The sequence below is a fragment of the Micromesistius poutassou genome (assembly GCF_964030765.1).
Source record: "Micromesistius poutassou genome assembly, chromosome: 4".
Lineage (NCBI taxonomy): Eukaryota > Metazoa > Chordata > Actinopteri > Gadiformes > Gadidae > Micromesistius > Micromesistius poutassou.
The window spans coordinates 15,155,896-15,227,984 of NC_140274.1; positions in this window are offsets into that span (position 1 = coordinate 15,155,896).

Below are 72,089 nucleotides of genomic sequence, written 5' to 3' on the forward strand. Positions count from 1 at the left end.
GTCCACACACAAAGATCGCATATGAATCCCATTTCATTCTTGCCTCTGAAACAATGTGAAAATTGTGCTGCACGTTTTTTGGAATCCTAATCCGACAGCGTGGAAGTGTGGAGTGGTTGAATGACAAGTAAAGGGGCATATTATAGGAGTCCTTCCCGCCTTCACAGTTAGAACATATAGGCGGAAGTTCCCTGGAGGGGATTGTATTTGAATGAATAAAAGACGTACAAAGAGAATCCCTCTTCTTGCTGGCAGGCGCCCGGCCTGTGCTGAACCACTAGGATCCCCGCTAGTAGTCAAGCTTCCATCATAGCTCCATTAATAAAGCTGGTGGGGGGTGTGTGTGTGTGTGTGTGTGTGTGTGTGTGTGTGTGTGTGTGTGTGTGTGTGTGTGTGTGTGTGTGTGTGTGTGTGTGTGTGTGTGTGTGTGTGGGGGGGGGGGGGGGGGGGGGGGTTATATTGTCATGCCTCACTGAGATCTCTGGCTCTGCACAAAACTGTCACAATCCAGCTCTTCCCGGAGGAACTAGCCAAGGTGCTAGACTTGCCCTACTTATAAACCGCACTTGTCAGAGATGACGTAGCGGAACAATTAGCATGCCCTGTCGCTCAGACCCACCTGCGTGCATCTGCGACAGGTACGCCCATGCAGCTCCTCCCCGGGGGGCGCCTCATTGCTCCTTCCCGTGAAAGGCATTAACCCTCTGCCTAATCTACAGCCTTTCTTCGCGCTGCCCTGCCCTGTCGGAACACAGCGGTGCGTGCGTTGCTCCGCTCGGACAGGTAGAGGGGGCAACCGAGAGTGTCGCCGCGGCTGTTATGGGTCCAGTGCTCCGTGGTTGCCCCTGCGGCAGCCGCACTCCCTTTCATACGATCCTCCAAGCGTAAGTAAGTGGAGATTGCATAATAATTAGGCGAATCACGTCGGGGCTGCAGAGATAAAAATGAACGCGGATACACAGGCGCTATCAGCCAGCAAGCTCTGAAGCAGCAGCCGTGTATTGGACGAGATACAATTAGTTTTCTTTATTGTACTGAAGATATCACGGCTCTACGACTTATCTATGTTTACCAACTGGCTATTTTGTCGAACATCTTGACCTTTCCGAATGAAAGACGAATTGCCTACCGGGCTACACTTAAAGATTGGTTTGGCTGTATTTGGTGGTGTTGTGAGGACCTTTCGTATCAGCGGTGGTTATAAAGGCTCAAAAATACAACATCACAGATACCGGAAAATATCGGTGGCAATCGCCAAATGGATGGTTTTGTGTCTTTTATATGCATCGCAGTTACACTGACCCAAACATTCTCTTTTCCCAATCTTGTTCTACAGTACATTTTCAGTGTTTCTAATTAAATGAGGAACAAGAAAAGATATGAAACTCCTTTCCTTGGCAGTGGCGTTACAATCGAAATGTTATGATTACCAGCAATGAAGGGCCTCTGGGAGAGAAGACAATGAAACAGAAGTTTAATTCTGAGAAATATGAGGACCATGGTGATTTAACCAATGTTAACCATTGTTTTTTCTATCAAATTGACAGAGCAGTGTGCTCTTTTTACAACATGAGTTGCCTGGGAAAAAAACAAAAAACAACAAAACAATTTTGCCTTCTACAGCACATGCAATTGCAATAAGATGTATTCTCAAATCCAAAATATCAACCTCCCACAAAATGTTGTCTTGCCCCCACATTCGTTGGCGTTTCTTCAGTCTGTCGATGGCTTGTGGGTCAACTGTTGACTTGTTGTTAATCCAACTCCACTAGAAGAAGAGGAGCGCTTAAAAAGGGTTATCACACTTGGTGGATGTTGATTGTCTTGTGTCTGGGTGAGCGAGTGAGCGCTAACAAAGAAAGGTCAGCCGTTTGATCTGTGGAAGCATGTGAAGGAAAGTGGTTGAGGATGCATGCCGGGGGGGGGGGGAAGGCGGGGGGCTAGGTTGTTGGGACTGACAGTAGCAGGAAATGGGAAAAACTGAAATGGATGTTGTGTACTCAGAGTCTCACAGAGGAGGAGCAGGTGATATCAGCCTTGTGCAGCTGATATAATCTGTTAGAGAGATGGGGGGGGGGGAGAGGAGTCGGCACGTCCAAACTGGTTCACAGACCTCCAAAGAATCATCGTTCAGATGTGTGGGTTGGTGACTGCTGGAAGAAATGGGGTGAATTGAAAGAATAACAACAAGGATTACTTCTTTTTTTTTTTTTTACAGTTTTTTTCTTTCCAAAAAAGCACGCCGTGTGTTTATTCACTGCATAATCATACGCAACAAATGAACACTCAAATTTGGATTCAGACATAGTCCTACGGCATGTGATCATCTGGCGATTATCTCATGGATGAGGTGCAACTCACCCTTTCAGTGGCCTTCGTCCAGAGCATGGTTGGATGCCGGGTGTTGGAAAAATGCCCATATTAAATATTAGTTTTCTTTCCCCACTCCGCATTTCCCTGATTCAAATTCAGTCCTGTTATCTTTGGAAAAGCGTGAATCTGAGTTAGGCTGATGTAGGCGCACGCTGGGCGAGGGAGATGTGTATCATATGGTCATGATTAGAGGCCGTGATGTGTTCAATTAAAACCGGAACAAATCAAGGAGGAGTCTCCTCGCTGTTCCATTGAATATTAATTAGGGTAATTAACTGGGGTGAATTGCAATTTGGAGCATAATTAGTAATGAGATGACATTTGAAGTTCACACAGGATTGAAATGCAGTCACCCTTAACCATATGCTAATAACGCCCGTCTATAGTCTATCATGTGGGCGGCACTGTGTAACAAGCTTGACCAAACAACCGATGAGTTGGCCATGATGAAAGACAGGGTGGAAAGTACATGCACTCACACACACACACACACACACACACACAGGCCATAAGCAGCGAGAATGTGTGTGGCTTTTAGAGGTAACAGCTGAATTCTGATCTGAAAAAATCATAATCAATTCCCTTTCTTTGAAAATGATGCACGGCTAATCGTCTTCATGGATATGCAATATACCATTATCCGACTTACAAGGCAAATTCGATATTTGACATTCAAGGTCTGATTTATTTTTATATGGTATTATATATTTGACAACATGGTGACACATCATACACAGTGGGGCTTTGTTGTTCTCACACACACACACAAACACACACACACACAAACGCGTCATACGCGTCATCCAACATCCACACAATCTGCATATTAATATTGGTAATATTGGATTTTGATTGGGCCAAGATGTCATTCTGCAGCTCCTTTGAGAGCGACGGCAGAATAAAAGCAGACAGGTGGCAGGTACAACGTGACAAAAGACTCAGGAACGTCAGGAGCGTCAGCCACAGTGGCGGACGCCTCACACCCTGCTGGGACTTCTGGGGGGGGGGGGGATTTGATGAGTCATACAGTGAATCCGCGCTTTCATTTCATTAACACGTTTGAGGGAAAAATCAAAGTAAGGAATGGGGAATAATGCCAAATCGGGCAGATTATTTGAACTGAAAATGTCTCGTTCACACACAACAACAAACAAACGCTGTCGCTCTAGCTAACAAACAGAGCAGACTCCAGTTGTGGGCGGCCGACTGCGTTACAGGGTCGGAAACAGGAGCCTCAAAGCTCAAAAGGAGCAGACTGTTGTATGTGTTTCAGCCGACATATTCTCAAAGCACACGGCTGTCTGTTTGGGAGTGAACAAAAACAGCACAGTCAGTGTATCACCTTCCCTGCCACAAGCATTATATTATTATCAATAGGCAGGGGCTTCTCCCTCGCTTGCAGACATTCCTCAAGGTGGGATGCAGTGTCATGTACAATGATGTGGTTGTCAACGAATACTCGGGTATTTCAACAAAAGGCCAATTAATTGTCCATTTAGACCTGCTTGGCTAATGGCCGCTCCAAAGTGCTGTCTCACATTTTGAGCGTCCCTTTACCAAACTGGTAATCCACCATACAGGAAGGATGCAATATGCTGAACATACTGCAGTGTATATATATATATATATATATATATATATATATATATATATGTGTATATACAGTATATATGTAGAAGTGCGCTGAATATACTGCACTTCAGATGTAGTTGTATGCAGAATATACTGCAGAAAGACGGTAGTATAAGGAATTCATTGCAGAAGCATGCCGAATACTGTACATATTATAACAATTAAATAATTGAGGATTGTAATTACTTGTAATATTGGTAGTTGGCTTAGCGAGGCCAAGAGCCCTTGGAGCTATTCGGTTATACATTGAGTTTGCTCCTCAAATATATTTTGCCATTAACCGAAAGCATAGAGTCTTGACCAGGTTGGATCTCGACTAGGGGTGGGAATCGAGAACTGGTTCCTTCTCATAACCGGTTCCAACTAACCAATTCCATCGGAATTGTACGCCTCCAACGTTATCGATTCTTCTTAACGATCCCTGCGCGATGTTTTCCGGTTTTCTCGTTGAGTGCCATGTGTTCAAAAGCCTGCGTACGAGTCAAGCGCTCTAATCAAGCGAATAATATATCCTGATTTGAAAATGGATAACGCACGGAGCAGCCAGCCTGAGCGGTAAACTGCGACCCCAAGTCATCCCCGCTGACAGCAACACGCTGCATTGGTGGAGAGACACGGGCTGCCACAAATACCCGCTTCTCTCAACATAGAGGCGCATATACCTGTGTGTGCCAGGCACGTCTGTGCGCTCCCAACATACAGACGTAAAAAAAAAGAGAGCCGCACTTGATCCAGATCAAGTTGATGGTGTTTCTAGCAAAAAACATTAAGAAATTGATTTCTTGCAGATAGGCTATAGGCTTTACTCCTGCTGCTGTCTCCTGTTTAAGTTGTCACGTCATTGTTTGCGCTGTGCAGTTCCGATTCCGTTTTTGTTTTTCATTGCATAGCCTCATTTTGTGATATGCACAGTGGCACTTGATATCAAGTTGATAACCTGTTTCAAACAAAGAGGATATGGCCTAAGTCCTGTTTATGTCTCCTCTTGTCACGTAGCCTAATACATTTGTGATGTAGTGTTGTGATGCTCTGTTAGTGTTTTGTTTTTTTTGTGGGGGGGGGGGGGCAGGGCCTCGTAGATATTCAAATATATTCAAATACATTGCTTGATATTCGATATCCGTTCGAAATTGATTTCTCAAAAGTGACAGCCCTATATAGTAGTAGTATAGTCGTTTTTATTAATAAGGCAGAGCGAGCTGCATACAAATATTTTCCGGTTTCATGCATTTTAGCTGATGATGACACCGATAGCACTCAGGCAGCTGGCCCCACGACATCGGCTCAAGTTACCCCTATATTTTCTTTTGTACTCTATACCCGCAGAAGACAGTGTAGAATTCCTTTTTTGCCACTCAATGAACTACTCAGGAATCGATAAGAGAAGGCAGAATCGACAATGGCATCGATATTGATAAAACGTATCAATTCCCACCCCTAATCTCGACGTTGCCCTGTCAGTAGATAATATGGATTCCTCCTCAAAAAGGATAACCGGCCTCTTGTCTCTTGTCTGTATCTGTCCGACAGCTTGCTCCTTCACCCTCATCTATCTATCAGAGAGCAGTGTCTTCAAACCATTGAAATCTACCAGAGAAGGCCATCTTGGTTGAGTCAACTGCCATACAACCTGTTTAGTCTCTGATCCCATTTTTCTGCCTGAACTTTTTCACAACTGAAAGTTCTTACGTTTTTTTGTATTTGCTTCCACACACATCGTTTAAACCAAATCCACACCTGATTCATATGTGTTTAAATATTTGTTGTATGTTGTATATATGTATGTGCACCATTCACAAAAACCTAGATAATTAGTCGGTCATCACTGTAAATTATCTTCAGGCAGTCTGTTGGTTTATACAGAACTCTTTTTTCAAACCTTTAAAAAGTAATACAACCAGTGTATATATCTCTAGCTTATAGGCGGCCATGATGCAACAGACTACAGTGTCTACATCAGCTTTAATTATAAACCATTGTAAGCCACCACCGGTAATTCAGTCAGACCCTTCTGTACCCGACATTGAGCTCAGGCTCTGGCAGAACTCTTTGTCTCTGATGCTGTCTGAGAGTCAGGCTGAGTTGAATAATGAAATACTAAATGCATCTAAAATTAGGTTCTTGCCCGAGATGGAGGCAGACAACATGGCTGAGATGGAGAGCGTTTAATGAGCCACTAAATGACGCCAGGAAGCCATATCCCAGCGAGTTTCATCCCTGATTAGACTTCTGAACTTATGAAATTTAAAACCATAACATAGCTCCGGGGCCCAGAATGTATCTGCGCTATACCGTTGATTACAAATTGATTATCAAACGTGTTGCGGTAAGAGAGATGCATTTAAGCTGAGCAGCCACTGCAAAAATAATAACCAGTGGGACTTCTCTTTATGAATATGTTTTGTTTTTTTGTAAATAATTTTCTCCAAGTGGTTAACACACAATTGCAATTTGTATAATTACCATTTTGAACCCAAGCAGACAGTTGACGTGGGCGGCGATCCTTTGTTTTTCCGTGCAGTGATTGACCAGGCTGTGCTTCCACTTGGAATTACATTGAATGTTACCTTTCCTGGTCGTGTAGTCTTTTGACCCAAAAGAATGGATACACAAACAGCAACTTAACCCAAAGGAATTAAAAAACAAACAACAACAACAACAACAACAACTCTACTCTCCATAATTCTTACCTTGAGCTGTTTGCTTTCCCATAAAAAAGACTGAAAAAATGGTGAGATAACTCACTAAGTAGTGTAGTAGAGCACTATACAAATGTATTTGTTAGCAAGGAACTGCAAAGGTGATGTAAATCAATGAAAAATTACACTATGAATGGTAGGAATACATACTATTGATTATAAAATGTAGATCATCCCACAAAAGGGTTATCGTTTTAATGCTATTGCCACCCCCTTTCTTGGACTCTGCCACAATGTAATAACTGTGACGTTGAGGAGAATGAAACAGAAGCAGAGAGGTTTATTCTGAATGGTTTGGAGCTTTGGGAGAATGAGCTTACAAGAACAAAAACAAAATCAATTTTCCGCTTTTTGTTGTCCTCGAAGGGCAAACATCCTGACAAAGACACGTCCAGAAATATCGTTTTTCTTCCTGAACTTTGGTTTTGTACGCTAACTTCCTGCAGTGGCTCCATTCCTATTCAGTACTTAATAAATAAACACATTTCTTAATCCTGCTTAAATGTGCTTGGTATTTTTTGGCTAGTCCAGTTCAACCCTATTATTTCTGTGGAACAAAACAGGCCTATGAATATGGTTAGCAGTTTGGTTATATAATAATAAACTTAATTTGTATGGTATCATTTGAAAAACACTATTTTGGTCAAAACACTTTGACAAAGTGCATCATACTAATGTAGCACTGAAAAGGTGCAAGGACTATTATTTTGCAAAGGTAACTGGAGAACCAGGAAGAGCAGCGGAGAGAGGGAGACGAGACGAGAGGAGACCCTCACGCAGGGCTGACATAGAAAAAAAATGGTATACTTGGAGCAAAGAAATAAACTTTAATATAAAATTTAATATACAACAAAACTCTGTGTCAGGTGGTGTTGAATTCCCCCACAGAATCTACTTTTACTCTAAGAATAATCAAAACATCAAATACGCAGAGAGACATTGACAAGATGACAAGTTTACTGTAAACATACAATAAAATGAAATAAAGGAGCAAAGAATCAACTTAAATATGAGCTATCCCGGTTGTGGTGGTGGTGGTGGAGACAAGTCTTGGGGTGGAGCTTGGTGTTTGCCCAGGGGTCACCTTGGAGGACTGGTGCGGGGAGGGGGAGGGGGGCCACAGCTGACAAGACAGATCCGTGCGGTAATTAGAGTGCAGAAGGAGAGCCACAGAGGTGTACTCTGACAGGTAGACGTAGCTCTTAAAGGCTAAAGCGGGGGACCAATCAACTTCTCCTCCTGTGTCGGTCCCCTTCTGTCTGAAGGCGGTGGGCTCCTTAATATCATAAAGGAAAACACTGTTTTGTCAGAGTAATGGTGCAGATCGATACGCTACCGTCAAGGTGCATGTTTTTATTTTAAGGATTAAGTGGAAAATCATAGACTCGAGTGTAGCTGGGAGGAGAGCTGCTACCGGCAACATAACAATGTTTTCATATTATAAAAAATGGATGGGCTGATGAATATATTTAGGTTCATAGATGCGCTGTTGACTACTCCATTTGCCTCTGACTACTGAAAGCCTAAAGCGACAGTTGAACTGAATAAGCCTCGGTATTAAAGTTTACCGCAAAAGCTTTAACATCTCTCTGCTTTCCAATCTAAATATATGATATATATATATATATATATATATATAATTCTCATGTTAAAAGTCCACTTGCCAGAAGGATGTGATGATAATAATAATAATGAATTGCATTTATATAACGCTGTTCAAGGTACCCAAAGCGCTTAATCTCAGGAGATTTGTATGCATGTGGTGGGGGGGGGGAGGGGGGTATGCATGTTTAGGGTATGATACCTCATCCTCTGATGAGGAAAATCCACTGTGAACACACACGTTTAACTCAGGGCCATCACAGTGAAAGCCAGCCCCGAATCCAGAGGTGGGATGATATAGGGGGTTTAGGCTCCGAAGCTCCAGGGATCCGTCTATTGCCTGGATAGAAATCCTTCCATTGCATGGATTGAGTGTTGTGCAGGTGATCATGTGACATCTCTTGATGGACTGGCTGGCAAAAACTGTGAAACATCTCAACCAATCTCAACTGGAAAAATGGGGATTTTATGATTGCATTTGGATGTGCTAACAACGAATAGCTCAAATACATGGCGGGTAATTTCACCATTAATGTCGGCCTTCTCTTGATATCGTCAGATCTCCACTGAGTTGACATGCTGAAGATTGTGAAGTTATGTTGTTTAGCCATCTGCTACAAGCGTTGTGTACGCACTAATCAATCTTCTCTGTTCCAGCTGGTTGACCGTGTGACCTCGATAGGGCTCTGTCTATGCCCTGTGTAGGATTGGTCTACCGCCTGGATAGGAAACAGGGAAAGCAATATATATATATATATATATATATATATATATATATTGACCCCAAACTTTACTGTTCAAATAAAGGGAAAGCCGATGACACAATGATGTTTTTTTTTGTTCCCCGGAATTGACCGCAAATGTAATTATAACTTTTCCCCCTTCAATTTGTGGGCCAACACAGCCGCATATTTATTGTGTTTCCGCAATCATCTCGGATTTATAAATTCCAATTTCCTTCAGTAATAAATGTTTGCATATATTTATCCGTGGGAAAAGTCTTTCCTCTGGCAACGGGCTGTGAATAATGTCTCCACAGCTAATAATGAAGAGATTGCGTGGAGAACTATCCTCCCCCTCAAACGGCTCTTTGATGGGACGCTGCAGTCTGAGGAACATTTAAACCACACATGAATGTCATTTGGCTCCGTGTTCACACCAAACATTAAAACGGATTCTTCCGTTCCAGGCTCTGTGCCATATACCCGTAAAGCACGACGTACACGGCCATATCTGGACACACGCGAGACAAAGGTTTTGAAACATTTGAGCAGAATAGACTTGAGTCGTGTAGGAAGTGAGTGGTCTATAGGTGCAGCCATGCTGTATCACAACTCGATTCCATTTATGCTTTGGTACGTGCCAGAACTATGAAGTGAAAGTCCCGCTCTTACATTAAAGCATCAGATACATGCAACGTAAAAAGACAATTGAACCAGTGACACACTTGTGTTGGAGCATCCATACAACTCAGGGCACTTGAATCCAAACAAGAAATAGCCATTTATGTACGAGTACAACCAAATTTTGTGTATTTATTATCTTTGTGACTCTCCCTGTATATATTTCTGGCAGACCTTGACCAGCGCCGTCGTATAGGGGGGAAAGGTTATGACAATTATAAGGGCCCACAGCCCGCTAGGGCCCACACACAGCCCCCAGTAGCCTCTATGACAAAATGATTATGCATACACTGAACTAATATATATTCATATGAATGAATCTGAATTAAAACAAAGCCACAAATCATACAATATTCAAATTTTAATAATTTCAATAATCCCCTTGGCCCCTTCTTAAAAAATGGTTTGGTCCACACCGCGGTTCGTTCTTCCCAGGGACGTGCACAGGAGTTTTGAGGGGCAGGTGCCGAAATGACGGGGGGGGGGATCGCGGACGAGCGCTATTGCGGGCGCGATTGTTGACGGGGGGGGGGCGTTCGATCGCGGACGAGCACTTTTGTGGACGCGATTGTTGAAGAACACTCAGAGGGCACTTTTTAATACGAGGCAAAAAGGGCAGGGGCTCAAGCACCCCTAGGGCCCTATGTGTGCACGTGCCTGGGTCTTCCCATGGTTCTTCCTCAGCGGAAGTGAGTGAGCGATGAGACTTACAGTGAACAAACAACCAATTTTAAACTTTAATTGAGATTAGATGAGGCTTGTTGTTGTTTTTGATATTTGTTTTACAACAACGTATTCCATGTGCTCTTTGTTTCACTTGCACATTTAAGTTAAATGCTACATATTTACCTGTGGACTATCTTGAGCCAGGACACTTTGTTTTTTGCATATCAGTGCTTGATTGTTAAATACAATAAAATACCCACACTTATTTGTTGAGTGGTTCATTGAAAATGTATTTGCAATCAGAGGTGTAATAACGTGTTGCAAATCAGGGAAATTTGACAATTAATATTACATAATTTACATAATAATACACTTGTTAAGTCGTTAAATGTAAAAAAGGAAACAAATTCCTAGCAACTGCCCTGACCTTGACAACATTGACCTTGGAACAGAGCCCTCCAGCTAGTCAGCTCCAAAGGGAGTAGGTGGGTAGGAGATGTTTATTTGTAACTCTTGGTGTGTAATGACCATTGATTAAGCTCTCACGTCTGTCATTTGTTTGTTGCAAAGAGTTGATCCCTGCTCCTTCTGCTTTCGGATGCTGTCCAACTCGTCCAGCCAGTCAGTTATGAGGCTCACTATGAGGCCATCGATGAGGAGGATGAGGATCAGAACACAAGATGTGCTTTATTAATCCCAGACCGGAAATGTCAGTGTCGCAGCAGAAATGGAGGGCAGCCAAACGATTCATGTCAATTAAAATAGACATTATGTTCTTAATAAAAGAAAATAAAAAAATCTGGATAGATACTGCAGTATGATACAGAGAAGTGAAGTCATCTAGATGGAAGGTAAAAAAAATGGAAGCATTATAGACAGTTGAGTTAGACATGAAGATGAGGTGGTTTCCCCTGCTATTTGCATATAATGTGATGTTGTCCCTTCCTTTCATTTCAAATATTATTATTTTTTAAAATAAATGACAAATGCCAATGTCAGAAACTGTTATTTCCCTTGTTCCACTGAGAGTCGTAGCTGGGGAGTTCCAAACCTGATGGTTCGGGCCTAATGATGGGGATTCTGACATGACTTGTCCTCATTGTCTCTTCTCTTCATTAAAACAGAAATAGCGACTTCTCACCCTTCAGATGTGACAGATGCTAGCGCATGTGACTCATGATCAGGCTTCACGGTTGCCTTAGCCGTACGAGCCTCTTCGGATTTCATTTCCATTCACGTCTTCAATTATCCCAGGCTCTCATCGTCCTCTCACGCCGCACTCTGTTTACCAGTCCCTTTGATTTTTCTTTTTCTTTCCCTAGATCAGGATTCTGAAATGTGGTGGTTAGGGTTTTTGAAGCATCGGGGTAGACCCGTCCCTCTGGCTGGCTGACGTCACCTTTGATCTTCAGTCGTGGTTACGCCAGAGGAGAGAGTGTTGCAGGGGCATCCTCCCCCAGTGCGCACTCCGGGGGCGTCTGGGAGTGAGATGAGACGTGCTGTTTGCTGTTCTCTCCCAAAACACCATCGCTGTCCCCAGAGCCAGGCAACTGGTAAATATGGCTCTTAAATTCGGGAGACATTGATTCATGAAGGCGACAATTAGCGAGTCTGGTGCTGTAGTTCAAGTTAGCAGGCAAGCCAATTAGCACAAACAACGGAATGCTAACGGACTCATTAGAATGTGGTGGGGTGACAAAGCAAATGTCACCTTTCTGCTGGGGGTGAGGTCCGCCCTCCGCGGTGGAGTATGGCCACGTCCCCCGTGCGATTGGCTAGAAACTACTTTTTTACACACTGTTAATTTCCCTTACACCATGTCCTGCAACGCTCTCTCGCCATAACACATAAACATTTCTACACTTTAACCACGTTTGTTTCCCCCGCTGAGATAGTTGGACAGGAATAATAACGGATACAAACACCCTTTTTATGCAGACCGAATGAACAACCACAACCGTACACTTGTGTACATCTCATATAAACCCATTTTCCATTTTTTTAATGGATTTTCTTATTATGCAGGTTTTATGTGAATAACTGCACATCACGCATTCACATTTAGCAATTGTGCGTGTGTGTGTGTGTGTGTGTGTGTGTGTGTGTGTGTGTGTGTGTGTGTGTGTGTGTGTTGAGCCCTCGGATCCCTCAGACTCGTGCACACAGCTAGCACCGCTCCCAGAGTTAACCTTAGAAGCCGATAACGGCGTCGGCGGCACCAGGAGGCAGTTAATCATTCCAACCTCTTCACAAGAGAGTGACAGCTTCTCATTTGGGGGCCGACTGCTTCTCTAGCGACCGGCGTCCCCAGACAGCTAGAACAAAGGCCGGCGTGCGGTTATTGAGCGGCATATAAGACGGAACTTATCGCCAGAAAAGAAAAAGTGAAAAGACGCAGCACAATGGAGAAATGTCCTATTTCCCTTTTATTTCAGAACAAGGTTGGAGATATTCTGCGGCTATGTATTAAAAAGGGATTACGGCGGCACGTATCTCTCGAGCACCTTGCTCATTAACGGAAGGCACAGACGAATGCTCGGATCCGTCTGAATCTGTTCTCCTGATGTAAGGCTTTAACGACCCACTTAGAACAGGCCATCTGTGAATGTTTCTCGTTGACACTGATGACGGACAAATGATGCCGGCTGAGGGTTTTTCTGTCCCACTCAAACACACGAGAGCACAGAACAAACGCACGCCACGGTGCCCAGCGTTCCACTTTGATCAATAGGTTGAGTAATCTCATGAACGGTCATGCGCGAGGAAAACAAACAAGCAGACGCTCGTCGTCGTGTTGGATTTCTGTAAAGCCGAGACTTTGAGGGGGATGTTTCACAAAAGAGAGAGAGGGGGTTGACGTTGACGGCAGAACAAACACAAATACAAATATTAGATTCAATGAAGGCCTGTGATGCATATGAAGCCGATCGGTCATATCCGACGAGGGCGTGGAGATAAACGACGGTGAGCGCGTCTACCGGCTTGTTGTTGTTTGGTTGGAGGTTTGGAGTGTTACTGTATGTGGACTTGAATGAAAAGGAAGAAGATTAGCCACACATGTAATATTACAACACATGACTAGACACAGACTCATACACAATGTACACACACACACGCACACCTTGATTGATCCCTTGTATTGCTGCAAGTCTAGGCCTCCAGAGAATTAAATTCATTTCAATTTGATTGTATTTGTATAGCCCGTAATCGCAGGTACAGTCTCAAAGGGCTTAACAGGGCCTATATTTATCACCATGGTACCCATGGTGCAGGTACCTCCACAGAGGACTGAGTCCTATGGTGCAGGTACCTCCACAAGTGTGGGGCTCCACAGAGGACAGGGTCTTACGGTGCAGGTGTGGGGCTCTACTGAGGACAGGGTCCCACGGTGCAGGTGAGGGGCTCCACAGAGGACTGGGTCCCATGGTGCAGGTGTGGAGCTCTACCGAGGACAGGGTCCCACGGTGCAGGTGTTGGGCCCCACCGAGGACGGGGTCCCACCGTGCAGGTTAGGGGCTCCACAGAGGACAGGGTCCCACGGTGCAGGGGTTGGGCTCCACAGATGACAAGGTCCCACTGGCTCCCCTGAGGACCGCGTATCATGCCACTGGTGTGGCTCCGCAGCGCTGTGCAGGGTCTGGATACCTTCCAGCAGATAGCAGATCACACAACGCTCTGGAATCAAACAGTGCCATGTTCCAATATCCTGCTGACATGAAACAATGGGAATTAATTAACTAGTAAACAATACACACGCATGCACACACACACACACACACACACACACACACACGCTACACAAACTGACTATACAAACTGTACACGCTCACACTATACACACAGTAACACACACACACGTGCTGTACATACATACCACACACACATATACACAAATTGCTTTGCCTTAAAGTCTTGGACACTGTCAAATGCATACATGCAAATATTTTTCAGATTAGATTAGTTATTGACGCAAGTGACTATGGGGATGTTACATCATTTTGTGGCGGTTCTATGGTTATATCTTGTTGTTCATCAACTGATCCAAGCAGACAACACAAACAACCACAAACGCACACAGCCAAAGATAAGCCTGCAGATGTTTATTATGTCCTGATGCTCTGTAATTAATAAATTCCAAAGGAGAGCCAAATTTCTCTGCTCAATATTGAACAGAAGAGTAAAGATGAACACAAAATGTAAACACAAAATCACAGCCAGCAATAAACTATGTTCATTATAGAATTTAAGATGCATAAGGAAAATGCATTAAAACTATGCAAATAGGCACAGAGATGCACACAAAACATAAACTATACATAATGACATGTACATGAAGGGGTTCAGATGCTGAGATATTGTACGTCCGTAGAAAGACAAGTGTAGAAAGACAGCTGTGGGAGGTAACGGCTTATTAAAACAGTGTAAGCACACAGCATAATAAGAGCATGGTAAACCGCAACATTAATCATGCGTGGGTGCCATGTCACAGTGCCAGCAAATGCAAAGCTAACAGTGCTAACCCAGTTAGCATCAATCAACCAACTGCAGACACAGACACACTCACCTGGCACCCCCCCCCCCCCCACACACACACACACACATACCTAGCACTATAGGATCCATCACCCGTGAACATAGATAACCACAGTAGGGCTTTTCCTTTAAGACACTACATGAACAGAAAGTGAGCTACAGTCAGATGTTCATGTACTATTTAGTTGTTTAGCTGATGCTTGAATGTCCAAAATGACAGTAACACATTTCACAATAACTTAATAAAGGTAAATAAACAGAATTGGTTTTAGGGGGGGGTTGATATACTTTCAGAAACATATATAAAATAAGGGACATAGAATATGTAGCTATATACAGAGGTATAGCTGTGAATGATAGACAGACTGAAATGTAGATGAAGACTAAATGTTATAGCAATCTTCTGCTATGAATTCTCATAACAGCATGAGCAAAATCAAAATAATTGTACAACTTATTAACCCAACATCCATTTTGGTACAAAACAAAATCATCAACATTTCATATTCAACTTTTACTATTTCATTTTCAGGGAAGGGACTTGAACCTGATAACCCCAACCCTCCCTCACCCCCAGCTACATCACAGGTTCAAACCCAGCACCTTTTGTCTGATACACAGCAACTGATGACAGGTTGAACCCATGATGAGCACGACATTTAACGTCAGATGAGATGACCGTGCAGCATATGACCGGGTCAGAATTGTAATCTGCCATGTTGCCTACATGGCAAACACATGCAGGTTGTGCAACACCTTCACCTGCAGTGCAAGAGCCCTGCTTTACCTGAGCACTGAACTCAGCTGGGCTAATCCTACGGAGGCCACAGGCCCAGAGGAGGCAGCTGAGGCAGGGAGGCAGCTGAGGTGGAGAAAATATTTATTTAATCTCTGCTCTCATCCATCTCTCCATACACCCGTGACTCCACTAAAGTGTTTTCCTATTGGCAAATGTGGCACAGCCCCTGCAATAAATCATAGGCAACACACACACACACACACACACACACACACATTCATTCATTCACATAAACATCCATAAACTAGACAAAAACACACACTCACACACAGGCACACACTCACACACCAGAAACACAACACACACACTCACTCAGAAACAGGCACACGCACTCCAACACACACCCACATACACACACACACACAATCATACAACAGAAACACAGGGCCACACCAAACCCACATTCATAGACCCACACGCACGCTCACACATAGCTGACATGAATTTCAACAATTGGATTGCTCCCTGCATGCATATGGTGTAATGGGCCTTCAGCCAGCAAATAGGAAGAGACCCGATCCACTGCCAACCAATAGGAAGTGCCCAGTGAGTGAGCCACTTTAAAGCTGCACTAGCTCACTTTCTGAGAGGCGGTGCAGCGTTTCTTTTGCCAGTACATGTATTTATATATATATATGTATGTATATATATATATATATAGTATATATAAAGGGAATAAACAATAATCCATCATTGTGATTTAGGGGTTAAGGAGGGGAGGGATTTTCAGCATGCAGAGGAGATGGAGTGGGTTGCGAACAGGAAGTGGATTGTGTCTCCTCAAAGTGTCTCAACGTTAGACTGGCTTCCTTTCCCCTTTTTCTGACTCACAATGATGTTTCGCTTTTTTTTTGCATAATATGCTTCTCCTCCAATATTTCTGGAGACACATAGAATATTTAAAAGCGGAGGCTCTGTTAATTAATGAACAGATATTTATTTTCCAAAACTGTAGGCGAACTGTGGTGCTATGCAAATTTGATTATGCAAATAGATCAATATTGCATATTTTTCCCTCCTCACCCTTCTTGGCCGCATGTGGTGCATAATGTGCACATTAATAAAGAGTGGAGCTGGGAGCGAGGTTGAATATCTGCTGCTGTATTTTCAGCCGTCTATTACCCCTGCTAGGTCCAGTACGTTGGAAAACAAGTGTTTAAAGCGAGTGGGGGGGAGGGAGAATAAAATAATGCAGATTAGTCCTCAGAAATTAGATGTGCATGTGAGGAGCCTCACACTCAGTACCTTTACATGCACAGCACACTGGACAACTGCAATTGTCCGCATATACATGGCAGTGAGTAAATCGATTAATTGGCCGAAGCATGTCATTCCCCGGTACGATAGGTGGCACTTTACCCATTTCAACTAGTGGTAATAGAGCCACCGGTTGACCTCTTTACGTCACCAGCAACAACAAACTCAGGCGGCATTCGAGAAAGATGTTTTCAGTAGACAGCTGTCAGTTCACTTCGGGTCCATATCATTTCGTCTCCGTCGTATGCGGACTCCTCCGGCTGCTCTGCCGGCAGAGCAGTTCGCATACGACCGAGAGGTCGAAACAATGGAGCGTCGGAGAAATTATATAATGGACCCGGAGTGAACTGACAGCTGTCTGCTGAAACATCGCTTTCTCCTCCATGTTCGTTTCAATCTGGACTTCAGAGTCAAAGCCAAAGTGAATTTCCCCCAATTCCCTTTCCCCCATGCTCGAGATAAACCCCATTAGGAGTCTTTACTTGTTGTGGAAGTACCAGAGAGTCTGAGAACCCGACCAGTCTGTAAGATTCATAATATCAGAGAATACCCTCGTCAGTTCGGCCACAGCGCAATGAATGAATAAAGATTGAAGTTATTTTACAACCTCATTGATGAGAAACATTTAGAAAAACATGTACTTTTAATTCAACCTTGGGTGAAATCAAAGCGTATTGTCCGTGTGCTTCCACCTTTAATGAATGCATGCCATGCACGCTCCCACGGCCGGGACACAATTCTTATAGGGGGTAACTACATTCACCGGCTTCCTCCATCTTCTGTGCCACCTTTTAAATAAATCGCTGTTTCTCGTTTTCCGACGGCGACAACAACACGACTATCTCCTTCTACTTCCGGCTCACGGCCCTGGGAAAAGATCTCGAGCATGCGCAGAACGCAATTCAAGGCATAATCCAATTTGACTCCGTACATGCACGCTTAACTCAGCTATGAATCACATTATCTAAGGGTCTTAATTCGACTATGAGTAACCCAATTCGATTCAAGTATAGCTTGACTAAGGTGTATACATGCATCTTAGTAATCCAATCATAGTTGGACTAAGCCAATAAGTCGACTTTCTTGAGTGTCATGTAAACGCACTGACTGTTGGATATCGAGAGAGAGAGAGAGAGAGAGAGAGAGAGAGAGAGAGATAGAGAAAGAGAGAGAGAGAGAGAGAGAGAGAGAGAGAGAGAGAGAGAGGTGCAGGTTACGGTCTAAAAAGCTTAAAATTGAGTCTATTTAAATGATGTCATCTGCATATTTAAATATGCATTTCCCTAGTCTATTTAAATGTTTTTCCTTCTTTTTTTCCAATTTTCCATTTTTTAATTCAGGTCTTCCAGAAATATGGGGGTTGTTTTTATGCCCAACAAGAGGAGTCCATTTCACTCAATACTAATTAAAAACCCAAGACAAAGTGCCTGAGAAGCGAGTCCCTCTCGCCTCCTTGCCCTTTGTAAAGACAATCAACAGTCCCAGCGTTTATTTCCTATTTCCTCTCTTCTCTCTCTCTCCTCCCTCTGTTGTTTATGAAGCTTTAGCGCTGCTGTTGGGCGAGCAGGGGCGGATGGGGGGGCAGGAGGGGTGTGTTGGTTGTGGTGGTGGTGGTGGTGGCCGTCTAAGGGCAGCCGAGTGTGACTATGTAATGAGTCTGCTAATCGTAGCACCCAGCCGAGCGCACAGTTAAACCGCTGTCAACCCACGTCGCCGCTGCGAGCCGGACGGAGGCCTTCTGATTGGCCGACCTCGTCAGCACGAGTGCCGTTCGAGGAGCCACGGTCAGTAAATGGAAATCATTTCATTCCAACGGTTAGCGTCCATTCGGGGGGCTGCTCACCTCCTGAAAGTACGCTAATTTATAAACTCTGTAGACCTCATTTGAGCTGGTCTGGTGAACCGCCAGATTAGAGGGATTTGAATGCTGGTGGCTAGAACTGGTCGCATTAACTCTGTTGACGTCGTCCTCGCTATGGTCTGCTTCAGAGAGGCACTGACGGCATGACAATTTGTCTTTTACTTTCATTCTCATTTGCAAGAGAGACCTGACAGCAACACGACATACACCAGGAAATACGTACTACATCGTAGCGCTTTCAAGTCGTTGCAATTCCTTTTCTTTTTTGTTCTTGTATCCACACACTTTGTGTTGCAGTTTTGCACAATAAAAAAGGAAAAAAAAAGGAATTGATAAGTGTGAGCCAAGGAAAGTAAGTGATGTGAAAATATAATGTTATATTGAGCCCATTAACGTTTGTATAAACGCGTGGACCGTGTAGGCACACACACCTCGGGCTGGAAGCAGGGGCAGCGGTGCTGGGGAGTGTGAACATTAGTCAGGGAAGAAGCACTAATAGCATTACTGTTGTTCCGAGAACATCCAAAAACATCTGGACTTGTTTGAGTGGAACAGCTGCATGCCTTCATTACCGGCCATACTCTGCATGCTAAATGCATTTTTGTCCGATGTTGTGGAGAGCTTCTGCAGACGACGACGTCACCCTCAGTCTCACACGCTGTGAGGAGCGGGCTGAACATAATAGGATTCATTCAAATTATTGTATGCTCCTTAATGATACGTCTCAGTTGAAATGTAATGTAAGGCTGGTGAGATAGATAGACAAACACACACACACACACACATACACACACACACACACACACACACACACACACACACACACACACACACACACACACACAATAGGTTACAGTGATAGAAACATCTCAGAAATGTCCCCCGTCCCAGTAAACACGTGATATTCGAGAATAAGTTCTCTTCAGTCTTGTGCGGCATATCACACGTTAGTACTTAACTACAGTATTCTAGAACAGTATTGCAGTACTGGATTCATGGGGTTGGCCGGCTGTACGGTTGGATATTGAAGTGGTAGATCCCGATTGGGCACGGGGTGAGCCAATCACGGCGGAGGAGAACAGACAGCGGCTGTTGTTCCTACAATTCCAATCAAAACACGTCGCAATCAAAGAACATCGCTTTCGGATTCGACATTTTCAGTGTGGTATGATAAGGGTATTACACAATTCAGATATTTATATGTAAATGGTGTCTTTGATAGTTTTGCCAATTTGTCATTTCGCTATGACCTTCCTGTTACTCATCTATTTCGCTATTTTCAAACTCGTAATTTTGTGGCTAAGCGTTTCCCTAATTTCCCCTCTTTACCTCCTGAACACCAGTGGGAAACCATGCTTTCATTTGTCCCTCATCGCAGAGGAATCATTTCAAAGCTGTATGGTATTATCTTAGCTTTTAGCGACCACTCTAACGCTAAACTTAAGTGTACATGGGAAAGGGAGCTGGGAATACAAATACATGAGGAGTCCTGGGAACAGGCCATAGAGAGGATACGATCTACCACCTCTTGTGCTCGGCTTGGACTTATTCAATTTAAGGTCTTACACAGGGTACATTTTTCCAAGTCTAGACTATCTGAAATATATCCGGAAGTGGAAGACAAATGTGATAAATGCCATGGCTCTCCTTGTCATCTTAGCCACATGTTTTTTTTTTTGTCCTGATCTGAATGGTTTCTGGGTGGGTTATTTTGCTATTATGTCCTCTGTTCTTGGGGTTAATCTCCAACCTTGTCCTCTGATTGCTATATTTGGGATTCCTGACCCTACACTTGCACTTAACCCTACACAAAAGGACATTATAGCTTTCACATCCTTACTAGCAAGACGTTCCTTATTGTTACATTGGAAGTCTGTTAAATATCCTTCTATCTCCCAGTGGCTCAAAGATGTCATGTTTTTTTTGAGACTTGAGAAAATTAAGTACACGTTAAGAGGATGTACAGTCAAATGTTTCTCCAAATGGCAATCCTTTATTTCCTATTTCACTAATTTAAAGGTACTACCTACTTGATTGGGTGTCTGTTATTGTTGTATCTTTTGTATTGCATAAATAACCAGTAATATGTGTGTTGGTCATGTTGAGCTGAGTGGGGGCGGGGGTGGGTGGTTGTTCTTTGTTTATTACACGGTACTCTGTAATTCAATTTAATTGTTTTCTTCTATATTCCTATCAGTGTTGTTTTTTTTGTGTGGGTATTTTGGTTGTTTATGTGTGTATATGTGGCCGTGTGCATATGCATATGTTTAAAAAAAAAAAGGAAAAAGGTCAATTGTATTTCCGTGACTGTAGTATTGTATTGTCAGATCGCTTGATTTAGGCCCCCGGTTTTATAAATATATTTATAAAACGGGTGGCTTAAATCAATTGATCTGATTGGTTCCCAACTGTTGTATATTGAGCGTATACACACAGCTATGACGCCCGTTCAGTTTACAGAGTTCAGTATCACTCCGCGCCTAACTTGAACTGTTGTTTATTTATATATAAAAGCAATAGCATAGTTCACTGAAGCCTAAAAATATGTTGATTGCTGGAGAGGGTGGAAATGTTGTAAAGCAATAGTAGTATTGCTTTGTAGTAGGCTAAATTGCCGGCGAACCAAGCTACCGTCTCCTTCTCTCTGAAGGACGCTACAGTGTGTTGCATAGCAACCGCTGTACACTTTGCAGGCAGCCAGGAGGGACTACTTTTTGGTATTTGTTAAAAAAATGCTTTTCCGACTTTCTTGCTTTTTCAAAATTGAGGGTGTCTATGACTTTCATTTCACCATACTTACGTAACCGTTTTATAAGTCAGTGAAATGTTCTCATTATACCACAGTTAAGGGGGTCACCGTCCCTCCGCTGCACGTCGGATGGACAACGCCCCTTAAATGTGGTATAATGAGAACATACCACAGCCTGTCGTGATCTATTGCTTAAATATATATATATATATATGATCTAATTTAGTTTTGCTAATAAGTATAACTATGTTGACATTCCCTTTAAACATGTTATACATTATCAGTCGTTCCCTGGAGAACTTCATGATGTTTTCTCTGCAGTGCTCATTATTCATCATTCACCTACCTGTCATTTTGGTTTGCTTTGGTGGGTAAACCTTCTAGAATCTTTGTGGAGACCATGATAACGCAACTGAGGTTGAGTTCTCATGAGTCCAAATATTCGGGAAGTTTTCATCACTGCAACAAACGTACAAACAATATGGCCGCTTGGTTGAAAAGGTATTTTGACCAGTCTATCAGTGGTGGAGGTCAGAGTTCATGTCAGAACACACGATGCAGTTCAACAGGAAACGGGGAGTTATGGAAATGTTTACTCATTCCTTTGATGAATGTTTGATGAGTGTTTTGTTTTGAATCTGATTTGTGCGGTATCTTGTATTAGAAAATGTATTATCTTACTTTTGAGATACTGTGCAAATTAACTCAACGTTGGTTATTTGAGTAGGATCAAACGGGCGCACTTTTTAATTTCATCCAATTTGTCTTTTTACTGATTTCTCCTGCAATACAATGACAGCTTGAAATATAATGAACACTGGAAATTGAAAAGCATACACCTGTGTTCATTAGGTCAAACACATTCATATTGTCTTCTCCCAGAATTTCCGTTGCAAAAGGGCTTAGCGGACCGAAGATGGAATAAGAAACACTTGACCTGAATGAAAAGGATGAATCATATGGAAGTCATAGCAACAGTTCATAATCATAGGTCCTCAGTAAGGAGGAGTGAGACAAAGAGACTCCTCCTTACATCTCGGATGCCATTTTGTTTCATCACTGGGGTATTTTTTGATGGACTGGATAAGAGAGGTAAGAGAGACAGATATTATACTCTCTCTCTCTCTCTCTCTCTTGCTCTTGCTCTCTCTCTCTCACTCTTTCTTTCCAATTGATCCCTTTTGTGAGAGCAGTCTCGCGCATTCCTGGCCACTGGAAGATTCCCGTTCATCTCCTGTGTGAGGCCTTTTGATTGGACGGGGGATAAGCCGGTTATCATCTGGCTGGCGGGCAGATATCTGCATTCATATGACGGCCACTTTGCAGCGGCTGCGGTGCCTTGTTTTGTAATCCACTTCTGCCGACATCAGAGCGCCTCATTCTGTTTCATGTCAGAGGTGTCCTGTAGCCCGACAACATCTGCAGCGACAGGGTGTTTGGTTAGATCCGAAACCAAAGCAGTCGCTAACCCGCGAGGGCTTCAGTGTACTTCAGTACATGTTTTCCACTCAGTGGAACTCAGAGAGACTGCGTTTGGTTAGATGTGAGGAGGGCATATCATATCTCTCAACATCACCATCAGCATTGTGTTCAATCACGTACTGCTGATTCTATTTTTATGAACGCAGAAAATTATTTTAAGAGTGAAAATAACATGAAGGTATTTGGTTGATATATGTCATAACAGTGTATGTAACAGTATGTACTTGACGAAATGTAATGAAAAAGCACTTAATTCCAGTCATTTGGACCCTCCCCCCCATGTCTAGCATGGTTTCATCCTATATAAGGTGTGTGCTTGAGGGTATGTTTAACAAAAAAAAGACGTCTAATAGCATTTGAAGCATGTCAACCAGGATCAAATACATTAACACAAAAATTAGGATATTAAACATTTTGTACCTTCTCATCAAATATGAATGGAGACATTTGCGATCAAAATCGTAGTTTAGGTTTTAATAGAGTCAATGACTGATTTAAAGCCACCTTTACACATCTTCTCTCCACAGATTTAATATATGCCTCTTAGGAAACGCGTTATTTTTAAAATCTGAGCTAGCGGTGAGAAAAGGGGAGAAAATCTCCCTTTCTTTGTTTTTTCAGGAAAAAGGAATGCAACCAGAATGAAAGAAAAAAACGGACAAAGGGGAAGAAGAAGAAAAGTCAGAACACCATCCGTCTAGTGATCAGCAAGATGACCCGCTGTGTGCGACTGCCCTGAACTGGATCACGCCGGTTCTCACTGTGAGGCAGGAGCCTGCAAATCTTACCAAACAGCTCTCACAAACCTCCCTCAGTCCGAAGACACACACAGAATTATTCATGGGGGTAAACCCATAGACACCTCAGTTATCTCTATCGTCAAAGTTTTATCAAAACCTTCCCGAGTTTTTTTCTTCTTGTTTTTTATCACAGATGATTCAGCAACAACTTGAGATTGGTTTGAGCCCCGGGAGACAAGCAATGGCGGAAGATAATTCTCCCCTTATCACAGAACTATTAAGCGCTTGTTAATCGCTTGTGAAAACACCCTGGAATTCTCTGCATCGTTAAGTTGGAAGCAATTAAAAACAACTAAATAGATTAAATAATGGCCGCACCCTAATCCAGGTTTGACAAATCCTAACAGAGGAGCGCAGTATTAAGGGCCGCGTTCGACAAAAATAAATAAAAATAAACTGTCTTCTTTTGTCTCGACCTGATTTTGACAAGTTTCAAGTCTATAGCTGGACGAAAGTGCTACACAGAATACATATGGTGCAGAGAAATCCATTGTGTTGATACTGTTGGATTCCACTGGGTAATGTCAAATCCAGAACATTGGCAAGCTGTAACATGTTTGTTTTGTTTCAACATTAATCCATTCCTTTTCAAAAAACGCTTTTACAGTTTTTCAGATGGAAAAAACTAGTCGTTTGATGTTAGGATAAATAGTTTATGAAAGTACACCATCTCCAAAGACTAAATGCTCGCTGTTTTGAAACTAGGAAGCACTAAAAACGGCCCTTGTCAAAAAGTGAAAAAAAACAACTTTCACCAGAAGCTTTCAAAGTACAGCAGGAAATTAAGGACTGGATGGGCTGTAGGCTTGCTTCTCTGTACTGCCATTGCTTTGTAGATCCAAACACTCTAACAACAAAAATGACATTATTTACTCTCTTCTTCCAAGCTGTACAAGTCCTGTTTGTTAAGGAACATATTTTTGGGGTTCTTTGTGTCTCTGGGCCTGTCACTTAAACATGCACCAGATAAATCAAAGAAGATATGTTTCAAGGGTAATCCAGCATATTATGCAGGTGTACACTGATTCAGCCCTCCTTCATGGATTGGGCGGGGGTGGTGGAGGTGGTGGCTGGTGCTAGTGGTGTAGGGTTGCATCTCGTCGACACAGACCACTCTGGTATGAATCTTTGGGTTTCACTGTAGCCTTGGTTTGAATAGGAAATGTAATTGCTGTAACTTTAACATGTAAACTGGTGCACTCAACTGAAACTATGGTAAGGTCATGCTAATGGAAAGTGTTCAGTGCTAGTGAGGGAGAGAAGGGTAGACAGGTGCGCTTCTAGAATAATCTGCACGATCTTTGGATATTTATTTTCCGATGTAAATATATGTTAAGTTGGACGTCAATGCAAATATATGTTAAGTTGGATGAATCATGGTTGTTACGGTACAGTCTTGTTACGGTACCAAATAAAGTGGTTTTGACGGCTGATAGTTAGATAGTCATTATCCATGCAAGGTTAGGGTCATCTGTACGTTTATATGTGATGGTAACGAAAACCATGGGAGTGGAGGTTTTTGGATGTCTTCCAATATTTATAAGATGCTTGAAGAAGAAGAAGTTTGATATTACTGGTAATACATGTTAAGATGGATGGCTGTTTTAATGTACTGACAGTGATATATTGTTTTTCTTTCTTCTGACAAATAGAATGTAAGTCGCATTGGCTAAAACCGTCTGCTAAATGTAAATGTAAATGCTAATAATGGATTTTAAAGTATGATGTTTGAACCAGTTTTATTTAGTGACAAGTTGAAACTTCTTAAAGGTCCGGACATTGGGTAGTTAGTCCCAGTTCTTATAAATCCTTAGGACGACCGCCACAGTCATTTAACGCTCCATCTCTCTATTGTTCTCACAAACCCACCTACCTACACACGCATGCAAATACAAGACAAATGCAAACACGAAATGGCCCACACAAAAACACACAAACACACATTCATGCTGTACAAACAAAACCTGCAAATACACACACACACACACACACACACAAACAGCTCTATTGTTGTGGTTTCAAACAAATAATATTCAGGATGAATCAGCCAACACAGGCAGGTATAACCAGATGAAGAGCCATCCAAGCCTGTGTTACAAGCTCCAGCACGGCTCAGGGCGTCCTGCTGCTGCTGTGGCTTCACATCTACAGTATAATCTGATGCAGACCTGGAATCACACATTTACATATACCATCAGTGTGCAATTTTCCTTTTAATATATTCCATATTTCATCTTTCAATTGTAATGTGTAATATCCCATGATCTTCGGCACTCTATGTATAAATATATATTTGATGTGCATTCATAAAATATATAAACGCATGTTTGTGTGTTCATATTTCTTTTTTTTTTTTTTAATTTTCTATCTCAGGCAGAGCAACTGTGACAATCAATTTATTTTTGATTAATAAAGTGCTGAATCTGAATTAGTTCTGGATAAAGTCTGGATAAGGATCTTGATGGGGTCTAGAACCTGTGTGCAGCACAGCGGTTCAGGACTCAACTGTCTGTGTGTTTAGAGGGTAACTGTTGACATGCTGTGTCATCATAAATCGACCGAACCCGGTCGATATTTCCCCCACAAGCATCGGGTACACGACAACCACTTTGCGACCGCTGGGGATTCTTTGGTGACCGATTGGTAAACTTGGCAACCGCTTCCACTTGAGAACGAAGGTGATGGTGGTTACCATGTTAATGTGTGTCCCACTCGGCCATCAGGAGGCAGATTAAACACCTGAAGGGACGTTCCAGCCATTTTCAACATTGTATTGGTCTCCAGGTTTCCTCAAAAGCCAAATGGCTTTTTGCAAAGAATTTGAGTTTCCAAAAAATGGCATACGCATTCTCAGTTCCCTCGCCTACCGGCAAAAACACACTGGCCAATCAACTTGGTGTTTGGCATTGAGATTCAGCTGCCTTGCTGTTGATAGCCTGGAGGTTCTTCAGCACCTTGAACAACAGGAACACCTGTGATAGGAGAATTAATGAAATATAACACGTATCAAACCTTACTCACCTAACACGGCTATTGCAAGCCTGCAAGTGGTAGTCGAAGGAGTGGTGGTAGTAATATATACATTTCGGTGCAGTACTAGCTGTGGCAGTTGTAGTAGCAGCAGTAGTAGTAGTATAGGACTGGTAGTGGTAGTAGTAATAAGTGCATTACTAGCTGTGATAGTTGTAGTTGTAGCAACAGTAGTAGTAGTAGTAGTAGAAGGAAGCATTAGCAGTAGCCAATCGAACTCAAGAGGTAGAGGTTAACCCAAAGGTAAAGGACTTTACCTTTACCTTTTACCCACAGAAACAGAAGTGACACCCTGAGAGACGTTCACCATGGAGGACAGTGGAGGACAGCCTGATGAACTGGATGGCTAATACCTTGAATAGAAATACCTTGCATAACGCCACAGCGTTCCTCCTTTCATATATTATGCATAGTATGTACTATACTTAGATAAATTATGCACCACTATATAATGTAAATGTATAATGCATCGCTGTAGTAAGGGAAAATGAGGTGCATATTTAACAACTTAATATACACAGCACAATCCAACACACACACACACACACACACACCCCTGTACTATACAATCACCCTAAACCACCCCAAACAGCGAAGGCCTGCTCCTCCTCTGCGCGGGCCAGGCTACCTCATAACATCCGAGGCCGGATTCTTCTGCTTCTCCCAAGGCTCTCCAGGCCTGGAAATGAGAGCGAGGCAGGAAAGAGGCGCAGGCCCAAACACAGGAACATTATCCCGGAACGCCAGAGGGTTCCATCACAGAGTACAGAGACAGACAAACAGACAGGCAGACAGACGGAGAGACAGACATGACACAGTGGTAGGTCTAGATCAGGATCAGAACAGCTGTCATGTTCCACGACGACAGCTCTGATAGGTCCACGTCGCAGCGAGGCGGGCGTGTCACCGAGTGGCGCTCAGATCTCTCCGACACGTTCGATGTTAGATGTGGCGTGCAGTCTTAAAAAACGCTTGGTTCCATTCGGACTTTCAGATTTATTTTTGCATAAGCAGTTACTGTTTGTATTGAACAATAGTCGCGGCCTGCATAGGGTGGTAAACCTAATTGAAGACTTGGTAAACGCAGCAAACAAGGAGCCGACAAACTGGGGCAGAAACTAATTTAAATACATGGCACCCAGGTGAATATATTACCGTACCAACATGGCCCCCTAATCATCGCCTACTCTCTAATTGGACAGTTACATCACCCCTCACCTCTCTATTGTGATAGTGTGAGTTTGTGTGAGTTGAGTGTTGTGACACAAACCGGCAGCTGTGCATCACCCTGGGTGCCAAACACACACACACACACACACACACACACACACACACACACACACACACACACACACACACACACACACACACACACACACACACACACACACACACACATACCTGCACAAACACAAACAATTTATTTCAAAAATGCGTTTTGGGTACCATTAAAAGCGATTAAATACATATAAATGCAATTGATTATTAATTATAATCATAATACGAATTCAATTCAATTTGATTGTCGTTATTTTTATTATTATTATTAAAAAAAACATTACTTAACATTACTCAACACAGGTGAAAAACATTACAATCATGACACGAATAAGGACAGGTATGTGGGTTAGGGCAGGATTATGCCATATCTCTCTGCATGGGAGGTTGGATGTGCACCACTGCACACTACGGAGGGCTCATGTTTCATAATACAATTAAGCAATAGATCACGACAGGCCGTGGTATACGCTCATTATACCACAGTTAAGGGGCGTTGTCCGTCCCGACGCGCAGCGGAGGGGCGGCGACCCCCTTCACTGTGGTATAATGACCGTATATCACTGACTGAAGTGATCTATTGCTTTTATAAAACGGTTACGTAAATATGGCGAAATGAAAGTCATAGACACCCTCAATTTTGAAAAAGCTAGAAAGTCGGAAAAGCATTTTTTATAACGAATACAAAAAAGTAGTCCCTCCCGGCTGCCGGCAAAGTGTACGGCGGTTGCTATGCAACACGCTGTAGCGTCCTTCAGAGAGACGGCTAGGCTAAAGACGGTAGCTTTGTTCGCCGGCAATTTAGCCTTCTATCGAGTTCACTCGAACTCGATAGTAGGCTAAATTGCCGACCGTGTGCCTATTGCTTTACAACATTTCCACCCTCTCCAGCAATCAACATGTTTTTTAGGCTTCAGTGAACTACGCTATCGCTTTTATATATACATAAACAACAGTTAGAGTTAGGCGCGGAGTGATACTGAACTCTGTAAACTGAACGGGCGTCATAGCTGTGTGTATACGCTCAATATACAACGGTTGGGAACCAATCAGATCGCTTGATTTAGGCCCCCCGTTTTATAATTAAGCAATAGATCACGACAGGCTGTGGTATACGCTCATTATACCACAGTTAAGGGGCGTTGTCCGTCCCGACGCGCAGCGGAGGGGCGGCGACCCCCTTCACTGTGGTATAATGACCGTATATCACTGACTGAAGTGATCTATTGCTTTTATAAAACGGTTACGTAAATATGGCGAAATTAAAGTCATAGACACCCTCAATTTTGAAAAAGCTAGAAAGTCGGAAAAGCATTTTTTTTAACGAATACAGAAAAGTAGTCCCTCCTGGCTGCCGGCAAAGTGTACGGCGGTTGCTATGCAACACACTAGCGTCCTTCAGAGAGAAGGCTAGAGACGGTAGCTTGGTTCGCCGGCAATTTAGCAATTTAGAAGGCTAAATTGCCGGCGACCGTGTGCCTATTGCTTTACAGGCTTTTTTAGGCTTCAGTGAACTATGCTATCGCTTTTATATATAAATAAACAACAGTTCAAGTTAGGCGCGGAGTGATACTGGACTCTGTAAACTGAACGGGCGTCATAGCTGTGTGTATACGCTCAATATACAACGGTTGGGAACCAATCAGATCGCTTGATTTAGGCCCCCCGTTTTATAATTCTGATTATAAAACGGGTGGCTTAAATCAAGCGATCTGATTGGTTCCCAACTGTTGTATATTGAGCGTATACACACAGCTATGACGCCCGTTCAGTTTACAGAGTTCAGTATCACTCCGCGCCTAACTCTAACTGTTGTTTATGTATATATAAAAGCGATAGCATAGTTCACTGAAGCCTAAAAAACATGTTGATTGCTGGAGAGGGTGGAAATGTTGTAAAGCAATAGGCACACGGTCGGCAATTTAGCCTACTAGCGAGTTCGAGTGAACTCGATAGAAGGCTAAATTGCCGGTGAACCGAGCTACCGTCTTTAGCCTAGCCTTCTCTCTGAAGGACGCTACAGTGTGTTGCATAGCAACCGCCGTACACTTTGCCGGCAGCCGGGAGGGACTACTTTTTTGTATTCGTTAAAAAAAATGCTTTTCCGACTTTCTAGCTTTTTCAAAATTGAGGGTGTCTATGACTTTCATTTCGCCATATTTACGTAACCGTTTTATAAAAGCAATAGATCACTTCAGTCAGTGATATACGGTCATTATACCACAGTGAAGGGGGTCGCCGCCCCTCCGCTGCGCGTCGGGACGGACAACGCCCCTTAACTGTGGTATAATGAGCGTATACCACGGCCTGTCGTGATCTATTGCTTAAATATATAGCGTTAACTTTTGTTTGGGTTCTATTTTGTCATATCTTTGTTATGCTTTTTGATATAACTCAATAGCTCAAATAAAATATTGTGCTATACAACCAGTGGCTTCTCTCTCTCTCTCTCTCTCTCTCTCTCTCTCTCTCTCTCTCTCTCTCTCTCTCTCTCTCTCCATCTCTCTCCATCTCCCCCGCCCTTAAGTTCAAGTTTCAAGACACGGTGCAGATATATCCAAAAGCGAGGAAGGCTTTGTGATCGAGCCAGCTCCGCTAGAGGTGTGTTTGACGTCGAGGGGGGGAACGCCGTGTCCTTGGGCTGAGGGACACAGCCAAACAGAAACAACCGAGGACTTATGAATCAAGACAGTCACAAGAAAGGTAATCTGAATCGAGCTCTTTGTATTCTCAACAGTGCCCGTGCTGCTCTGTGAAAAACAACCCCCCTTCCTGGATCTCCTGCGGTGTCCTGACTTTGTAATGTGCTCTTCTGTATTTACCACAGGGTCCACGCGGAGTCCTCCATTCGGATGCTCCCCTGGTCACATTATTCCCCTGTATCGGATAGATGATCAGATGATGTACTTGCTGTATCTGATTTGCTTTTGTTGATCAATTTCTCCCTGTGGGGGGTGGAGCGTGTCGGAGCAAGGTGCCGACGACAGCGCTACAGCAACGGTTGGAGGGTCTGTGGAGCCTACGAGGGTTTCAATAGGCTAGGAATGCTTCACTACAGACTCTCTGGGCCTCAACCCACTCACCCATTCCTCTTCCATGTGTCATCCACCAACACACCCACATCCATCATGATGCATCCATCCATTCATCCATTCATCCTCCCATCCCATTCATGCATGCACCTCTTCCCCCCATCATCCATCCATATATCATCCACCGATTATTTCTCTATCCATCATTTGCCCATCCCTCCAAACATCATTCATCCAGTAATTTATCCACCCACCCATCATTCATCCAACCATCATTCCCTGATTTAATCCAATTTATTCCAGGCTGCAGCCCAACTGACATCACAGGCTCACAAAGATAATTGGCCAATTATGCGTTGAATAGAGTGTTTTCTAACACATCATCATGCGCTGCACAATTGTTTAGTTTCCTCCATTTGAGGCAGAACCACCAGTGGCTTAGCTGGCTTGCTCACAGACAGACGGGTCTGTCTAAACACAGCTTTTCTGCTCATACCGGCCTGAACTGTGTTAGGGAAATAAGATGGGTGGAGAGAGAGAGCGAGAGAGGGAGGGGGAAAGACAGACCGAGAGAGAGAACGAGAGGGAGAGTGAGAAACCTAATTAAACAGTTTTGTCTGATCTCACTGGTCCTTGATGTATCTCCTAAGCTTTGAGAATTTCCTGGAACTCTCAGAGTCTCTGGTGTGACACCGTGGACAAGAGTCAAAAGAATTAGCCATCCTAATTAGCCATCCTTAACTTCACTCATCTGCTCTGGTAAAATACTCCGGCTCCTGGGCCCCATTCCCTGATCCGTCTCCATCTGACGGAGACGTGCCCCGTGGACCACAGGCAACACATAGTCACCGCTCAACCGTGTGCGACCAAATTATTCAGTTTTTTCTATCACCATTGCGTATTGAATCACAATCAATTACTGAATCACAAAGCTAGGCCTCCGCCCGCCAGCGACGAGTAGTCTGGGGAAAGTTCAAGAACGACATGGTTTGGGTTTTAAGGAGGCTAGCATTTAAATGAGATTGAGATGGATGGAATTCCAACGAGATATAGGTAGAATTTAATAGAAACTAGAAAGAAATTGATGGATTTGAAACAAGATCAATAGCAATTAAACAAGATGGGGGCGATTGGATTTAATGGAGATAGAAGTAGATATAATTTAAATAAACGAGAAAACAATAGATTGATCATTTAAGTTGGTTTGAGAGAGGTTTGGGAATTCAACATTCCCCCTCTAAGATGGAGAAGGAGTAGTTGTTGTTTTTCAAACTCATAGCTTGTCAAACCGTTGCCGCGAGATATGTTGTATCATCAAAAATATTTTTTCCTCCCGAATCCCTCAGTGAGCGTGCAAGATTTCTGGCAATGGAAGATAGTTTTTGGTGATTTTATCAATTCACATCAAATCCATCAAATCACCAAAATACATCTCCAAGACAAACAACTTATTTCCCAATCATCACTAACGCTGTTTTGCTAACTGTCTCTCTTCAAAATAAAATAGTAAGTATGCACCTCCAGGAGAGAAAGTTTTATCTTTGGAAGTTATACTGCTTTTTTATTGTACTTGTGCTTGATTCTGATTGGCTGGGAGGATGGCATTAACCCGGCAGGTTGCCCGCTGACTTGTCGGTTGTACTTGCTGCTGACTGAGCACAGTGTCATCAAATAGTAGATCAATACGCCGCTTGTACTTTTTTTCTATCACAGAAATTTCAAACATAAGGTTAGGGTTAGTAAAAATAAATAAAAATAAAAAATAAACCTTGTTTAAAAAAGTTTCTAAAATGTGTCGGAAATCTATAGGAGGGTCAGTCGATACATAGTTTCGCAAGTGAGATACAATGTAGCAACTACGTTATTAAACTAGTGATCAGATGCAGCCTTGCGTGGTTGCTATAGAAACTAATTAGCTACAGCTGAGCTAACGTTATTCACCGTAGTTCTAAAGGGGACTACTTTTTGAGGGAGATGAACTCAAACAGAGTATGTCATTTAATAAGCATGCAATACGAATAAGAAAAAGCATAATTATTAAAGTATTTGAATTGTTTTATTATGTTGGCAAGAAAGAAGTAGAATAAACGGGATAATCACCAAAAAACAGTTTGATATGCCCGGCTCGTGGACGGCGGTAACCTTGCAACCATTTATTGCACCTTGCAACCGTTTATTGCACTGCCTTGAGGTGATTATCCCTTACATAATTTGCAGAGGAATGTGTGGCTAAAATAATACTTTTAGATTGAACATTTATGGATTTTGAATGATATAACCTCCATGTTACTAAATGTCTGTAGGTGGTCTGTTCTGAGACTGCCCTTAAAAATATATAATAGGCGCATTTATTGTAAAATAACAATCATTATAACCAGGAATTATTACTATTACTACTACACTGCTGGAGTTTAAGTGGATAGACCCTGAGATCTGTAACGGAAATGAATATACCCTACTGTTTTATTTATTATTTTGTGTCAAACTATTCACAAACACACACACACACGCACGCGCACACTCACACCCACACACACACACACACACACAAACACACACACAAACACACACACACACACACACACACACACACACACACACACACACACACTTTAAAGAGGAATGTATGAAGCCGGTGGAAAGCTGATCGCTCACAGCAGCTGTCCACTCTCTCTATCTCAGACTGTGTTGTTTACTACTGCCCTCCCCCTCCCTCTCATCGTCCCTCCTGATCCCTCACTCGTTCACTGTATCCCTGTGTCTCTCACCCATCTTCTATCGCCCTCACACTCCCATTCTCTCCCACCTCCCTCACTGTCTACCCCCTCCGTCTCCCACTATCTCCATCCTTCGCTCTCCCATCTCTCTGACCTTCCCTCTCTCACTATCTCCTTCGCTCTCTCCCTCTATCTCCCTCCTCACTTTCCCTTGCTCTCCCATCTTTCTCACTCTCCCTTACTCTGCCATTGCTCTCACTCTCCCACTTTCTGGCTCTCCCCCACTCCCCCCCCCCCCCCCCCACCTGGATCTCCCTCCCCCTCCCTATCTCTCTCACTCCCTCCCCGTCCGTCTCTCTCTCCAATATCCCTCACTACTGTTCTCTCCCCCATCCCTCACTCTCCCCCCTTTCTCTTTCTTTCTGTCCCTTCCTTCCCTCCCTCTCTCTCACCCAGCTCCCTCCTCCACCTCCCTTCTCTTTCAGAAAGGCTCCCTGTAGCTTGGTATCTAGTGGGGGGCGACGGGTGAGGGGAGGTGGGGGAGCGGAGGCGTGAGGGGAGGTGGGTGAGCAGGGGTGAGGGGCCCAGGTGGTCCGCATGGCTCCAGACCAGAGCCCAGTCCTGGGGCATCGGCGCTGGCAGGCTTATCATCCCCCCACAGAAGTGCTCTTTCATGCTTTTGATCTCGTATAAATTACTTTCTGTGGCTTTCGGTTGGGGCGGCTTCCTAACCTCCTGCTCTTCCTCCTCCTCCGCCTCCTCCTCCTCCTCCTCCTCCTCCTCCTCCTCCTCCTTTTCTCCACCACCATGTGGTCCATTCGCAGGGGAGATCAGGGATAGGTTGTTGGAGGGTGGAGTCACGTGAGCCGGTGCGGAGGATGTTCACAGATGAGGGTCATCGGAATAGCCGTAGGCTGCTCTATGTGATATGCGGCTATGAGAAAGATTGGCCTCTATCAAACCTTTATCCACTATAAAGCTCAAGCTAGGGTTGGAGAGTTCAGGTGGAGACAGACCTAACACTGGAGCATCACTGCATAGTCACTGCTTGGAATCCACAACACCCTATTCACCTATGTAGCTCCCTCAACCTTTACAGCTATTATTAGGGACCGAGCAGGACACTGCAAGGTCCCTATTGTTTTTCAAATTTAATTTTCTTTGTCGATTAGATGCTTTTGTCAACTGAGATTACAGTGAAATCAGAACCATGCCATTAAAAAGTGTGTTGGGGTTAGGGGGCATCCTGCTCAAGGATGCCTACAGGTAGACTGGTGATGTTGAGGTCCAAACCCAGTCTCCCAGTAGATAGACTATGCTGGACATTACTATCTCAATTGAGATCAAATAATGTAGACTCAATTTATAATCTCTCTCTATTTCTCACACACATACACACCAACAAAGACAACACACACACATACATGTTTTCACGACATGCCTGTGTGTGAAGACACACCCCCCACTCCCCCAACCCTCCACGGGACTGAACAGCTGCCTCGGTCCATCTCCATCCAGAAGCTGTCTCCATGCCCCCCATAGCCAGGCTGTGATTGACAAGCCAGGGGCGGCGGTGCTATTGCGCCCTGATTACCTCGACGGACAGCTTGTCACAACATCCAAATGTGTTCGCGTCGACGGGGAACTGCGAGGGGAAAGCCACGTCTACCTGTCCAATGTGTTGCGCGCCGGCAACACCATTCATTACGGGTGTTTTATGTCCTTTGTTTAAACAGGTAGTCCTCCTTAAGATGCACATTGGGTTATCAACAGAGACCGGTGTGACGTTTCTTATTTTACATATACAGTTGGCGTGTATAATTCCGAGAAACACTTTATATATTTTGAGCATTTCCGGAAAGAGACCTTGTGGAAATACTAGTGAGCCTCTTTCTGCTCACCGTAGGAAGATGTTCAATCAAAATCCAGATCTCCCGGAATAACAAAGAGAGAGGGAGGAGAGAAAGGGAGAGTGGGAGAGAGAGGGGAGAAGGAGAGGAGTGCGAGTAAGAGAGGGAGAGTGAGAAAAAAAAGGAGAGGAGAGATGTAGGAAAGAGGATAAAGGAGAAACGATAGAGGGGTGAGAGGGGAGAAGAGAGGAGAGACTAGAGGAGAGCATGAGATGAGACACACTGACTACACACACACACACACACAATGACTTTCTCTCACGCACACACATACACACACACACACACACACACACACACACACACACACAAACACAGAATCTCTCACGCACATACATACACAAAAACACACAAACACAGACCTTCTCTCATGCACAGACACACACACACACACACACACACACACACGAACACGAACACACACACACACACACACACACACACAGTTTCTCTCGCGCATGCACATACAAATACACAAACACACACACACACACACACACACACACACTAACACACACCACCTGCAGATTAAAACCAATATTCTTTGCTAAAAGGCCAAGTGGCAAACAAAATACAAATGATTGGGAAATGAACATTTCAGTGAACAGACTGAAATGTTTACGCGTCGACTAAGCACTTGTAATGATTGGTGTCTTTTTGCTCGTAATCCACAAGTCTAGTGTGGCAGGGGATTCACGTCACATATGGCAATCTGATCCTGCGAGGAACGCAGCGCTCTCCAAATTACCCAAGAGCCACTTTCCAACAAGCAATCTGATTGGTCGAGTGCTTCCCTTGAGTACCGCTAATTGTCCTTAAATGTGTTTCATAAGCTGCTTCTACAATATTTGTGGTGGGATAATTACGCAGTGATATTAATCAAGTGTATCTTATTTTTTGTTTCTCAACCGTGGATGTGTGTGCTTTAAGTTTTTAAAGGGGAAACTTTTTTAACAAGGGTGTATTCTATGTCTTCCCTTGCAGGCCTATACTTAGACTCAGGGTTGTTGTGTGTGTGTGTGTGTGTGTGTGTGTGTGTGTGTGTGTGTGTGTGTGTGTGTGTGTGTGTGTGTGTGTGTGTGTGCATACAGCCAGTGAGTGCAGAACTCCTCGCCCTGGCCCGCAGTCTCATCTAATATCGCATTCTGTCGTTATCTACAAAAGCCCACAACGTTCTTACAGGCAAGCCACAGAGTGATTACCAGCGATCCCGTGTCTCTCTCGGCTGTGTGTTCCGCTCCGATAAAGAGATAGAGACAGAAAGAAAGCAAGAAAGAAAGAAAGCAAGAGAGCGCCATGGAGGGGAAAAAAGTGTTACATAAAAGTGACATGGAGGATTCGTTCCGGCACACTTCCCCCAATCCAATCAAGTGGGCTTTTCCGGATGAGTTGTCAAGCGATCCCCGCAACCGTGCTCAGGAAAAGTCAGTTAACCTGTCCTTGGATACGTTTGGAAGGGGACTAAAGGGTGTTTGCTTTTGCTGTTACGAGAAAAGATTTCCTTCCCTTCCCCCACCAGACACGGGGGAGGACCGGTGACAATGAGAGGGAGTTCAGCTGAACGTACACAGCGCCCACAGCGGGGAAGGGGGAGATGTTTTAGCGTTGGGATGGGCACTTAGGTGTGTACCCATAGGGGTCCACAGACCACTGGATCTGTTGCTGGCTATCTCATTGGCCTTTAGGCTCTGTGTGAGAGGGAGGAAGAGAGAGAGAGAGAGAGAGAGAGAGAGAGAGAGAGAGAGAGAGAGAGAGAGAGAGAGAGAGAGAGAGAGAGAAGATGGATAGAGAGATAGCAGGTTCGGGGGGAGAGAGGGGGAGATAGGGGGAGGGGGAGAAAGGGAAAGAGGGAGAGAGAGAGAGAGAGAGATAACGAGAGACAGAGAAAGAGAGAGGCCATGTCCCAATTCAGGGGCTGCATCCTTTGAAGGACACATTTGAAGACCGCTTACGTCACAGTGGCGCGTCAAGTGCTGTCCCATTTCGAAGGGTCCTTCAAATGCGGCCAAGATATGCAGCCTTCGTTTCCCAGATTTGAAGAACCCACCGGGTGGATCCTTCTCCGCCCAACGTATCCCGTATAAGATACGTTGGGCTAAGAACGTAGGTTGGATTTTTTTTCAGAAATGGCGCGGAAAGAGTGGAAGCGGCAGCTGCAGCGAATACATATTTAATGACAAAACTACGTAAAAACATTTTTTTAATATAAAAGTAAGGTTGGGACCATTTTAAATATGTAACTTTACTGTCAAAGTTCAATGACATTAACGCTAGACATATAACGTTAAACTAATTAACGTTAAGCCAATGTCCTCTCTTCCTCTTCACCCGGCGGTGAATCTTCTCCCACTCCTCCAATAAAAGATAAAACATAACCAATACAATTATGATTTCTGGCTCCATATTTCTCCTCCGCTGTCCGGTTTGAACCGCAGCTGTCAGGGTTGCTAGGAGACAGGAGCGGCGTGTGGTCACGCAAGGTAAAGGACGTTAACGGCTGGTTACGCAATCCGGAAATGCTCCGTAGGCTAGACCGTCCCATTCCACAACGCTTGTTCGGCCTTCGGTGTGGCCTTCGCGGTCTATGAAGGCCACACCTTCGAAGGACGCGTCCTTCGAAGGTGGACGCGTCCTTCGAAGGACGCGTCCTTCGAAGGATGCAGCCCCTGAATTGGGACACGGCCAGAGAGAGAGAAAGAGGTTCATTTTGTCACCAGTGGGACTCTGGCACTAGACGGGTTTCTGTTACATAATGGTGGACCTGTCATTATATTCCAGACACCAGTCTGGAAGAATAAACCTGGTTTGTTGTGCAGAGACATTTTTTTCAAACACACACCATTACTTTCCTTGTGAATCAATTGAGTGCAAAGAATATGCAGCAGAAAAGTACTCATGTATATTTATAGTTATTCAGATTATGCAATCATTCATGCCATCCATAAATATAGGTAAATATAGCTCTGCGTATGTGTGTGTTTGTGTGTGTGTGTGTGTGTGTGTGTGCTCATTGACAGCTATATGTTTATGCTATGGGTCAGTCCATCCTTAAAGGGTAAAGTGGAAGATTGGATTACCGCAGTGCTGCAGTATTCCAGAGGGACTGGTCTTCGAACCCAACCTGGGGAGCCCTTGTGTGTTTCTGTGCGCAGTATTCAGACGTCCCGGCTCACAGTCACGTATCACTCAAGTGTCTGCTGCTTTATACCGTCGACTGCAGGGTGAGACACTGTGTGCTGCAGACCGGGGCCGCCTTGGGGCCGCCTCCCCCTACGCAAAGCGTGAATACGAGGTCTGTGGGGAAAACGAATGTTGATATGTTGCATTTTCTTTTTTTGTGTGTAGTGTAGGGCTTGGTTTAAGGGTTTGGTTTCAAGGTTTTGTTCTTGTTTCTAGGGTTTTAGTCTTTAGGGTTTCATGAATGCTGCATCATGCTTTCGTCTTCTTCAGAGTACAGTGAAAGCATACGTGTCCACACCAAGTTCAGATTCATGAAGTCAGTGAAAAGGCAAGTTGGCCTCCATTTTATCCTTCTAGATAAACTCTTTTTGACTTTTCCTTCTCATCGTAGCGTTCAATCCAACTTTGCTTAAGGTGTTCAAGAATTAATTAATGTATCTTTTATTTTCACTATAGCTAAGTCCTACAGGCTTCTAGATGTGACAATAATTTCCAGTTTATTGATCAAAGGTTTTCATTTTGTTGAGTTGTTTTCTCATGGAGTGGATATCCCTGCGTTTCTCCTCAACTCCATCTCATTGTGCACTGAGACGGCCCACAGCATCTCATGAAGGATGAAAGGCTGGCCCAAGTCAACGTGTTCCCCTTTATTGCCAACGTCACCAATGAAGTGATCAAAGTGGCCAGAGGTAGTGGTGCCTGTCAAGCAAACGGCTGACAGAAGCTTACCTTTGATGGGATCGACTTCCACAGACGTCTGTAAGCACATGAAAGCTTTGGTGAATCCATCCGCACGAGGTTGAAGCTAAGCAGGTGTGTCTTAGTGCATGCACACACACGCAGGTGTGACTGCATGTGTGTCTGTGTCTGCGTGTGTGTGTGTGTGTGTGTGTGCGCCTGTGTGCATGTGTTTTCCTTGTGTGAGAAAGGTACTGTATAGGGTTTGTTTACCATTTTCTTTAAGTTATTTGTCCATAGCAGTGACAGACAATATTCACGAAGGAGGTCCTTGTTTTATTAGATTGTTTATTTGCTGATGTTCTCAATAAGTAAAAAACATTGTACTTGCCTTTTGGATAGTGGATGTTTGGATATTTACATCACTGCTATTTTAATAGAATGATTATTGGGACTCCACTGTCATTGTGTATGTACTGTGTGTGTGCGTGTGTGTGTGTGTGTGTGTGTGTGTGTGTGTGTGTGTGTGTGTGTGTTTGTGTGCATACATGCTTACAGGCAGTGTTGTGCAAGTTCACACTTCACATGAACTAGTTCAAAGTTCAGTTCATACAAAAGAAAATGAATAAATTCACGTTCATAGTTCACCAATTCAGTTTTGAACTAGTTTTTTGAGAAACCAAAGAAAAACTGTTGGAGTAAGTATTCTGTGCTTATCTTTTAAAATGAATCCTCTCCATTACCTGCTGCCCATCACTACAATCTCAAATTGCTGTGGATATTATTTGTACACCTGTTTCATTCATCACAACTAAGGCAGTAACTCTATTTAATAAACATGTCATCTGGACCTAAGCATCAATTCAGAATGTCACAAAATCTGAACTAAGTTCTTTAGTTAAAAATATGTTAAGTTCATTTCAAAGTTCAAAGAAAAATGAACTTGTTCAATTAACTAGTTATTTTGAACTAGTTCATGCATAACACTGCTTACCATCCAGGATGGATGGTTGGTGGATAGATTGATTGAGTCATAAACACAACACATATTACATGGATCATTAGTGAAGTTTAATGTTAAACTGCATGGCTTGTTCTTTTTTTTTGTTCGTTTTCTCAACACACCAGATACACTGTTAATATTTACACAAAGAACTCAGAATGTAAAAAATAATGGTTAAATTCTTCCACTCGACTTTCCTACATCAGATTACCGTCCACTCAAATGTACAGATGAGGGTTTCAACAGAAATATGCTACACACTATTTAGAAAAAGAAAAGAAACATGAAACAAATCAAGTTATGAACAAAAATCATAGAAAAATATTAAGGGAGAGGATGCAATCGTCAACATAATTCAGGACAGACAAAACAATTTCGAAATAAATAGTAGTACATTTCATTCCAAGAATGCAGTAGCAGTAATAATATTAATCACAGTTATAGTCATAATAATAATAACGATAGTAATAATAATAATAATAATAATAATAATAATAATAAGGGAGGCTGTTATTAACAATGTGTCACAAGAAAGCATTCTGTGTGTTTGTGTTTTCATACAGCAGTTACACCAAGACAACATGTCAATGCTGCAGTTCGAACCGGACGAAACCGGTTCCACTCCAGAACTCGCACGACGATTCAGCCATCGCAGGACAACAATGAGCAAAGGGAGAACGTTTTTACTCAAATTCACCGTCAAGAGTAAACACTGTAACACCTTCAACATCTCAAGGGTTAATCTACTTGTCTTTTTTAAACATCTTTCACATCGAGCACAAACACAAGTATTCTCTTTTTTTATCCTAAACACAAACCTGACATGGCAAAAAGAAAATGTGTGAACCTTTCAGTTATATATGCAGATGTGTTGTGTGTGTTGGTGGCAGTGTGTTAGAGTTGGCTCGTCGTAGGATAGTTAGCTTATGTATGGTTTAATAGCGACAGTCACAGTGTGTGTTATATATTTGTAAAGCTCAATCGATACAGTCTATACGGCAGTGTTCTCTAGAAAAATACAGTAGCAAGCTTCTTCTTCAGCGGATTACTGTTCAACTCTTTAGGCTTTTGAGAGGTACAATCCTAAAATAAAACATTTCAATATGTTAAATGGAAGGGCTGTCCTGGGAAAAAAAGTGTGCTTTTTGAGCAAGTTGTGATGAAAAAAACAAAAACAGAAAATAATGAAAAAAAAACAACCTTGAATACACCTTTAAAAACAAAGTTTTCCTAGGGCAGCCCTAAGAAGTGATTGTCATATTCATCTATTGCACCTGCGTAGAAGGGCTCTGTTCCCCCTCCTCGATAAAAATACCCACCCTTGTGTTAATTAACCTACCGGTAAACTCCATTTAGAAACACAGCGTGTGGCAAGCAGTAATGTAAACTAGCTTATCATGATGCCAATCTGCGCTGTACATTCCCTTAAACAAATACGGTTGAATGTAAACGTTAGCATGGAAGCAAATGGAAAACACTACAAAATAATAAGACTAACAATACACATTAGCAAAATAGAATGCTCCTAGCCTTGGCAATTAACAATAGACCTTATTCTATAAACGTCACCGCGTTCGCGGCGGCCATATTATTGACATAGTTGACATTCCTAACATAGGCCCTACGCGACAAACTGAGGATTTGAGCCAGCGAAGGAGAGATTTATGGCTGGCTAGAATTAATAGGCGAGACTTCAGCCGACTACTCATAGCGAAGTCTGTTCCCAACCACAGGTCACCACAGGTAACGAGAGAGTTACCTGTGGTAGTAGTTAGAGTTAGATCGGGAGCGTAACTATGTTCCCCGGTCGCGTTTTTCGTAGGTGGAATCCGGAAAAAGTTCCGCCTCAAGCGCTAGGATTGGACAGACAGCCTGTCAGGCAAACTCACACGCTGACTCCTAACCCTAACCATAACCGTAACCCTCACCCTAACCATAACCCTCACCCTAACCATAACCGTAACCCTAATATTCATTATTCCGGATTCCACCTATGAAAAACACCGGTCACATACAAAGCGGGGAACATAGGGATGACCTCGTTAGATCGGTCTAGCACACAGTCTATACATTATTTTATCACAGGGAGTAAGTTGTAACGTTAAAATGGATGGTTTCCATTTGATAACGTGCGAACGAAGCCATAATATTGATAACTCAGAACGACAGCTCACTTCACTCAGTTCAGACAACTCACTCTCAATCAGTGTCATGTCAACAAAATGGCCGCGGCGACGTAAAAAGGGGCGTGCGAATAACCTCTATACTACTATGAATAATATTAATAATAACATTAATAATACATATATTAATATACTGTCATGTAAGAGGGAAAAATAGCTTATTTTGAGCCCTTATCTGTTCTTATTTTATGGTGAGGACATGTTTTTCTTATAATTCAACCTATCCAAATCGAATCAAATACGGCTGTTTTATGATGAGGGGAGGAAGGGAGTAACTGCCAATTCCGACAACTCTGCCAATAACTATCATGAAAAGGGGGGCAGGCCATGTCCTATTAATAAGTAAACAATTCTAAAAAAGTTAATAGTTACATCATTTTTTTTCAGATTACACATCCAAATCACAAATACAGTACGTTATGAATTTTTTTGAAGAAGCAAGCATATAATCGAAAAAAAAAAAAAAAAAAAAGCAACAAAGGACACGGATATAAGCGGTCACGACCACGGTGAGTCAAATAAAAAACAAAAATGAAAAGCGACAAAATAAACAAAAGAATGGCAAACACTGTACATGGTTAGACACTTAAAGTTAGGGATTAGGAAAATCAACACCGGATCCCATGGGCACACGTGAGCAGCAGAGGGTGGAGGAGGGGCAGTGGGGAGATAACAGCGTCTACCGGCTAACAGCACTAGGTGTCGTGTTTCTATACGCTACGCCTTCCGTGATACAAGCAGTGCATGACACACAAGGGGCGGGGGGGGGGGGGTGGGCAGTAGACAGGGGGGACAGGGTCACAGAGGGGTGACAGAGACAGCTACAGCTCACATATAAGACACCACCCGTATACCGAGCTCACACTACACAGACGTAGTGGTTTGGAGGAGTTGGGAGGGGGGTGGGTGTCGTCGGAGTCGTCGTGGTTGTTGGTGCCGCCCACGGTTCCGCTGATCGTTGGTACAATCTCGGAGGGTGGAGGGTGGGTGGGGTTGGGGGGGGGGGGGGGGGGCAGGGTCACCGCCTCACACCGACTGCTCCCTGGAGTAGGTGAAGGGGGCACGCGGACCAGGCACCGGGTGGCCCATGTTGGGGGGGTAGGAGGTCTCCGGGGCCAGAGGCTGCTGGTGCAGTTGGCGGTGGGGGTGGGCGTAGGGGTGCTGTGGCAGGAAGGAGGTGGGAGGCTGGGGGTGGGCCGCCGGTGGTGGGGCTGGCTGGGAGAAGGTTTCCATGGAGCAGATCGGCTGGTAGGTCACGTACGGGGCCGGGTTCAGAACATCTTCTGGGCGCCTCCCACAGTTCTGCAATGACACCGCACACAGGAAGTAAGGAAGGGGCACTTCCTGTCTGGGTGACAGGAAGTAGTGAACGTATGGCAGGGTGTGGGATGACCGTGAACACAATGGCTTTTGGTTTATGGATTGGTTAACCAGCCACACACATGCACTCACGCACGCACACATACACACGCACGCACACACGCACACACGCACACGCACACACACGCGCGCGCACACACACACACACACACACACACACACACACACACACACACACACACACACACACACACACACACACACACAGGGTGAGATGAATGTCTAGTTTTCGGAGCTGAGGAACGTTCTAGTTGATATTCAGGACACACAATCCAATTTGAAAGTGGTGTTTTAGAAAGCTTTTGAATGCACATACTTTTCCCATACTGATTTGTCTTACTGAGATTGATAAATTGTTTGCTCATATTCGTATTTGTGTGCTTTGATCCTAGTATTTCTTTGACTTTCTTTGGTGTTTGTTTATTGTAGGACAGAGTAGAAAACAAAGAGAATATTTCACCACTGGAAGACAAACTCATGACTTCACCATCAGTGCTATTTACATTATTGGGTTCAATGTGTTTTAGGTTTTACAAGCTTACATAGGTGTCAAATCACACCACACCAGTAGGGACTATTTTTCTGTCGGTCTGATTTTTTCTGTCACACACCCAGCATACGCAGGGGTTAAACGATAAATAAACACTACATGCTATCATGATATGATAGCATGTAGGAGGATGATAACTGGCAGCAGCCATTTAGCACCGCATTGTCAAGTAGATAACAAACCATGAGATCAATGCAGTTTGACTCTGTGATTGGCCTATGCTTGGGAGAGGGTACAGCGTGAGGTTGTTGTTTGTATTTGCAATCAGAGTGGCGCATTCACCTTGTAAGCAGCACCAACCACCACGTTATCTCACACAGTGCTTTTTAAGAGTCATCATTCATTAATATGTTCTCTATGCATCGCCTTGTCTCGCAGCTAAGCGAGTTCTGGCCAGCATCCATGGCAAAGAAACAAAAGCTTATTTAGTTTATTTTCTCTGTGCTACTTGGATGGCTTCAAACCGGGTTTCTGTGGCTAAACAGCATTGTTGTTGTTTTATTTGCCAGAATGGTGCCAATTAAGATAATTTACATTAACAAATTCATTAAAATTTCATCAGTGGGCATTAGACGTACAATATTCCTGCCATATTTGATGTACATGCTGCATAATTGGTTAACCAAGTCAGAGTATTTGAAAGAATATTTGATTATAGAAATGCACACTGAGAGGTGTTTGATGACGTTTACCGGTATCTCTTTTACTGCTCCGTTTTCATGGCTACATTTTGCTGAGCTACTAAGGACTACTTGAATATCCTCTGATGTTATGGTTCATTTCTTGAAGTACATTAATCAATTTCCATAAACAAATGGCCATGACTGCTGAGAAAGACAAATGGAGCAGTCGTTGCTGAATACAAATGTCTTTATACATACATATATATATATATATATATATATATATATATATATATATACATATATATATATATAAGCCCTGGTAAACATACCATGTTTATTCCAGCTCAGGGAGCAGTGTGCTGTGGTTAAGTGAGTTGAATTATATTCACGACAAACCAACATGCTAAAACCAAACGGATGAGAATGAAAATGGAACTTACGGACATTCCCCAACCATCTCTACATCTATGAACACGACGATCCCAGCACTAAACAGGGTTTGGTGGTTGGGGGGTGGTGGGTTAGGGAAGGGTGATCATGATGATGATGGTAATGGTGATGATGAAGAGGGTGGTGGTGGTGTGGAGGAGCAGGAGGAGGAGGAGGAAGAGGATGAGGAAGAGGACAGTGAAAGAAGAACATAAAGACAGTGACTGAAATGTGTCCAACTGCATTTGTTCAGTTTTTTGCTCTTCCAAGGATCCAAGGATAATTGAGGAAGGTAATGACGTTGTATGGAGCGTGGAAGACAGCGGCAGATGGGAGGTACATTCATCAGCGTTTCAGCAAGGGACATTCATCCTAGCTGGGCCTCACCAACTTGTGAGGGACATAAATCACTGAGGCATTGCTCCCGCTCTCTCTCTGGATTCTTTGGTAAAATCGTCAAAGAAATTATAATGTTTGCCTACAACCCAATAAAGCGATTCTCGGTTGTTTCTAGTTTAAACTCCGCTCAAATTTCAATAGAAAAAGCCCAACTCCTACAGTCACCCCTATATGACCGGCAACCTCCAACGCCCAGACCAAACCCCAGCAGAGAAACGCCACCATTATTCCTCCAGTCTTTCAGGCAGGGAATGAAGAGACTCTCCTGTAAAGGTATATTGGTCCTTTTACCATTGTTCACTCTCTTCTAACCCTCCCCAGACAGGAGCACTTAAGGAACAAGATGCATTGGGAGTGGTGTAAGAAAGTGAACTGGTCTCAGGTCAGCAACGGGGACCACTGCAGAGAGAGGGGCTGGAGCTAACTTTTTCTGGTGGCTTTTAATTCACTAAAGTCCCAACGGTGGGAAAAGCAGAGCTCTGAGGCAACATCTGAGACAGGTCTGGAACGGTGCGTCTGCTCCCTACACGTATCACAACTGCCCAAGGTGCTTCTGGATGCGAAGCCGATGCATAAGCCCTGCTTTGATGCGCGAAAGCAACCCGGGATGCGGGCGCGGGTACGAGCTGTAGTCCTGCGGATACTTTGAAGAGGAAAAAACACAATCAGCGCCGCGGGGGGGCCTGGACGGGCTTCAAGCAGAAGCCGTCCTGGGGTGATCGCCAAATGTTTTAATTAACTGAGACTTTAACAAGCATGCAGCAACATGACCAGGCAGTCATCAGAACCAAAATGGTGCGATTTGCTGTACATAAATTTGTTAACTGGAGCAATCTTCGCCATACATCTGTTAGCTAACGGTCATGGCTCTCGTTAGCAGGATGACTCAGAATGAACCAGGCCAAAATGTAAGTAGAGTGTTACTTTAAAGGCCCTTTATAGATACATGATATATCAATATACATGTCATTCGGTACACGCCTTCATCAAAGTCATTGTGGGCATCCGTGGCCTACTGGTTAAAGAGTTGGACTGGTAACCGGAGGGCGGCCGGTTCAAATGTTTCTGTTTTCTGTCCAATCGTTGTTGGCTAACTTTAGCCAACGTTCTATGATTATGTGCGTTGGTGTTTGTTGGGCAATTGTGCACACATTTTCAGAATACAGTGAGTGAATACATTCATAACACGGGTAGAAACCCAGTGGGAATCTAACCTATAACCCTGGCAATGCGTTGACCCCTGTATATGAAATAACGACATCACATTAAGCTCTGCTAAAGATTACATTTACATACTCAATTGCGTCCCAATAATTATGCTGGCAAAGTCTGAAGAACCCTGAGTTACTTTGTCTCTGTACAGACAAGGTGAGTAGATACAGAAAAGATGGAACTAATTATGACCTGGGTAGCAAAATTACATTTTTCTTAGTATGAACGAACGACAAAAGACTTTCCTTCCTTCATCAGATATTTCCTACTACAGCATCTATGAGGTTTCTTTTGTTCTTTTATCTATGGTGGTGTTTGACAGGGTTAATCCCAGCATGACCGGACAACAGGTCATAGACTTATAGCGAGATCCAGGGGGCTATGTTGAGCTGGGATTAGACACCAGCCCCCTCACCCCAGCGACCTCCCCAGTTGGGGCAGCAAACAGGGACAGCTTGCTCTATATATGTCAGTGTCTCCCCACCATGTTTGGGCCCTGATCCCAATTTAAAGTCTGGAGAAGTTTGCACCACACTAAGTGGTTAGTAGTAGTAGTAGACTGTTGTGATATAGAGGAACTTTATTAAACCTTTCAAATCATGATTATGGTATCATCAATAATGTATCATTAAAAATATATAGATTACAAGGCAGCACTTGTAATCACTTACGACCACTTATGTTTAACTCCAAGTTGGGTTGCGACCCAAAGTTTAAGGAGCATTGACACACACGCTCTGGTGATCCTTTAAGGGGTTTGTGGATGTACCGAACCGGCTTCTGGGATGTATCTGTTTAGAGTTCCCCCCAGACTACTGGCCAACAAGTCTTAATGTGTGTCAGACAAATTGAAATAGAATTTGCTATGGAGCGGAATTAATAGGAAAAGCTCTCTCAAATGAAGTTCTATCTCCCATTAGTATTCGTGTTCCATGTCTTTCAGTTGGCTACACAGTGATGAGGAGAGGGCTGCACAAACAGGGCAAGGGCAAAGCATTTGAGAGTAATGATATGTCATGCAGAGTACTACATTGATTTTGATTTGTTTATGAATAAAACAACATTGTTTCTCATGTATCACTGATAATAGTACACAATAAAAACGTCACATATCCCTGTGCGTGCAGCCTGTGGAGTAATACAGATTTTATCTTTGGAGTGTCTTATATCTTCAGTGGTAAATCCATAGGGCTGTGTCAATGATGTGATGAATGTTGTGTTATGTCAATAGTGCACAACATTGCATACATGCCATAAGTTAAAAACGCAAAAAAACGAAACAAAGTTCTCGTCTTAATTTATACATTGACATTGCATAAAGGTACTGACCGTCTACTCTGTCTTGCAGGGCTATGTCTATAATGTGATATCTGTAGGGCTATGTCTAAGTCCTGCAGGGCTATGTCAATAGTGCGATATCTGTAGGGCTATGTCTACATCCTGCAGGGCTATGTCTATAGTGTGATATCTGTAAGGGCTATGTATTTTTCCTGCAGGGCTATGTCTATAGTGTGACATCTGCAGGGGCTATATCTATGGTGTGATATCAGTGTCTAGGTGTGGGTCCCAACTAACTTTGAGTGATTAATGGGGGCCTTCCATGTCAGAGGGCGTGGCACCCATGGTGAGGGCAAAGATGGAGTGGTCCCCCAATGTCTCAGACAGAGAGAAGGTGTTGCATTGTGCACAAATCTTGCAGGTCTGGAGATCTCGCCACTCGCCACACAAACAGGCACACACACACACACACACACACACACACACACACACACAGACTCGAACAAACACATATCCATGCATGCACGCACACACACACACACACACACACACACACACACACACACACACACACACACAGTCCCAGAAGAGTCTGTAGTTTAATGAATCCTAGCATGGACAAGGTGAAAACAAACCAAGGAGTTGGCATTTTCATCACATCCGAAACAGAGGAAAAACAAAGTTTCACATGTTCTTTCTTATTCCAAACTTCCAACCCTGTTTCATTTCAGTCCAAAATAAATCTCCAGACTAATCAGGTTGAAATGCAGCCAAATTAACTTGAAAGATTTTCCCCACACCTTGCAGAGGGTATCCTTAAGAGAGTAAGCATACAAGTCCCAGTTGATCGGCATGCTAATGAAGCAAATGTAAAACGAAGTGCGATGTTTCCTTGGATATGACAGCTCAGCTCGCCTCAGCAGTATTCCAGCCAAGGGTTGGCTGCAGCTCCCCAGGCACATAAAGACGTCTGTTCAACGGTTGGACACTTGGGGGAATCGTCTGCCCCTCCCTATCACAGATCATAATCATTCAAAGCAACAGGCTTCTGGGTTCTACCTAAGGTTGTTGTTTGGTCAGAAGCAGAAACCATGAAGAGCAAGGTAGTGTGGACACATTATCCGTTGTAGGCCGCTTCAAACCGGTTGAGGTTTTCTCTCTGAGCATGTCACATTTCTATCTGCTTCATCCTAATGAGGCTTTACTTAATAAGTAAACATTATTTAATTAGCATCAATCAATAGCATTAGGCTTTTGATTGATTAACACTCTCAAATCAATCATCCTAATTGACAGGCATCACTTAAATAATTAAATATTTTCGGATTGGATTGTTGTTATTGAATAATTCTCACAGAGGTTGTTATGTTACCTATTATGTACGTTTAAGCTCTTAGAATGTCATACCAGATTTAGAACAACTATCCTAATTTTGAATTCATACTTTTGAGTGGATTCCAGATATACAACATGATTCTGCAGCATCCATCTAGATTCTAGAATGCCACTCTACTCTAATCTAGACCATCATCTAGAACATTATCTAAAAAGCAACGTTGCTAGTAAAATAACAACAACATTGTTTTTATTTCTACTTAATGTATCACTATCGAGCGAATCCGAAAGCTTCCTCTTGGAAATAGCCACTAACAGCTCAAGGACACTGGGCTTTGTGGTCATTTACCGACCCCTGACTCTTGTCCTCCCAGCTGTCATTGTTGTTGTCACTGTCCATTGTTCCGACCTCTCGGTCGTATGCGGACTCCTCCGCCGGCAAAGCAGCCGGAGGAGTCCGCATACGACACATGGACCCGAAGTGAACTGACAGCTGTCTACTGAAAACATCTTTCTCGAATGCCGCCTGAGTTTGTTGTTGCTGGTGACGTAAAGAGGTCAACCGGTGGCTCTATTACCACTAGTTGAAATGGGTACAGCGCCACCTATCGTACCGGGGAATGACACACTTCGGCCAATGAATCGATTTACTCACTGCCATGTATAACCAGACAATTGCAGTTGTCCAATTACGGAGCATAGTCGAACTATGGCTTTAATCGGATTAAGCTGTGCATGTAAACGTACTGAGCTGAACAGCAACCACTGAACAGCAACCGCAAACCGTCCTCGCCGCTCTACCCAGCCGGTGAGCCCTCATGTCTGATGAGTTCTCACCTCCTGTTGGAGGTATCTATTGTTGTTACACAGACAGGCACACGCCCACACACACACACACACGCGCTCGCACACACAAACATATACTCACTTACACAATCCCACACGCTTGCAAAATCAAACTGGTTATTTAATGAAACAGCACGTTGTTTCTTCTTAAAACAACCATTATTCCAAGTAACCAGGTTACGACTTTACAAACAAAACACTGCGCTCGCGTCGACACACACTTCTGCCCCCCCCCCCGTCCACCCCCCTCGTCCACCCCCCCCCCCCCCCCCCCGTCAACCCCCCTCGTCGACCCCCCCCCCGTCGACCCGAGGTAGCTGGGCTGGAGATGAAAAGAGACAGGTAGGGAATAGCTCGACACTAGCTGATTAACACATCTGTGATCTGTGGAGGAACAGCGAAGCGTACTTCTTCGGTGAGCCAGATAAGAGGTGAATACGCGTTGCCATCAGGGTACCGCAGCTATAATAGGCAGTACAAAGGCGCGTTTCGGTGAATTATAATGGGGCGCGGTTTAACAAATGTATTCCGGCAGAGGTAGGGGGGGGGGTGCAGGATAACATATCGCTCCCGGCGATGAGAGTAATGGAACGGCCGAGGGGTGTAGGGAAGCTTCCACGCGTCTCACAGGTTATTTGGTAGACGAGACAAGAGGGGACGGCACACACCTGAAATGGATGGTTAATCTAAATTAAATCTGGCCCACCAAGATGTGCGTTTTGGTAGGCCTCAGAGGGGGGTTTACGTGCAGGTGTGTTGGGGGAGAGATAGCCTCACCTCTTGGAAGTAAAGACTCTGCCGCTACACTATACTCAGCTTCTACCTCACCCGCTTCTAGGTCCCCGTTGGCCTGAAGAGGGAACAACGTTGGCCTAACAAATTATTACATTGTCCCGACATGAGCACAGTTCCTTATTTTTCTGATCGCTTCCTAGATTCGACTATAGGCTACGGGGGACAGAACTGTAAAAGAAAACATATAATTGCTATTAACAAAAGACTACAATATCGGCCTGTGAAAAACGAGGTGCCCTCAAAGGCTAAATAAAAGCACTGTCCATTTGCACAAATGAATTGCAAAGTGCTAATGGGAATGCATAAATAACAATTAATCTGACATATGGGGAAGAGGGCTTACAGTCATTGGACTCAGCATCATCTAAAGTTTTGTTTGATTTATTTATATTAATATATATAGACCTATTTTAATCTAAAAGTATATTTTTCATTATCATTACTATGGTAAACATTATTTGACACTTGACATTTTATAATTAAATTTTTCGTAATTATCAATGCAGTGCAACAGAGGTGATGGGAACATAGCCTTGGACAATAGCAATGCTGATTTGAAATAAAGTCCTCCTTGTGTTGAATTTAGTGTTTGTATATAGATCCCACCAACATAGATCTGCCTGACTTTAATAGGTTCAGGCTGTCATAAATAACTGGCCACAAGTCAGAGGAACTAAGGATATATTAAATATTCATGAATCCAGCAGTTCCCTCCTGGGTCAGACTGTTCTACTTTATAGAGTGCTGGGATGTTATGTTGTTTGGGCATCTTCTCAACTTTTCCTCTCAATATGATCTATGTGTTTGTGTCTCTGGTGGCCAGATTCATCCGACAACACAGTGGAATCGGTTGAAAAACAAGTTTCTGGTCTTTTTATGTTTTACTCCTACACACAGGCTTACATGACAGCCACATGTTATTCATGTTGGGCAAATTCTCCAGATGGTTGCTGTTCGCATGACCCAAGGACGTATAAACTGGCATTTCCCATCCGCTGCCTAACCTGCCGGCCGGCGTCCCTTGCTGAGCTCCATTGGAGTTAACATTGCTTGAGGCGGATAACACTTAAGGGTCAGAGACGCCACACAGCTTCAAACTCAGTCCCAAGCGACATCCCTTAAGCCCTCTCGCACTGTAGCGTACACTTCTGTTTTCCTCTCCTCCAATCATCGCTGCCGTTTTCCTTCACTTCTAGAAATGCTCTTTCTTTGCTTGGAGGTATAAACGGCTTTCCTTCTGCTTTGTATGACTTCCCATGGTCGAGCTTCTTTGAATGTTATTTTAGTTTTAAAACCTTAAGCCTGTATTTATCCATGTAGATACATTCTGCACGTCTAGTGTGTTCTGCTTCAACCGTCCATTTTACAAACGTTGACTGTGCCAACAATGAGGAATTGAAAGCAGTACTTCTTTCTTAAAAATAAAATACAACATAGCATCTTAGTCGTGTTTCTTAGTTGGCAAATCCCATGTCAGTCTTTGTATGATCCTGCTCCATCTTATAAATCTCAGAAATATGCAAATGAAAACAAGCTAGGTGTGGTAGGCCTGCATATAGACACTGGTTGAAGTGGTTATTCCGTTTTGTCATTACCAAGCAGGGCAGGACGGAGCTCTTCAATAAACCCTTCTCCCTCCCTCAGCAATGTGTGAGTGGAAAATTAAGTCTGTCACACCTCAACCCAAACATGGGAATAAGAAGGAGCCTTCGTCGGATAGAATGTTGGATGCCCTTCTGACATTCCAGTGTGTTCATTAGCTTCCCAGGGACCAGCCAGCATTTACATCAGAATACATTTTCAAAATTATTGAAATGGAGCAACGCGTTTGGCTTTGGCTCGCAGCATGCTAAGCGAGCCACGTCGAGTATTGCCATAGAAACTGGTCTGTGTGTGATCTGGTATGGGGATAGCGCAAGGTACTGAGGGCTGACTGCATAATGATGTTTTCAATTATACCAGGGCCTGACGGCCACCGTTTACTACTGTACTTTTTTTTTGCTGTTAAAGAAACACAGCTGTTTGTGTGTTACAGTAGATTGTTATTGCATCGTTAGATTGTGAGCGATACGTTGATGATGCCATGTAAGTTAAAGTAATTAAATACTTAGGAACAGCTTGACTTGAATCTGCAACATCCAGTGTGCCAGGAGACATCCCTGTAATGGAATTTCCTAAAGCGGAATATTGTAAGGATTAATAGAAGTGGGGAATCTTTTTACATGACAGATCAGACACGAATGGAACAGCTGCTTGGCTGACACTCCAGGCAGGGAATAAAGCTTTTTTATAAAGTAGCTTTAAACATGAATCACTGTTTATCTGCCCTGCAACAGAAAGGACGGAATCATCACCATTATTTTGTAACAAAAGCACCTCTGATATATACATCTATAGCCTCTACTCTTCCTGCTTGGGATTTCAGACGGCCAATAAGACAACCTTAATTTGGAGCCATCCCAGGGAAAAGCTGTGAAGCGGGGAAAAAACTCAAATCAAAAGATGAGCGAGACAAAAGAGGGAACACAACATGCTCAACGTAGAAAGTGCATCACAGGAAGTCTATGCATGAAAAGGTGTGTGAGTGGGGGGGAGGGTGGGGGCAGGTTGTTAGGGGACATAAGATGGAGGACGTGGTCAGGGTGTGTGAGGAGGAGGAGGAAGAGGAGGATGGCGTGAGAGTGCATCAGCAGATGAGGAGCAGCGGAGGCGGGGGGTGTTAGGGGGGCATGAGGAGGAGGAGGTGTTGCAGGAGGAGGAGTATGTTGTTTTTGGAGGATGGGTGGTGTTAGGGTCGGGTGGAGGTGCAACAGTTGGTGTACCTGGTGGCCAGATGCTGAGGGGAAAGGCCTACAGAGGCATGCGCTAGTGAGAGCTAGGCTGGATGGTGGCATACTCGACAAGGTCCCCGGGACCCCCGGGGGCCGGGCTGCGGGGGCCGACAGACGAGGCCAGGGCGGAGGTGTCCAGCTCGGCGTACTGGACGTCACAGTCCCTGTGGGGGCCACAGTTCTGGAGACGAGAGAGGCGAGAGGCGGGTGAGTGGAGGGAGTCACGATTCCCCCCCGCATAATAAATGTACACGATGAAAGAACGAGAGGAGGGATGAGAGAGAGAGAGAGAGAGAGAGAGAGAGAGAGAGAGAGAGAGAGAGAGAGAGAGAGATGTTATTAGAGAAAGAGACAAGCCACCAGTGAGCTAAAGAGAGAGGGAGAAGGAGATTGGGAAAGAGAAAAATGGAGAAGTAAAGAGAGAAGCAGTGAGCTCGAGAGAGGAGAGAGGAGAAAGATAGGGAGAAAGAGAGAGACAAAATGAGAGAGCGATAGCGAGCAAGAGCGAAAGTCCCACAGACATTCCAACATTCAGAGACAGAAGCAGAGATGAATACCATTATTAATGCAAGTGGTTGTGTCTTACAACTGTAATAACATTGTTGTTAGTTGCGATACTGCTTTCGCCCATTTGTCTATCTCATCTTGTTGATAAAAACTGCTGTGGAGACCCAAAATATTTTTGGCACCAAATATTATTACGTTATTCGGGCCACGCTATTCGCTGTGCAGGCTTGTCTGGCGAAAACTTTGCATCTGTCCGCGTCTTTGCATTGGCTTTGTATGTTTTCACACCTTCACTTTTGGTGTGAACGCACGATAAGACGTTTAAATACTCAAATTGTATATGTCCAGCACATCTGAATAAAATAGACATGTGCTTAAGGATACTGGATAAAGTTAGCAACCTCCAACAGCCAATCAATAGTTAATGAAATTCTCTTAATGCCTTTTCATCCAACCTTGTACTAGTAGTGTGTTAGTTATATATAACATTGTGTGATTGTAGAGTGTTGAATTGAGGTGGTGAAATTAGAACACTAGTAATGAAACATTACACACTAATAGAAAGAGAGCAATCTTTGTGATACATCGCTATTGATATGGATTTAGAGTACAAAAAAACAGTCTTCTAAACCGTGAACAATTATAACATATGGGTTAAGTGTTTTTAGGCTTTGTGATTCTGTTGACTATTACATGTCTTTATTATGTTGCAGCTCAGGTGATTTGGATTGATGACAAAGGGAGAGGGAGGTTGGAGGACCTAAGTGAGATTGAAACACAAAGTAAATTTAAATAGATTACGTTTTAAAATAATAAAATACATGAATTATTATGCTATTGGATTATAAACGTTAACATAGTAAACATGTATTATATTACTGTATTATGAAGTGATCTTGTTAGTGTATATTAGTAACAACCAACAACTTTATGCAACTCTCACTCTTTCAGAACTACAGGGGGATTCAATGGAGCCTTAAGACTCACCTTTGTCCTACAAGGTGTCTCAACCCCCTTGATTTGAAGTATTTTCCTGTTTAATTAATGTAATTTTAATAAATGAAACATTGAGCTTCCCAACGACGTGATCTTTTTAGTGAAAAAATGATGCAGTGTTTGAACATGATAACCTCATATGTTTTTTTTTAGATTAGAGTTAGATTGCTCCTGCTGTTCTGGGCCAAACATTATTTTCCCCAGTGGGAAAACTGAACATCCCTACATAATTGGAGACCGTATGCAAGGACAACATTGAGGAAAGGGCAAAGACAAACAGCATGACATGTTATTCATGTGTCCGAGTTTATCAGAGATGTATTTAAATAATTCACTGTGGTTAATCAGTGCATAATAAAAATACAAAGTTATTTTTTATATCAATGGTTTTATGTGTCCTGTCTGGATAGGATTTAATGTACACTTTTCAATAGCAGATTGAAAAGATGCCTTTAGCAAGCAGTTGATTTGAATTTGAATATTTATTATGTATCAATGTTATTAATATATACATTGATATATAATTAATATCAATGTTTATTGTAATTTTTTTGACTTGAAGCCTATCTTACAGTTGCCATAATGTAACACGGTTACGTTTAAAGTAGAGTACGTTGTCTTCCACTATTGAATAAACACATGGATTTGTGCTTGGATCCATAGTTGCCTGGCGTGAGTTAAAGTGGTTGCTTTAAGATGTGCTTAGCATTGACTTCTATCCAATGATAATCCACTACGTCTGTCACCACACAGATATCTGGTCGTCAGTAGTTCCCTTTTGAGTATAAACTAATAATGTTTATATGGTTAATTAATGATGATACAAAGTGTGGCAGAAGTGCATTAGCAAATTATAATATTGAATAATAAAATCAAAAATGCTACTTTCATCAACTGAGGTCTGTTAAAGAGATCTGTTCAAGATATCTCTTCAACGGCGCATCTTTGAGGTTTCTTGGTTTAAACATGGAAAGGCCCCCTCTCTCCATCACACACCACACCGAGGTAAGCAAGGTCATATCAGCCTCATCCAATGTCCGGTGGGTAAGTGTTATCGGTGGCTCCCAGTTTCAGCAGTCATGGATTTATATACAAGGTCGGCATTGGCGAGCCGTCCCCCTCCAGATATCTGCATGAATAATGTTGGGTCAGCGACTTCTGGACAGTAAGAGGAATGCTGATGCAGTCAAATTAATAGTAGGGTATTCATATCGGAACATTACAGTGATGTATATATGGTGATGTACGGTGATTAATTCAGTTGCCGTTGCATTAATGTAGCCCCCGTGATTAATTGACTGATTGGTAGCGTTACATCAGACTGGGTATTTATTAAGTGTCATCATAAATATACATGTGTAAATCCGAAAGTTTGTGTTCAGGAAAGAGCAATCAAATATTTGGCAGTGATTACAAATAATAACAATGTTTGGAAACAGTGGGGGTATATACGTATATATATTTTTTTATAATATTATGGCTGCTTTTGGTAATTGCAAATGTACAAGTACTAGTCAATTAAATTAGTTATCTGCATTTGACCCATCAGAAGCAGTGGGGATGTCAATGATTTGGAAATCCAACTTAATTTGGATTTTGTTTCAAGGTTATATAGTCATCGCTTTCTACTGCCTCTATTGTGGACTTTACATATTTTTACCTCATCTTTTATTACTTTAACGTGGATCAAAGAGTTAAAATATGCTGAGCATGAGGTTTATTGTATTCTGAAGGACAGAGGGAATAGCTTGTGCTGTGCGTTGTGTTCTGAAACTATATTTCAACTCTGAAATTGCAACTGAAATCACATGTGATGTTCTGAAATATCAACCCAACAAACTCAGGTTCACGTTGTACAATCGCAACTGGGATCCCATGTCGTCAAATCACAGCTGTAATCACAAGTGATGGGATCACATGTTCCATTCAGAAATCACATACGATGGGATCACATGCTCCATTCTGAAATCACATGTGATGGGATCACATTCTCCATTCTGAAAGTCCTGAAATGTCATATAAAAATGAGATGTTTCTAAATGAGTTGTGTTCTAAAATCATGACTGGCCGTCACATTGATCAGTCATCCATCCCAGTCTGAAAAGCCCCCAGCTCCCTGTTGCTTCCTGTTGCAGCCTTGGTGTGGAGTTTTAATCACTTAGTAAGAGGGTCCTCTGTATGGCATGTCTTTTAACAACTGTCACCCAATCGGAAGACATCGATTGGGTGAAATGAGTGTGACCCAGCATTTAGCCTGCATTCCCTCTTTATGCATCAGTGAAATGATTGAAGGAGAAGAATGGGGGCAAGACATATGATTATGCTAATCGCGCTGTCAGTCATAACTAGCTGAATTTCATCTGAGATGGCCTCGAAACTGAAAAGTAATGACGGAAAAATAAAGAAAATTTAGCTATTGTGTAATTACATGCCCTTAATGGCCATGAAAACAAATGCATTAGAGATGAATGATTTAACCTTTTCTAGAAGAAGCTAACATTACTTAGCAAGAAGTTAAACCACACACCAACTGAAAAACGGCTGGATTTTCTTTAACTCTTGAATTATTGTCATAAGCATAAGTGCTTTTGCCAACATTACAGCAACATCATTTTCATGAATGTGGTAGACACTAGGGTGTTTTTGCCCGTCAAGAAATATTCATTAGCGGCACTCAGTAGCACATCGCAATCAATACACCGTGTGAACTGTTTTTAAAAGCTTTTTTTTTTTTTTTTTTCTTTCACGTCTTACTCATCCAGAGAGTGCGCCCTATCCCTCCTCTGCGGTTCAACTCTGTTTGGTGATGCAAGGCATACAACTCTCAGAAATGCGATGTAAATGAAGTGGTCATAATTAACCGGGGTTTGGGCATGTTGTTTTTCAAAATGGATGACAGCGGTGGAAAATGTCTGGCTTCCATGCAAATCATAAGTACATCAATATAACAGAGGCCCGGCACATCTCGAAACACCAGTGCAGGGTTGAGGTAATCACTGATGCAGGGCAGGAACGGCTAATCGCCACCTCCTGCCGGGATCCCAGCAGGAGGTTAAGGAACTTCAGCGAAAAAAGAAATCAAGAAACATCCGAATCACATCGCACCTCCCGCAGCCCAACATCTCATTTTTGTGTGGTTAACTTGGCTCGAAAGCGAGGTGTGAGGATTATGCTCATAAGTTTGAAGCCATTACACGGTGGGCTGGTGGATCTGAGACAGCTGTTTAAGGAGGGGATGTATATGTCACAATCTGGAAGGAGGAACAGTCAAACAAGCACACACACACACACACACACACACACACACACACACACACACACACACACACACACACACGTACACACACGTACACACATGCATACACACACACACACACACACACACAGGCACACACATGCTAATACACACACACATACACACACGCATGTTCACACACATTTTACAAACACACACAGTGACATGCACACACACACACACACACAAGAACTTCAGCTTTTCATCTGAAACAGGATGTACAGGCGGCAAATCGAACGAGACAACAGCGACACTTAACAGAACAACACTCGGCTGCGGTGTTGATGACACAGAGCTCAGCATCGCAGTTCAACCGCTCACCTCTGCAACGTAAACTGGTAATTACTGAGGATTATGGGTAGGGACAAAACCGCAGAGTAGTGAAGTGTAGCAGGGGCAGAGAGTGTGACGGGGGCAAGAATTATCATGCAGACACACACACACACACACACACACACACACACACACACACGTCTGTTCTTACAAACACACACACACACACACACACACACATAATGCTGATGCATATGATCAGATTAAGCAGCTTAGCCAAAGCCCCTCGCTATGTTTCCTGGTCAGCTTGTTTAAGAGACCATTGACAGCAAGTCTAGCAGATCTAACACACGAGACAATGTCAAACAATCAGCCAGGGGGAGGCCAGGAGACTAATATCTAGCAGAGTAGTTCCCAACCAGTGTGCCGGGGAACACTGCCCTGAGGCAAGACTATATGTGCCGTGAAATGTGGTGGGATTGAAGACACCAACCTGACAAAGTTAATAATATTAATATTTACGATTTGCTTTGTTAGGGATTCATTGTTGCACAGAAAACAATCCCTTCCTCCATTTCAACACATATTTGACCAATAATGTCTGTTATGAACCTGTGTTCACGCCATGCTGACAGTCCGCTTCATGATCCTGCCCTACAGTTTGGGTTAGACCATGCATTCACCGGGGACATCTCACATCGCATTCAAATTCAGCGTTTCATCTGGCTGGATAAATAGGGGAATGGAAAGTTTATGTTGAAGAGCCACTTGTACCATCTTCTTTCATGCAATGAGTGCTTAGTGTTTCCAGCAAGAGGGATTTGAGAGAGAGGGAGAGAGAGGGGGGAATAGAGAGAGAGAGGGACGTCTTCCTCACCATTTTATCGGTGAAGGGGGTAGACTCGGAGGGCGCCATGTCGTAGTACGGAGGCTGGAGGGGAAGCTTCTGCATCTCTTCGTCCTTGTCCAGGTGCACCACCTGCAGGGACATTGCACACACACACACACACACACACACACACACACACACACACACACACACACACACACACACACACACACACACACACAACACAGCTCATAAATGATAGGACCAATCACAAGACAGCTCAGGAAGATGTGGAGCAAATGTGGGGTTTCAATTAGGTTTTTGTGCTTTTTAAAGGTCAGGACCGACATTTCTTTAAAAGAGAGGGAGGGAATGACATGGAGCATAGAATAGCATTGGAATCCAACCTGCGGGGAGCTGCAAGGTGTATTGATGATGTGGTTAGCACACCTGCTAGTTGAGCCATCTTTTGGATGGATTGTTAGAATGAACAAGGAGACAGCTCTTTCAAAACCAGAGTTTAGGCGTATGGCAGCTCCCTTTAGAATTTGTGATTTGAATCACATCCTCACAGTTGTTGGATATATATTATTTGTTACATCTGTCTTTTTTATCTTTGACTACTGATAAAAAAAAGCGTTAATAATTCCACCTGAAAATAGGTGTTCTGACCATGTCCGTCCTCAAGGTAGAGATAGGGGGGGGGGGCCGTAGAATGAAAAACCCTTTGTCTTTTGTCTTTCCCAGAGCCACAGGTGTTGAGAGCGCCTCCGCCGCTTGTTTCTAATTGGTCTGTCACGTCGGTCATAATCCGCTAGCTGAGTCTGACAGCATTCATTTGCAAACACTCGAAGGTGGGGCGGAACTGGCATGTTCTTGACAGGGCCGAGTGATATTTCGTGACACAAAAGAGGGAATTCATTTTTTATCTGACAAATTAACTCAAGGTAACAACCTTCGTTGCACATTAGGATTTTAAGTGCCATGGCAACGTAACAGATTTTCAAAATAGAAGCCCACCCCCACTGCCCTTAGATAAATAGATTTTTCTCTCTATTAACATAATCTTAGTATTAGTAACCCTGTCAACCCCAGGCAGGGCTGATTCAGATTGATTTCTCAATAGGCTGTCATGTTGTTTTTTACAGTTTAAGTAGTTTTTCTATACATTTCAATACATCACTGTCTAAGCTAGGGAGAGAGAGAGAGAGAGAGAGAGAGAGAGAGAGAGAGAGACAGAGAGAGAGAGAGAGAGAGAGAGAGAGAGAGAGAAAGAGAGAGAGAGAAAGGGAAAGAAGGAGTGATTGAGCGAAGGAGGTAGGAAGTGGGAGATAAACAGAGTAACAGACAGAACCGGAGGCAGAATGTAAGGGAGGGAGAGAAAGAGTGACAAAGAGAGAGGATGAGACAGAATTAGAGTGAGACAAAGAGAGGGAATGGGGGGGCTCTCATCAATGAGGAAACAATAACCACAAGGAATCCTCTCCTGCCTGCGTGTCGGTTCAGGTAGGCGTGGGCAGAGAGAAAGCGATGCCTTCCAACTAGTTTGCATATCATTGGCTCTGGCCAACCACTGCTGCCGGGCTGCCTAAACACCGGTCCCCACCGAGCAGATGGCGAGGGTGTGGAAGGCGAAGCAGCGCCGAAGTGTGCAGTGGGCGGAGAAATGGCTGACTTGTTGTCGTATTAATTGTCTGCAAACAACATCATTGCCTCTTTCATTTCTCCCGGTTTTCTGGATACATCTCACCCCGTGTGTTTTTTTGGAAATCCAATATGGTTCACTCAATTACCGTTCCGACATATCCAACTTGGATACTCGGAAGCAGAATATTATTATTAATATTTTTGCAATCTAAAGAATTTCACTCAAATGATCATAGCATCATATTCAGTGGTATCCAACTAAGACATGGGGTTGGTTTACTTCCCTTACTGATTGTAAAAGATGGGAAATAATTGGACCCAAGAGTAGTGGACCAATACAACTTCGTGCCAAACTCCTGCACTTGCTCCTCCTGTCTGCGGCAGATTTCCCTCTGGTATTGACATCCATCAAAATGGTGGCCGTTTTGACATGTGATTAATGGGCAGGCAGGGGTGTTAGGCATCGTGCTTAGGGATGCCTACAAGTATACTCTGCACATTGGAGTTTGAACAATTTGTCCCACTCTACCCCTGAATGCTCGTACCAGCCTGTGAATATGTCACCTGTTTGTACCGGCCTCATACACAGACGGCAGAGGCATTAAACGCCTGATTGGTTTTTCAATTTACGATCAGCCTGTTCTCATTTCAAACCTTTTAAGAATACCAATTGTATGTCAATAAGCCTTTTTGGATTGTTTCGCCCATTCTAAATAGGCTAAACAATTATTTTCTCTTATTCTTTTCATTCCACTTCTCCCACTGGGTCCTGGGTTTGTCCCCCGCTGTACCATTTAGGGGCTGATGTATAATTCTATTAAATGTGTGCTTATAAAAGCCCTCCGAGAACGGCCTCCTGATAAAGGGCTATATAAATAAAAGTCGACTTAGAAATCATTCTGCCACGGCGGAATATATAGCAGAATCCCTCAAGTAGGATGGTTGGATCCGTGGCGACGTGATAGTACATGAAGTGATCTGATCAGAGCGTGTATGAGCCCTAATGCACTCTGAGAGTCTGGTGTAATTCCACATACAAAACAAACGTTGATTGAATGAGAATGATCTGACCTCCGTCATGACCAGGTACAGTATGTGTGGTTGTTATTATTACATGCAAGGGAATTTAATCATGAAGATTGCGATTGTTGTCATTTAAATTGTTGTTGTATGATTGTTATAATTATAAAGTTTGCAAACATTGTTATCTATCTTACTTTTACATTCTGTTGAGATAACTAAAACAGGGAGTCATTTGTTTGCTTGATCAAGGCAAATATGGAATAGGATAGAGCTGGAATGCTCACATGTCAACAAATGAACAAAATATATTTCACCCAAATATGTTTGATGTCAATGCAGCAGACTGGGCCTAATCTAGTGTACATTACACACATGCACTCTTGGTATTTTAGTTCCACAATGCACGTTTTGTGGGGAGTGGGGGTCAAAATCATTATCTTACAAAGGTTATCCATAGAAGGGGCAAATTAATTAGCATGTTAATTACTCTGCATACCACAGACATATCCTACGGGTTACTTCTCAATTTAGATATTAAGACAGTGTGTTTGGATATCACACACTCTTGACTCATTATTCTTAAATAGTTATTCCACCATTCTAGTATTTTCATCTTCCTACAAAGTGGTTTGTTGTACAATTTAAAGAGATGTTACTTTTACTATAACCAAACAGACAGAACAGTTTTAGGCCATTTAGAAAGAGCACAAAAATATACACTTACATCACTACATCTACTTTAAAAAAAACTGTGCCATCCTTCAAAGTTGATGTAGATTAATTGAAGATGAAAAGCCCAAAGCATTTTCATGTCCAAAGTGGACTTGAGTCCTATATGAAGCAAGCAGAAAATTACCGCCATCCACATTCAAAGCGCTGTGTGCTCTGCTCTGTTAAAAACAAAATGATTATATCTATTTGTTTGGGTCGTGCTACAAGTATGAAGTGGAATTGCACTCCCTGTGATTTGAGCTTAAATGATAATCATTTGAGTTACATCTTTTACATTGCTTGCTAAGGACATACAGAGGACAGAGATAATGAAAAAGAGATATGGAGCCAGACACAATGAGAAAGAAGGAGGGAGAGAGAGAGAGACAGAGAGAAATAGAGGGGATAGAGGGTGACATAGAGAGAGAGAGAGAGAGAGAGAGAGAGAGAGAGAGAGAGAGAGAGAGAGAGAGAGAGAGAGAGAGAGAGAGAGAGAGACAGAGCTGGAGGAGAGAGAGAGAGCAAGAAATAGAGGGTGACAGGGAGAGAGAAATAGAGGGGATAGAGGGTGACAGAGAGAAAGAGAGAGAGAGAGAGAGGAGTGGGTGTGAAAGAGAGAGAAATACAGACAGAGAGAGATAAATAGACAGATAGAGGGAGACAGAGAGCGATAGAGATAAAGAGAGAGAGAGAGAGAGAGAGAGAGAGAGAGAGAGAGAGAGAGAGAGAGAGAGAGAGAGCAATAAAGAGAGAGCCCCCTGTGTGTCCAGAAGAGCCCCCTACCTGGATATCTTCAGAAGTCAGGTGTCCCTTCATGTCGCAGTTCTTCTTCTTGGGCGGAGGAGGGGCAGGTTTGTGTGCGGGTGGGAGGTCGGCCCTGTTAAAGGGAGCGAAGGAGGACAACATGTCACTCAAAACAGGGGAGTCAAACACACACACACACACACACACACACACACACACACACACACAGACAGACAGACAGACAGACACACACACACACACACACAGACAGACACACACACACACAGAGCGTTCCGAGGCCATCCAACCTCCACAGCTCTGTGTAATGAGACGTCCTGCCTGCACTTGCCTTTTCCATTCTTTCCTGGGGTTCTGACAGACCTGGCCATCGCTGCTTTGTTGCCGTGGCAGTCATTCCCCCCTGACCCTTGATTGGCCCTCACCGCCGCGGAGACACACGGCACTAACGAGCGAGGGCTGTAACTGGGACACTGCGGTGAGGGAGATGAGGAGGGAGGGTGGGGTGGGGTGGGGGGGGGGGGGGGGGGGGGGGGCAGGGCTGCAGTGGGTGGGGTTTGGAGAGGGGTTTTTTGGTTGGGGGGGGTGAGGCGGGCCGGGGAGAAGGGTGGAAGTGTGAGTGTTGAAGTACGAAGATGGGGCGAGGTCTTTCTGTTGGTCAGGCAAAGGCGCTTCTCATAAATCTTCTCAAATGTTTGAAAACGAGATTCACTCATTTTGTTAATGTTAAACCCAAGAAATATATTCTCTTCTTGTCGTGGGGTTACCCGTGTGTAGCACTTTTTGCATTGCAGTTTAGCCCCAGAAGAGACAGTAAGTGTCAATAAAGTTTGAGTGATTGACATTGAAAGACACCAAACCGGTCACTGTGATGTCAACACATGGGAAATGCAGGTTTTAAAGCACGGCTGGAGGGCAGTAAGACACGCCCTGTTCCCATGGATACCTGCCCCGCCCCATCCCCCCCTGACCTGGGGATCAGAACATGTCTTGCAGCCTCATGTCCAAGCCACCCTCTCTCCACGTCGTCAGCCAATCAGAACGCAGTGAACAGGGAATATAAACAGCTAATCACGTCATGTCCATCAAATCGGTCGCTTTCCGCTGAAATTCACTTCAGCGGTAATTCGGAGGGTGAGGCAACAATGACAAAACAGAGCGAAACAGTAGACGGGGGTTTGTGTGTTTGTGTGTGTATGGGGGTTGGGGGGGGTTATCGTTTAGGAATGATCCAGATCATTATTTCCGACAAGCCGGCTGAGGGTTTGCTAAGTGATCGCTGTAGAAAGACCCGTTCCCCTGCTCTCGGAAAACGCGTTAGCAATCACATGTCATCTGCCATCTTGTGACACCGTATCAGTGCTGATCACAGATAATGAAACCGGGATTGGCTGCTGCGCTGTGTATCTACATGCCCGCTCTTCAGACCTCTCCTCCTCCTCCTCCTCCTCCTCTTATCATTCCTTCTCCTCCCTCTCCTCCTCCTCTTGTCCCTTTTTCCACCCCCTCTCCCTGCTCCTCCCTCTTCCTCCTCCTCTCATTCCTTTTCCTCCCTCTCCTCTTGTCCCTCCTCCTCATCTTCCCTTTCTCGTCCTCCTCTTCTCCTACCTCATTCTCTCTCCTCCTCCTTCACTCTTCCTCCCTCCTCCTTTTCTCACCCCTTCTCCTCTCCCTCCACCTCCTCCTAGTCTCCCTCCCATCCCCTCTTCCCCGCCTCCTCCACCTCCTACCCCTCCTCCTCCTCCTCCCCTCTCCTTCCTCTCCCCTCCTTCTTTCTCCCTCCTCCTCTCCCTCCCTCCCCTCCCTTCCTCCTCCTCCTCCTCCTCCTCCTCCTCATATCCCTCCTCTCCTTTCTCTCCCCTCCTTCCCTCTCACTCTCCCCAGTCCTCCTCCTCCCTCTCCTCTCCTTCTCATTCACAGCAGCTTACGTCGGTTATTGAATAACATGACCTTTCCACAAGGCCGGGTAGCCTTCTTAATGCGGAGAGAATGTGTGCATGAGTGCGCTGCTTAACCGTCACTTCCACGCTTGTTATTTCCTCCACTGGATCACCTTGTCGTCTAAGCAGGGGTGGGGGTGTGTGAGTGGATTGGGCAGTGTGGCTGTGTGGGTGTGTGTGGGTGGTGAGGTAATGCTGGCAGCTCTCGCACCTCCTTGGCCCCAGAACAATGTTAAAAGGAGCCTAATGTCTGATGCTCAAAGGCCAAATTATAGTTTGTCGTTAGATAGCCATTGAGCTATGTCACGGGTCTCTGCGTCACCGCTGTGGCCCACAGAGCACTCACTGTATCTATGGGCAACCGTCCTAAAATATAACACTACATGTTGGGTTTGACTGACGGCCCATTTAGTTTTGACTGCTACATTGAGCAGTTTGTGTATGATAGACTAGTCAAGGAGGTTTGCGTTTACGTTCATTTGACATTATGCTCTTCATATTATTAAGTTCTCAGTAACACTTTATAATAAGGGTACATTATTAAATGATGAATTGACCTTATTTCACGAGTAATTAGCATTGAAGTGGCGATCTCAAATATTTGCATACCACCAGACATTTCGTAAAATTCATAATACTGCAAATGCAAGGGCTTTCATCAGTGGGCCAAAGGCTCAATCACCATTACCTCATTCGGAGATAGATAGTGAATTTACATGAAAAATCGTTCCACTTTAACAAATAGTTAATTGACAGTTAACTAACAGTAAGTTTACTCTAGTCAGTTTTTAATGGTGTTCATGTTAACTAAGGTATATATGTATACATTATTTAATAGGATTAACCCCAACCCTAACCCAAACTCTAACGCTAATGCCACATAATAATGCTCATTACTGCATCAACTACTGTTAATAAATGGTTCATGATGTACCCTTATTGTAGAGTGTGACCAAGTCACAATAATGTGATTAATACAATCACCGGTGACGTAGCGACCTGCGGTGGCATTCCGAGGCAGAGCAGTATAATGCGGCCTTCGGGTCCAGCCTGCCTCCGTGTGTTTTCCATGGGTGACTCATCACCGGGGGGGAGGAAGGAGAGCGGGCATCCATTTCCTCACGGATTGAAAAACGAGTCGAGGTGAACAGCGACTGTCGCCCGGCGCGCAGCTGTTTGTATTCATCATGAAGTGCTGTGACCCAAATGGTTGTTATTTCATTGCCTTCTGGTGTCAGAGGCAATCTTTTAAAAAGGCAAAAATATAAAAATAAAGAAATAATTCCTTGAGGCAGAATGTGGTTGTTCTCTGCGTTTTGCCGATATTACAATTCCAGCTAGGTGGCGGATTAAGTCACGTGACAGATTTGCAAGATAAACGCTCGGTGCTAAGACACACCTGCTTAGGTACAGCTCTCATATTTCCCCTGAGTGCCGGAACCGTTTTGTCCAATTGTAAAACAATAGACAAACCCAGTGTTGGGTTGTATGGTGTTGAGGTGAGCAGGCATTCTGCCAAAGGATGTGTGGTTGTGACCCATTCTATTTTTAGCCATCCCGCCATATTTTACATGGTTTATTTTTATACAGCAATCGCACAACAACACTCATTCATACACACACAGGCACGTAAACTAGCACACACACACACACACACACACACACACATCGGACACACACACACACTGGACACACACACACACACACACACACACACACACACACACGTGTGCGTGTGCGTGAATGTGAGCATGTGTGTGTGTGTGTGTGTGTGTGTGTGTGTGTGTGTGTGTGTGTGTGTGTGTGCACATAGCCTGTCACAGCAGGTTGACACAATGGCTGTGCAGAGAAGAAAAAAAGCAAGGAGGATGCTTTAGACATGAACACACACACACACACACACACACACACACACACACAAACCTCTCCCACATATAGTTAGTGTTTCCCCTAAGTGCATTCCAGCAGTGGCTCCCTCAATGCTCTTATTTTAAAAAGTATGCATCATAAGTGGCCTCCTCCATTGTTACAATATCATTATTGTCAATGGAAGAATATTATGGAAAAATACAGACGGCAAAATAGTGTTACACTCGAAAAATAAAACGCGTTTGATGATACTGTAGCCATTCATTACCTCATGAAAGGCTTTAGCCTTAATGCAGGAAGCATGAAAATAAGAAGAAACACAAGTGGCTTAGTAATACAAAGTACTAGAGGAGCAACTGCATTACAAAACACGGCCAGTGTGATGGCTTTAAATTAGAGGCTGAATTTATTAATGCCAGAAGACTCATACTGTTTCCTGTTATGCTAAGGTGTTATATTGTATGAGCCCATTTCTCTTGGAATGCACCAGAGTCCTACTACAGCAATAAGTGAACACACTAAAACCTCTCAGAGCCCACGCACGGCAGCACCGCGAACGCACACACCAGCACAGTTTACACACACACACACCAGGACTGTACACACACACAGCAACACCATGCATGCACACACACACACACACACACACACACACACACACACACACACACACACACACACACACACCAGCACCGTCTACACACACACACACACACACACACACACACACCAGCACCGTCTACACACACACACACACACACACACACACACACACACAAACAAACAAACACAAACACCAGGACTGTGTACACACACCGACATACACACACACACAAACACATACACACACACACACACACACCAGGAGTGTGTACACACACACACACACACACACACACAGTAACACCATGCCACACACACACACACACACACACACACACACACCGATCAGCACTGTGAACACACAGCACCGCTGCTGGAGGAGATTGTAGGGGAAACACTTATGTTCCTAAATGTGTTATGTATTTGTTTTTTTTTTAGGAGTGGCAAGATGTTTTGTAATTTACATTTGAATAAAAAAAAGAAATAGCCGGTTTCTTCAGGATGTTGACGGCACCCAGTACACCCAATAATGCTATCAGTATCTCAACAGCAGGGTCTTTACATTACTATATTACCTGAATGTCACTGTGGACGTCATCAATAACACACTTATATACATACGCCAATATATATATATATACGCTATCTATATATATATATATATATATATATATATATATATATATATATATTGCTTTCACTTTTAAACCAGAGGAAAATATACTTGGTCTTTGATCACGTCATCTCACAATTTCCTAAGACTTTCTGTGCTATGCAATGAGAATGACGCATGTATTGAACATACAATGCGGTTTAGCCATGCGTCGACGTGTGCTTTTTCAAGCAAACGACGGAGGACGTGGAGGCGGTGGTCTGGACCATCGCCTCGGAGGGCCCACACTGCTCCAGCAGAGGGCTGACCGTAATCATAGCATTCGAGCAATTGAAGCAAAGTTTGCAGCCATGCGAGGAACTGCAATTAAGAGTGCTTGCTGTGGAGAACGCCGGTGTGAAGAAGACCGAGATCTGAAACATAGGCCTATTCGTCTCAAAGGTCCCCATTGGCCTCATCCCCCCCCCCCCCCCCACCAACCTGCTATTTGTGACACATTAAGGGGTAAATAATTACCCTGTATCTCCTCGCATGTTTGATGTTTTCTGCACGGTGGCCATTACCTAGCTGATAATAGCATGTTGGTCCTGACCACCTGATGGGGACGGCAGCTGTGTGATTACAAACGGAGCGCATGGCATCCGAGCGCATGTGGGTGTTGACATTTGGTGAGCCTCAGAGACACTAATGAAAGCTGACAGGCAGTGTGCGACCATGGGGAGTGGAGAGCGCCCCCCCCACAGTGTGTCGTGACGTTCCTCCTTCTCCACTCCCCCCCCCCCAAGCTCACCGCCCCCCCACCGACCTTGAAGACCCCGCTCGTTACCCCTCTCGGCCCTGCAACAAAAGGTACGGGCAGCTTAGGGGCAGATTTGCAGGGGGGATAGAGACAGGGGAAACATAACTAAATCCTGGACAGAGACGTGTAATCTTCAAGGAATGATTTCCAGGGACGAAAATGACTTTCCGAGTGCACTGATGGAATTGCGGAGACCTTTATATTGGAAACGCAAGGGAAAGGGAAGTGCTTATTTTGGCGTTGGCGGGGCTGTTTTCTTTGTTTCATTTACCTGGTAAGAAGTCCATTCTGAATTTGACAAGTTCTACTGTGATAATAACGGAAAGATCAGTATTGACTGTGTTAGATGTATTATAATACACATTTAAAGGAGGTTTTAGAGTGGCAACCTTAGACCACACAAACATACTGGAAGAGGGCTCCAAAACTCGTTTCAGCCCGTCCTGTGCACCCCCATTGATTTGTGTTGATCACAATCTTATTTGGCAATTTAAATGCTAATGATACTTTTAATTGCGAGATTGGATAAACGTGATGTGATCTTTGCTAGCCAATTACATTTACTCTTTGTCTCGCTTGAATCTTTTCAAAACGTCAGACACCAGCGAGATCCAAATACGCTCAGCTTTTGTTATACTGCCTTCTCTTGGTGGGTTAACCCCACCACCCCCACCCCACCCCGAAAAAATCGTTGGTTAAACCTTGCTGATATCAGTTTGAAAAAACTATTTCAGTTTGTGAGGAAACATTTGGCTTTTTATATGAACACTTCAACGTTACAATTGCTCACATATTCAGGGCCATTTGGCAAATGTATTCAGCTTCATTCAAATAACATTTCTCCTACACAAGGTACAGAACATAAAGTACACAAGTTCACTCTATGTGTGCAATATGGTGACATTGGAAAACAAGCCCCTTTTTTTTACTTTTTAAACAGCACAGTGACACATGGAATGGTTCCTTTTCACATCCAATACAAAATGACAGTGGTGACGTTTTTCACAGCATTTGAAATACAATAAAGGCAATCATACTTTCGTCCCAGCGAGTGTCCAACATCAATAACCATTTAGACCTTTGTAAGGTCACACGCAAGCAAATCATTCTTATCCATTTCACAAAGTGGAGATTACACAAGTGTTAATAATCTCTTGATATAGTCCACAGTTTAATATCCATCAAGGCCATTGATCAACTCTGTGTTGTTTGAGAAACACATTTTTATTGGAGACCTGAAAAACATAATTCAACAGGTTTTTCCGCAATGGTCCCCAGACCTCATCCTTTAAGACCCACCCATTGATTTCTGTTAGAATTGATTTATTTAGTTAGTTATTTCTTTATTGTAAATTTTAGCATGGTTAGCATTAATGAAGCCAATAAAGATATTCTATAAATTACTATAAATTTTTTCCGTACAGGATACTCACTTGTCTCATTGTGTTGTTTTACATTCTGCATGTGATTTCTTCCGAATTTTTTGGGCTGTAACCTTTCACCGATTCCAATTTGTCATGGCTGCCACTATCCACCGTTCTACTCTTACTTACAAGGAGCACCAATGTCACCCGGTGCAGTGAAAGGGGTTTTCCAGAAGATCCACACCATAACACCTAGTCCTGCCGTGGATCGTACATCATGCCGCATTGACGGGCCGAACGTGCACATTTT